Source organism: Nycticebus coucang, chromosome Y (genome assembly GCF_027406575.1).
Source record: "Nycticebus coucang isolate mNycCou1 chromosome Y, mNycCou1.pri, whole genome shotgun sequence".
Taxonomy (NCBI): Eukaryota; Metazoa; Chordata; class Mammalia; order Primates; family Lorisidae; genus Nycticebus; species Nycticebus coucang.
Genome location: NC_069805.1, coordinates 31,473,866 through 31,545,954, shown reverse-complemented (window position 1 = coordinate 31,545,954; position 72,089 = coordinate 31,473,866). Strand labels below are relative to the sequence as shown.

General features: G+C 37.3%; 1 long non-coding RNA gene and 2 pseudogenes across 1 annotated transcript; all 3 read left to right on the top strand.

The window, feature by feature from the left end:
- The first annotated feature begins 31,500 nt into the window (after nt 1–31,500).
- Nucleotides 31,501–39,980, top strand: LOC128579116 (uncharacterized). Its single transcript, XR_008378047.1, has 3 exons — nt 31,501–31,612; nt 32,913–32,999; nt 39,755–39,980. It is a non-coding gene; the product is annotated as an uncharacterized LOC128579116 (long non-coding RNA).
- An 11,014-nt stretch (nt 39,981–50,994) lies between these two features.
- LOC128579058 (succinyl-CoA:3-ketoacid coenzyme A transferase 1, mitochondrial-like) lies at nt 50,995–53,457 on the top strand (annotated as a pseudogene).
- Nucleotides 53,458–63,966: 10,509 nt separating this feature from the next.
- On the top strand, nt 63,967–64,797 carry LOC128579057 (CAP-Gly domain-containing linker protein 1-like; annotated as a pseudogene).
- The last annotated feature ends 7,292 nt before the right edge of the window (nt 64,798–72,089 follow it).

The following is a 72,089-nucleotide window of genomic DNA, read 5'->3' as shown; positions in this document are numbered from 1 at the left end:
CCCCTCCGTCGGACCCAGTCACTGGTATCTCTGCAGATGGCTAACCCAGTTGCCTGCAGTGAACAGACACTCCAGGGGTTTGCACCTGCCTGAATCGCGAGGAAGTCTGCCAGGCCCCCGCAGACTGCCGCTATCTAGCAGGAGGAAATGGGGCCTGACATCTTTGAGTGTTTGATGCAGGTGATGGGAAGGAGGTGTTCACTCAGGCTTAGCCCCGTCCCTGATGGATGCTGCTAACAGAACAGAACAGAACAGACAACTTTGTGAGGTTCTGTCTCTGTTCCTGTCGTCGCCTACAGGAGACGGGCTGTTTTGAGTTCAAACGTCTTTGCTGCTGGAAAATTGCGTCTGAACACCTCTCTGGGTCGGCCCCGCCCTGGAGGCTTCTGGGTTTGTGAGCCGTGTCACCGGTGGCCTCCTCTGGTTGCCCAGGGAGACAGGGGTTGTGGCCTCAGAATATCCAGAAGTGAGCGTTCTGCCGTTAAAGAAAAAACGGCTGTTGATCTACCTCCAGGGAACTGCTGCTCTGGTGTGGGCACTCAGGCGACCCTTTTCTCCTCTGTCCCGCGCCCCAGAGTCAGCACTGAGCGGCCGCAGTTTGTGCTGGGTCCACACCCCTTAAGAGATTCCCCAAGAATCAGAACTCTTGGGGGATGGGCCCCCAGACCCGGATTGGGAGTGGGGCGGGGGGAAGCTAGAGTTTCATTCAGTTTCACGCAATACTACGGTCCGCGGAGGGCTCCTGCACTGCACCGCAGGGAAGTGCCGCCAAGGCTTGATTTCCCCTCAGCAGAGTGCCCTCTCCTCCCTCACGTATCCCAGAGTCAGCGCTGACCTGACGCAGCTCAGGCACTGTGCACTCCCCTCGAGAAATCACCCAAGGAGCCGAACTCCTGGGGGATAGGCCCTCAGACCCCGAGTGAGAGTAGGGGCTCTCAGCTCTCAGCGGGGAGGCCAGAGTCTGATTCAGTCTTGGGCCCCCTATGCCCGGGAGGGTTGGTGCACTGCACCGCAGGGAAGTGCCGCGAGGCGTGACTCCCCCTCAGCCCGGTGCCCTCTCCTCACTCGGCGCGCCTCAGAGTCAATGCTGACCAGTCGCAACTCGGAGACTGTCCACTCCCCTTGAGAAATCACCCAAGGATCCGAAGTCCTGGGGGACAGGCCTCCAGACCTCAGTGGGCGGGAGGGGAGCGCCGGGGATTCAGGGTTGCTGGCAAAGGATTCCCAAAGTTTTATTCAGCCCTATGTCCGGCAGGAGAACGCCTCGGCACCCCAGTAGGGGAGGTAGGTCCAGTTTTGAGAAGGTCTCTCCCGTGGAGTGTAGTGGGAGGGCCTTTAATTTCTGCCCGCTTGTTAAATTGTGGGTCTCCAGAGCCGGTCTCATGGGGGAGGGGGACTCCCGTCCGCTTGGTGGTGGATTTTGTACCTTTTGTTTGCGTCCTTGTGATCACAACTTGCCTCAGCGGTGTTGATGTGCGTTCTTCAGCCTTCTCTCTTGGTGAGGCTCAAGTCCACCAGGATACTTACTAAATTCCTGTCCCTTAACTCTCCTTCTATACGGGAGCCTTTGTTGAAAGCTGGCTTCAATCCGCCATCTTGTCTCCCCTCTTGAAGAAGTTCCTTTATATTCTTAGTTTGCTGAGAGTGTTTTTAAATGAAGAATGAGTATTAAATTTTTTCTCATGCCTCCGTCTACTGAGATGGTCCTATAATTCACTTTTGATTTGTAATATGGTGAATAACAGGGATTTTTGAATGTTAAATTAACCCTGTGTTCCTGGGATAAACCTCATTTGTTTATAAGGTATTATCCTTTTAATATATCTTTGAATTTTATTTGTTAACATTTAGTTTAGATTTTTTTAAAGATTTCATTTCTTTTAGAGCCATCTTATTTTATTTATTATTTCAGATTAATATGAGGGTAGATGCCTAGTAATGGGATTGTGGGATATCTGGAAGGTTTGATTTGAATTCTTTGAGGATTCTCCATACTTCTTTCCAAAGAGGCTGCATTAGTTTTCACTCCCACCAAAAGTGTAAAGCATTGATAATGAACTCCATTCTGAAAGACAGTCAACATAAACAGAGTTATGAGACACTTATACACCAAGGTTGTGAAACCTTAATGAGGGGCTTGTACAGTACTACCAACATAAGCACACGGTTGTGAGTTTGTAAACTTAATTGTCAGGCTTCATATGTCATTCTGTGACTTTCTTTTATTTGCTTAGTATTTGTGAGATCAATCCATATTGACACAAGTATATTTGGTTTAATTTATTTTGCTTTTTATAATATTCCATCACATAAATGCTGCAACATCAAACTCTTTGAAAGCTGTTATGATACTCCTAATGGCTTTTGTATTATGTAGACATATCCACAGATATTTATTATGTTTTTTATTAATATTGAAACAATTAAAATACAAAACCAGGGTTTATATGTTTATTTATTTGGTAAAAACATCCAACCTATATGGGGCACTGATATTTGATATCCAAAATATTTCCAAGAAACATTCACTTATTTCAGGCCCACATTGACTTTATCTTCCAATATTTCCTTGTTATTCATCTACTGCCATTCACTTGTGTTTTACTGAAATTCATCTTCCATATAGAATTTAGAGTGATTTACTTCGGTGAAAATGGGATAATTAATATCTCTTTGAAATACTAATATCCAAGCACATGAAATTTCATAGAAGGATTTCTGCTATCTCTTCCTTGTCTGCATTTTTTGCTGGCATCCCTGAGCTTCTAGAATGCCTGGCTCACCAATCCCTCTACTGTAGACAAATACATATACATATGTTTTTTCAGGAATTTTTCTCTCTCGCTTTCTGCTTCCTCTCCTGCTCTTATCCTTTCCTGGCCCCTACGCCCTTTAATTTGGCTCATCTAAGTGTCAACTCAGACATGATCTCTGGAAAACTCATTTTTGACAGTTTTATTTATATTCCTTCCAGCTACAGCATCAATAATTATTCAGTAAAACAGATAAAGAGTGTTCCAGAAGTTTTGAAATATTGTGCTTACAGTCCAGGGGCAAAGGGTAGAGACATGGCAAGAAACGACTTACAGTTTAGGTAGGAACATTGCAGTAGAGATGACACTAGAGTACTAAGGCAGCCCTGAGGATGGAGGTGCCTATTTATCTGGCGAAACAGCAGGAATCAATGAAGGCTTCATGTAGCAGTCTAAGGCCTTAAAAGATGAAAATAAAATTGTTAGAATAGCAGAGGAAATCTTTTCATATGTAACAAACAGGATGTACACTGATGGAAATATAAAAAGTAACAGAAGTTTGTGAATTATTAATTAAACAACATGCACAGCATGCTGTTGAACGGTACTATTATGAAGTAGAGAACAATCTACAATGTTATTTTATATGTGTATTGTATATTTAAATTCTGTTTTTCTTCTAACATTATATGTATATACATTAGGTGGATAAATCTGTGAGTAAATCTGTGATATGTCTGTATTTGTTGAACCTTGTGACATCTAGTTCCCTTTGGGTGGTTTTGTGAAGTTTTGGATAATTAGAAGTATTTTTTCATCAAAGGTTTCTCATAGATCACAAATATCTCAGTTTTGTGAATCTTTTCTTTCATGATATCTAATCTTTTTTTTTTTTTTTCCTATCTGGTGTAGTCTGCCTCTCTGACATTACAATTTACACGTCTATCAGTACAGGTTTTTTTAATTTTTAATTTCTTCCATGTCTATACTTATCTTCTTAAGATTTACATAGGGATAGGGTTGCATTACTTTAAAACAGCTTGTCCCTTTCTGCTGTTGCTTTTATAATTTGAGATAATACCCTATGCAAGAGGCAAGATGTATTTCATGATTATCTTATGCAGTCTGTGTTTTTCCATCCTTCATTATGAGAATGGACACTTCCTGGCACTATATGAGCACCGGGCTTGGTTTACCTTGATGTTGTTTAGATAATTTTTCTCTTAGTCTCAAATAATTCCTAGCACACATGCACAGTTGACTATTCTGATAAATACCTGAGAGGGGAATCTCCACACATCTCCAGGATTCTTTCACTATACTGCTTTCTCCTCTTCAGTTGCTATCCTGTGATCACTGTCTGCTTTGGTCTTTTCAGACTCTCCTTACTCAACTACAATTAGGGGAGTCTGGTAGCGTGTAGGTCAGGCTTTTTCTTTTTTTTATTTTTTTTCTCCAGGTGTGCTTTCCTGAAAACTCTGTTAAGACAGGGATCTGGTTTTTTATTTTTTTTCTCCAGGTGTGCTTTCCTGAAAACTCTGTTAAGACAGGGATCTGGGGCATTCCCAAGGCTTCCTTCTCTTGTTTTCTATTTTTCAAAGATCTTTGTCTTTGTTGCCTAAATTCTACTGTCTTAATAATAACTGTTTAATGTGTTTTGGCTGGGTTTTTTTTGGGGGGAGGGTAAGGGGGAAGATGGAAAATTAACACCTGTTCCTCTGTCTTGGCTAGAAGGAGATTGCAGTAGAACTTCAGCACATGCTATGGACTGGCCAGCATGCTTTTATTCTTGCTTTACTTTACTGCTTGCTTCTCATCCTTCATCTGTCCGTATGGTCATCTCTTCCTCAGAGAAATCTTCCCTGGGCCCAGTATAGATTAAATTCTCTTACATAACATACTAATTTTCTTACAGAATCTATCTGAATTAATAATTGTCACTGTTTTGTCTTTTTTTTTTTTTCACTTTACTTCAAGCTAAATAAGAGCAGAGGTCCTGTCTAGTCTGCAGAGCTCAGTATCACATGTCCGCCACGGTACCCACTGGGTTATATATGTATAATGTGTGAGTGAGTGAAAGTGAGAATGTGAAGCCCTTTATATATAAAAACTGTTCCTGTATTCTCTTTCTTTTTTTTCATACTGATATAGATTCTTTTAACCAATTGGAAATTCAAAACACAGCTCTTCCCTATAAGAGCCATGCAGAACGTAATAAAAATTATTATAAAAAACTTACAGATAATATCAAAGCACTGGAAACTATGATTATTTTTCTAAAAATGAAGCTATCTAAAACAAAAGGAATAAACTTACAGTTATACCATCAAAGATGTGAATGGGAGCAAAAACTCCACAGTTTGAGGTATGAAATCCTAGCTTTAAAGAAACATTTGAACTATTTATTTAGAACTATTTATTTGAAATATTTATTTATTTATATGTTGGAGAATTTTTGACATTGCTGACATATCATCTGGTATTTAATAGGAGAGAAGTCATCTTAGTCTTCTGCGGTATAAAATTCTTGGAAATAATAAAATAAGTTCTTAATTGTAATTACAATTACTGATAATTAAATGTATATTCTTTTAAATCATAATTCTAATAACTATATTAGAAGTTCACCTTAGGGAAATCTCCTTTTATTTAACAAATTGAATTTGGAATTTTAAATATTTGTATTATAATTAATACTGTTATGAACATTTTTACACAAGTCTTAATTTTCAAATTATATGCCTTTAACATATTCTTCAATATAGAATTCTTGGGTTAAAGTAATCTAATGAAAATGGCTTTGATCAATATTTTGAAATGGTTCTCAGGAATGTTTATGCAAATTTATAACTCAACCAACAGAGTTTCAATTGGCCTTTTTCAACCCAGAAGAAGTTTCTTAAGGAAATTACATAGTTTGTTTTCATAATGCAGGGAATGAAAAGGAAAATGGAAAGTGACTACTGATTCGCTTGTTCAACATCTCTCCTACACAGATAAAATTAATTTAAACTTTTGTGTTGAAAACATATATTATTCTTCATTGTTTAATTAAATATTAGACCTTGTCTTTCCCCAAAAGGAATTTCAGAATTGTTTATAATATATACCAGCATCAACAAGTACCTTGAAATTATCACTCAAAACAGAAACACAGAACACGTGGGTAGCAAATATAAAAATAGCAGTCTGCAATTATATGTTGTGTGAGAGACATCGGAATGAGTTCTCTTACACTGCCAGTGACTTTCAGGAATGCTTGTGTTGTTTTGTGGAGATGAACATTTCCCTCCAGTGAATTCATAAACTTATTTATAAATGGTAAATTTTGGTTAGTTTACACTCCATGATCTGTCCCAGTTTGGGAGTAATTATGACTATGTAAAAAAGTAATTTTCAACTTATACATTTGAAAATTTTCAATATCCTTTTCAAGAGTAACTAAACTAACAGAAACTTACCAATTAGGAGAATGTTCTTTCACATCTACTTTTCATGTGTACATGTCTTTTGGGAGAAAATGAAGTGAGATATTCAAAACCTTAGAACTAGAAAAAACAAATATTCAAGAAAACAGACATTTTATTAGATAATCAATGAATAGATGAAGAGTCAGGTCTCAAAATGAACTTTTCGCTAACAAAATGAATTTTAAGATAAGTATATTTAACTGCAGATTCACACTAAAAGAAATGGAAGAGATGAGAAAAAATGATTCTATAGCATTTGAACAAATTAAGGAAAAGTTAACAAGAGAAATAGAGCAACATAGAAAAGAAGTTGCGATAAAAGAAGAATTGGAACACAGACTGAGAGCCCAAAATGTGGAGTTGGGGATCCTTAGAAATAATCTGGAGGTAAATTAATCTTTGGTTAACATCACATTTATTATTTTACTTCATCACTATTAGTTGTGATGTCTCTTTGATTCAATGCTTATTGTTTAGTTATAAAACAAACCAAAATCTTGCCTTAAAAATTAATTATGATATTTATAGCTAAAGTTGTTTATTATAAATCTTGACATCCAAGTAGTATCTTATTTCAATACAAAGAATTTTTGAAAATAATATACCATAATATATACTTAATGATGACTTATTAGGTGTTTTGTTCCTAGTAAAATAGTTCAGTGATTTTTCCCCTATTTCACATTTATTACAACTTCAAACATTATGAAGAGGAAAGAAACAAAATGTATTGTAATCTAAAGTAATCTCATGATTTTCTAAGAAGACCTCTGCAAATTTTATCTTATTTGTCATTTGTGTTTTGAAATATCAGGCTTATTTTGCATTTATCTATTTATTCCAGAGAGGTAACTGTGATTTGGTAGATGAGCCTCATGGGTTAGGATCAGAAGACTGAGGAAAATCCTACAAGGGGCTTATACGTTTAATCTCTCCTTTTCAGAATTGTGATCAGTAACTGAGTTAATTGATATATAGAGAAATGCTTTGCACAATGCCTAGATTTGTCATTTATCAATAGATATAATTGTTATAACTTAGGATAAAAATGTTAGAAGAGTAGAATATCTATAGAATGCTCTCAGAAAAAAAACTTAAAGAACGTTGGCAAATTTTGCCTGTTCTAGTGTACGCAGAGCTGAGGCTCCTACTATGGAGGGGGATGTAGGTTAGACACCAGAGTGCACACCCAACTTTCTAGTGTGTCACAGTTATTAGAGTTTTGTGCATTTGGATTTGTTGTCATTCAAAGAAAGCCTTTTCCAATTTGGAGATTCATAAAAATTCTTTACTGATTTCTTTTTTGCTTTCACAGATTCATTGCATTCATGTAAATTTTTGAACTTTCAGGAATTTATGCTCTATAAGGTTTGAGGTTTGGATCCAGCTTCTTTGCCCAGTTAGCTGCTTTTTACAACCCTTTCATTTCATAAATGTGCATGTTATTATTTACTTTCTGGGGAAATCGTGATATTTTATTGAGTGATAGCTAAAAGTTTCCTTTCTTTTACTTAGAATTGTCAAAGGCATGAACATGAAAGAGATCTCCTGAACAAAGAAATTGTCAGACTAAGATTGAAAGTAGAAAGAATGAAAATGAACAATGAGGAGATAGACAAGAAACACTTGCGGGACTTGGAAATCATCAAAGACAAGACTGATGATCTTCAAAATGCTGTAAAGCTCAGTGAAGAAAGGTTAATGAAAGTAACAGCCCAGTATAATGGCCAGCTCAACATACTACGAGACGAGAATAAAGTGCTACAAGCCAAACTGAAGGAAGCGAAAGAAAACCAGGAAAAACTAGAAGCAGAACTTGAATCCCACCGTCTCAGACTGGCAGATGCTAACAATGAGCGTCACCAAAGTCAGGTCTCCCAAAGAGACCTTGCCTTCATTGTCCAGAGAACAAAAGAAGAATGGTCTGGTACACTGGAGTATATGAACTCTCGTGCCGAAACCCTTTTCCAACAACTCTGTGATGCAGAAGAGAAATTCAGTTGCCTGCAAGCTGAGTTTTGTCACATGAAAGATGCTCTTCGAGAGAAGAGTTTTGCTCTAGAAGGTGCACAGAGAGACCTGATGGAAGCACAGTTTGAAAAGCAGAACATTCAACTGAAGTATCAAAGTGAACAAAGAACAGTGAGTATGTACATTGTAAAGCAGGAGTCTTTAGAGCAGAGACTGTTCGGACTGCAGTGTAAAACAATGTCACTTCAACAACAGCTGGATGATGTTCACAAGGATTCTGCAGATAAAGAGAAGGCAAAACACAGCAGAGACAGCCCGTGTGCTGCAGTGGTGAAGGCTCTTGAAGTAGGGCATGAAAGGTACAGTCTGCTTTTGGAAGAGGAAAACAAGAAGTTGCTTGATGAATGCAATCACTTAAAAGAAAGGCAGTACCAATATAAAAAAGAGAAAGTGAAAAGAGAAGTAAGTATCAAGAAATAAACATTTTTCAAACTTCCAAAAAGAAAAGTGAAGTGGTATTTGGTAGTGACTAAGCATCGTACTGGTTGAATGTGAGACTATCTAGATCTATATTTGTGATATCAGCCTAGAAACATACCTTGTTTCCAGCAAATAAAAGTTAGTGCTGAGAGATGTTTTACTTTGAGTAAAGACAGTGTGTCACTTACAACATTTTAAGAGTTTAAGTTATAAATTGTTAATAGACATAGAGTAAAAATGCTGAAATCATAATTTTAGTGTTTTTATGTTCCCTTATTTTAAGACAGAGCCGAAGCAGAAAAAAGTGAGTAGGAAGCTGAGTAGGGGTAGGAGTTGCAGGAGTTGAGATTAGGGAGGGAGGTGGAGGCCAGCTTACTTAGGGCCTGCAGGAGCCATTGGAATTTTACTTTTATTCTAAAATAGGGATTATTGGGAGAGTTTGAGCAGAGGACTGAATTTGTGAGAAACTTTGAGGCTGATCTGAGCTTCTAATCAAAAAGAAAGAAACCATTTTACAGGGTAGAATTTGCCACCACGATCCCATCCACATGCATATGAATCTTTTGTTATGCATTTCACATTCCTTTTAAGCCTTCAGTTGGTCCTTATGCATTTCACATTCATGAGGGGAGGAATGAATAGAGGACTGAATCTGTTGTCTGAGCAGTAGAATACTGACTTGGGGGGGAGGTAGCACTTTCCTTAGTGTCCTTAGCCAAATTTAGTGGTCAACAGGAATGTGTACACAGGAGGAAAAGAAGGTGAGTCAATGCAATGTATGTGATGATAATCTTCAAGGTATATATGTTAAAGTTAAATATTAACACATCCTAATAATAAAGTGTTTATAATATCTGCAACAAAAATATCTTACCAGGCAGTTTTGAGACAACTTCGCCAAGAACTGTGTGATACCATGCAAAAACTATCCAGATCGGAGACGTTACTAGAAACTACATCACGTTGTCACATTCATTTAGAAGATGAGACCCAACATTCAATGAGAAAAATAAGTCAGATGACAAAGCAAGTATGTACATAATTAACATGCCACCCGTTAATCTAGAGCTGATCCAATAAAATAAAGTGTTTTAGAACACTAGCTGCAGGTGACAGCTTCCTTTTTATATTTTCATTATGAGTAGTTTTGTACAATTTTATTATCTTTATCATGTACTTATTTCTTAAATTCTGACTTTCATTCTTCCACTTTTCCTTAAAATTACTTAGAAATATACCATATTTTCTTATAATATATGCCCTTAGGAAAGTCGAGGATTATGCATCATTTTTCACAGAAGTTGTGAGACATTTTTCCTGTTAAGCAGTAGTTTTCAGTGATTTCTCTATTGCCATTGTGAGGCAAGCCAGATTAAATCAGGGTAATGTCTAATGAAATGTTCCAGAACATATCTTCAGTTTTGTGAATGGATACAAAATCTGTGTATACTTATTTCACGGATTTCAGGTTAACTCATAGGGAAAGGCCTTTATATTCTTGTCTAAAATGAAAATGCTGCTCGGGAGGCTGAGGCAAGAGAATCGCTTAAGTCCAGAAGTTGGAGGTTGCTGTGAGCTGTGTGAGGCCACGGCACTCTACAGAGGGCCATAAAGTGAGACTCTGTCTCTAAAAAAAAAATAATAAATAAATAAATAAAATGAAAATGTTTTAGGTTAATTTATAAACTTTTTGCAAAGTTAATTGCCTTCATTTCCATTTCACTTTAATTATATTGTAAAAGCACAGAAATATTCAGGTCTTGGATAGGAGGTACATCCAAAATAAAGAATTAAGAAAATTATCCAGATCCTGCCATTGGATTTTTAAAAGCAAATGTATTGAGGTCTCATTCACATACCATGCAGTTCACCACTTAATGTCTCTTAGTATATTCACAGGGTTGTGGAACCATCATCACAATCAATTTCAGAACATTTGCATCAATGTGAAAAGAAACCCCACATCTTATAACCATAACCTCCACCCTAATCTTATCCCTCCACTTTCCCCAGGCCTGGGCAACCACCATCTACCTTTATCTCCATAGATTTGCTTATCTAGACAGTTCACTTTGGGGTGGCGGGGTGGCGGTGTGGGGGGGGAGGGAGACTTTATCAATCAAATTTTATTTTATTTTTTTCCAAGGGACATATTATACATCCTCACAATGTGCACAATAGGTGAGATCTTGCCTCGTGCCCTCCCTCACTCTGCCAAACGTTCCCCACCCCGCTTCACTCTACCCACAAACTGGACTATAAGAGTGTTTTATTGTTCTTATGAGCATGTAATTGTTTATATATTGATTTCATATAGGTATGGAGGTATGGATTTCATATTGGATATTTATTTTTCTATTCTTATGGTACTTTACTAAAAAGAATGTATTTCAATTCCATCCAGGTAAATGTAAAAGATGTAAAGTCTCCATCTTTTTAATGGCTGAATAATATCCCATGGTATACATATACCACAGTTTGTTGATCCATTCATAGGTTGATGGACACTTAGGTTGCTCCCATGACTGGGCAATTATGAATTGAGTCACAGTAAACACTCTAGCGCAAATGTCTTTGTGGTAAAATGATTTTTATTATTCTTGATAGATACCTAGTAATGGGATTGCAGCGTCAAAATGGTAGGTCTACTTTTAGATTTTTGAGGATCCTCCATACTTCTCTCCAAAAAGGCTGTATTATTTTGCAATCCCACCAGCATGGTAGAAGCGTCCCTTCTCTCCATATCCACAATAGCATCTGTAGTTCTGGGATTGCTGGGGTTAGGTGATATCTTAGAGTGGTTTTGATTTGCATTTCACTGGTGATTAAAAGACAATGAGCATTTTTTCAAGTGTTTGATGGACATTCGTCTGTCATCCTCAGAGAAGTTTCTGTTCAAATCTCTTGCCCACTTATAGAGAGGGTTGTTTATACTTTCTTATGGTTCAATTTGAGTTCTGTGTACGTTCTAGTTATCAGGCCTTTGTCAGATTCATAACATGCAAAAACTTTCTCCCATTTGAAGGCTGGCTGTTGGTTTCATTTGCGATAGCCTTAGGTGTACAAAAGCTTTTAAGCTCGATCAAGTCCCAGGTATTGATTTTTGGTGTTGCTGTAATTGCTAAGAGGGTCTGTCTCACAAAGTTTTTTCCCAGGCCAATGTATTCAAGTGTTTTCCCCCACTCTTTCCTAGAATTTTTATTGTTTTGTGTCTTATAATTAAATCTTTCATCTACGAAGAATCAATTTTTTGTCAATGGTGAGAGGTGCAGGTCCAGTTTCAGTCTTCTACATGTGGATAACAAGTTCTTCCAGCACCATTTGTTAAATAAGGATCTTTTTCCTCATTGCATGCTCTTCGTAGGCTTTTCAAAGATTAAATGGCGATATGTGGCTAGGTTCATCTCTAAACTCTCTATCCAATTTCATAGATCTACATCTTTATTTTTGTGCCAGTACCATGCTGTTTTGTAGACAGTTCTTATAAATGGAGCCATATACTACTTAGTCCTTTGTGACTGGATTCTTTCACAAAGCGTGTTTTCAGGATGAATCCACGTTGTAGTATGGATCAATACTTCATTTCTTTTCCTGGTCTGGTACTGTTCTATTGTGTGGTCCTACTGGTGATCGATTCTTCACTTGCTGGACGTTTAGGTTTGTTTCTACTTTTTGCCACCAATGCATCATAGTCCCATGAACATTAATTTAAATGATATCAAGCGGACATGTTTTTATTTCCCTGCCATTGACTATCATCCTCAGTCAGTTAGCAGATTTGACCATCTCTCTGCCTTGCTCATGCTGTGCTTCCCGCTTTTTTAGCTTCTGATCATCTAACCTCATTCAGACCTGAGCACAATTTTTCCTTCTTCATGAAACTTTCTCTGAGTGTTCTGACTTTCGTTGACTTTATTCTTTAGTACTTGTTATCTAATCTGTGCAGAATAAGTTAGTCCTTCATTTTGCATTGCTTTTTTTAATTTTTTTATTATTAAATCATAGCTGTGTACATTTGTGTAATCAAGGGGTACAATGTGCTGGTTTCATATACAATCTGAAATATTCTCATCAAACTGTTCAACATAGCCTTCATCGCATTTTCATGCTTATTGTATGTATACATTTGTATTCTACCTTTAGTAAGTTTCTCCTGTACCCATTCTAAGATGCACCGTGATGTGGCCCCAGCCCTTACCCTCCGTCCACCATAACCTCCCCTCTCCCTTCCCTTCCCTTGGTCCTTTCCCCATATTCTTGAGCTATAGTTAGGTTATAGCCTTCATATAAAAGCTATAAATTAGCTTTATAGTAGGGATGAGTACATTGGATACTTTTTCTTCCATTCTTGAGATACTTTGCTAAGAAGAATATGTTCCAGCTCCATCCATGTAAACATGAAAGAGGTAAAGTCTCCATCTTTCTTTAAGGCTGCATAATGTTCCATGTTATACATGTACCACAATTTGCTAGTCCATTCGTGGGTTGATGGGCACTTGGGCTTCTTCCATGACTTAGCAATTATGAATTGGGCTGCAATAAACATCCTGGTACAGATGTTTTTGTTATATTGTCATTTTTGGTCTTCTGGGTATATACCTAGTAAAGGAATTATAGGATCGAATGGCAGGTCTATTTTTAGATCTCTAAGTATTCTCCAAACATCCTTCCAAAGGGAACATATTAGTGTGCATTCCCACCAGCAGTGTAGAATTGTGCTCTTTTCTCCACATCCATGCGAAGATCTCTGGTTTGGGGATTTTGTTATGTGGGCTACTCTTACTCAGGTTAGGTGATATCTCAAAGTAGTTTTGATTGGCATTTCTCTGATGATTAAGAATGATGAGCTTTTCTTCATGTGTCTGTATTCCTTGTGTCTGTCTTCTTTAGAGAAGTTTCTCTTTAAGTTCTTTGCCCACCCTGTGATTGGATCACTTGTTCTTTTCTTGCTAATTCCTTTTGAGTTCTCTGTGGATTCTGGTTATTAAACCTTTATCGGAGGTATAACCTGCAAATATTTTCTCCCATTCTGAGGGCTTTTATTTTTTCATGAAGAGTCATCTTGTTCAATTATAAATTTGTTTAAGGTGAGAATTATATCTAAGTTGTATATAAAACGAGCACATTGTACCCTATAATTGCATTAATGTACACAGCTATGATTTAATAGCAAAAGTTGATACGCCTATAAGTTATCCTTATATAAATTGAAAATGTTTTAGATTAACATTTGTTAGAATATAATTAAATACTTTATACTATACTGATAATTGATATAATAAAATTTTATTCTAAATATATTTTAAGCAATAAAATATAAAATTGGAACTTCTTTTATTAAAAAAACAGAAAAAAACTCTTTCTTGCTATTGTTACTAATTTTCTCTATTTGGGATATATATTTCAGTGACTTTTCCCAAGTTATTTTATAATTAATAGATGGTATTTAACAGAATTTAGTGAAAAGTATTTTGTAAATATGTCTAGCTGTGATTTATCCATTGCAATATCTTCCCAATGAAGTTTGTAATTGGGGAATTAAGGAAATTATATGGAAAGAAGGTTAAGGGGAGTCTCAGGGAAACTTGCCCTTTTCCCCTAGGTTGATGTGCTGAAAAGATCAACTCACAGTTATAGTAGATAATAAGAGAAAGGTTTATTTCCAAATACCATGCACATGGGGGGTATGAATGATTGCCCAATGTTTCAGTGATAGTCAGTGGCTTTTAAAGATGCCTTTTAGAAGGGAGGGGGGAGACAAACTGTAAAATATATGTGTAGCAAGTGGTTGCGAGGGATGATGGGTAGATGGAGGGAAACAGACTGAGTTGCAGTTTAACCTGAGAGACAGGTCTCAGTGCTTCAAAGGACATTAGGGCCAGGCCTATGTGATAAGGACTCCAGCAGCCCCTTTTCTGATTCTAAATCAAGTTATTCGGGTTTTATAGAGGAGAGACTAGTGCATTCTAATCAAAAATGGCCTTTTCATTGAAAATATTCTCTATACCAAGGAATTATATTTTGATTTCCTTATCTCCTTCAAAGATATACATCTGGAAAGTACTCTATGTCTTTGCTTATCTCCTCATGTAATCTTATTTAATATTGATAAAGTTTGAAATATTTCCTGTAGTTCTTTCTTATTGTTCGTTGCTGTTTCAACAGTAGCAAGAAAATATTTTTCTGTTTTTTGTTTTTTTCTTTGTTTGTTTTAATGAGTTAGGGCCAAACCAGTCTGCTTCTTTCCTGCTAATACTAATTTAATTTCCAAGGAAAGTGTTCAACCAAATAAATAAGTGAATGTAGATGCAACCAGCAGGAAAAAAAATATATTCATATCATTCTCACTATAGAAAAAAAAAATTAAATTAGTACTCCTTCATTACAAAGTCAGAATTGGGACTTGTAGATTGATAATTGCCTTTCCAACTGAAAAGCTCTGGCCTTTCTGATCTACCACAGCACATGACCTTAACTTGATCATCAGAGTGCTTGCTAGTGCAGCCCATCATATCCAGTTGCTGGGAATGAAGTGATCAAGGCACCTTGATTTATCAATGGAATACAGTGTTTTCAGGTTGAGGCTATTGCCTGGGGTCATGTAAGTTCCATACAACTCACTCTAGAAGATGCTCTGTGCACTGCAGTGCATGGTCATCCATCCCACTGATTGCTATGGAGACAAGTAAGCCATGAATTCTTATGAGTGGACGAAAACACTGCTGGCTACTGGAGTTGGTGACTGTTATCTACAGAATTTGGGACTGTTGGGGGCATCATGCTATGCATTTATTGCCCATTTCAGTAGTGTGGAGATAGTTGAGTGCAGCTATCGGGGACCATTTTCATTGGCATGTCACCTGCCTAAACTATAAAATTAGAACATAAAATACAACAAGATGTTAATAGTAAATATTATATGCCACTCACCATGTGCCTCACGTTTTTCTAAGTGCATTACGTGTATTCCCCAGTTCAGTCTTCCCAACATCCACATGAGGAAATCAGTGCTATTCTGTCCATGTTGTAGATGAAGAAACCAAGTTGCTAATTTGCTAAAGGTCACACAGCTAGTACTGGTGGAGCCAGTACTCAAACCCAGATCTTTTGGCCTCTGTAAATGTCCACCTCTCAAACTATTCCATGAGACATCTGGTTGTCATCTGAAGCATACACACAACTGAGATGTGAGAGAAAAAGGAAAACCTGGTCCCCTTGCCCTGTGGGAAGCTGAAGGGTGCTGTCCCCCGTGTAGCAGTGTACAAAGTTCTAGCCTTTTCTCTATTTTCCCTGTAAATTGGCTCAGAGACTACAATGTGTCTATGAATATGGACAGTTAGCATTTACCAACTTGTGCCTGTCTACTTGCTCATGTTCACAAAAAGAAAAAAAAATAAAATAAACATCTGGTCACGATGGTTAGTAAAACATAGCTTTGACGTGACTGGGTAGGTTAAGTGGTAATTTTAACATCATGGCCTCTCCTTTGTCATGTTTAATTGCAAAGTTTAATAGTCATCCTCACAGTTTAAGGCGACACATTTAGATTAAATTCTCTCCTAGTGAAAACTTAAGCTTTGCGACTTAACTTTGGGGTTGACATTCTCTGTTGTACTTTTCTTCCCATTTATTTTTAAAAGTCCTTTTCCTTTTCCTAAAAGAAAAGATGATGGTGAGTGTTAGATGCTGAAAGTATATAAGTTGCCTTGTTACAATAAAATTAAATGTGAATAAAATAAAATAATAAAAGTTGATGTTGTGATCTTAGAATACAAAATATACATGCTTATCATAATGTAATCTTCTCTTTCCCCATTTTATCAATTTTATAAATTTGAGTATTTATCTCATACAATATAGTTTGTAAAATTAAGAATAGTGTATTTATTGAGTATTTAATAGTATTTATGTAATACAATATAATTTGTAAAATTAATAATAATACAATATAATTTGTAAAAGCAAAAATAATGTTGTGTTTTCATCCTATAACAGGAGTAGATAACCTTCTCTGTGAAGGGCCAAATAGTATATTTTAGGTTTTATGATCCAGAAGATTCCTGTTGCAACAGCTCCACTGTGCAGTGATGGCAGAAAAGTATCTATAAATAATATGCAGAATGAAGGGGTGTGTCAGGGTTCCAATGAAATTTAGCTAAAAAATCTCTTCAGGTGATGAGCAGATTTGTACTAGATCATTATTATTTTTAATGCAAATAGTGTGTTAGTCTAAAAACCTTGTTTTCTATGTGCTACATTTTTTAGCTGTCCATCCAGTGAGGGAAATGTGGGTCATTTCCAAGTGTAAACATTTTTCTAATCTTTGTTTTAGGTTCAAGAAGTAGAGGATCAACTCAAAGAGGAAGGACACCGTGCCGAGAAGATGCTAGACCAATGGAAAAAGTATGCTTTCAAGCAGCAAAAAAGAAAAATAAAAAGACTTGAGTATTATAAAGAAAATAAGTGTTACAGTTTGAGACTAGTGCTAGTTGTAATAGTAACTATATCTGTGTGAATCTTAGGAAAATTTTCAGCTTTAAGCTATTTTGAAATGCATATTTTTTTTACTTTGTTTCTAAATTTTGCACATTATGCATGGACATTGCTAGAAAAATGATATAGTTGCTTAATCATCTACTTTTCAAATATCTAAGGATTCACATAAACATACCTTCAAGTGTTTGTTCAAAAATTGCATGATATTTAAAAAAATTATCTGACATTAATTATTTTAAAAATTATATTTTAGGATCAAAATGGCAAATTCCAAATTAAAACTTACTGTCAAAGACCAAGCCGAAAAACTCAACCAGTATGAGAAAGACTTGTCAAGTGCAAGTTTCGTAAGTTAATCTCTTATTTTAGTTCTGTGGCAGAATAGGCCGAGTGTATCTTACTCAAAATGCTTTGGACTAGAAATGTTTTGGATTGTGGAATATTTGTACATGCATATTGAAATATCTTGGGAAGGGAATTCAAGTCTAAACCCAAATTTATTTGTAATATATACACCATATTCACATACCCTGAAGATAATTTTATGTAATGTTTTATAATTTTGTGCATGAAGCAAAGATGTTTTCACTGCAACATGGCACATGAAGTCAGATGTCAAATTTTCCATTTGGAATGTCATTTTGACCCTAAAAGTGATTAGGATTTGGGGGCATTTTGGATTTTAGGTTCTAATATTAAGATGCTCAACCTGTAGTACAGATGCTCACTGACTTTCAATGGGGTTATATCCCAATAAACCCATCCTCACTTAGCCTAGCCTACCTGGAACATGTTCAGAGCACTTACATTAGCCTTCAGTTGAAAAAATAATCTAGTTGGGCGGCGCCTGTGGCTCAAGGAGTAGGGCGCCGGTCCCATATGCCTGAGGTGGTGGGTTCAAACCCAGCCCCGGCCAAAAAAAAAATAATAATAATCTAGTATAAGTCTGTCTATAATAAAGCATTGTATGTCCCTCATACCACATATTGCTAGCCTGGGAAGGATCATGAATCAAAATTCAACATACATTGAAATTGGGGTGTTTCATTTTAAAGTCAAAAAAATTAAGGTGGCCATCATCATTATGTCAAACTTGCAAGGGCTTCACATCATTATGGAGTCAAACAATAGGAAGTTGGAGGATCCCAAATCAGGGACAACCTGCGTATAAGAATATGGTAGACAATATGAAAAACGTCTCTGATAAAAATATCTATCCCCTTCATAGTGATAGTACTTATTGCAAGTAGTGCCTGTCCCCTTGACTTTACAAAAGAAATTGACTTAATTCCTAAAATTAATGATTTGGGTAGTAAGATTTTTATAAAAACATTGTCATAGCCCAAGAATAATATTTTTATGTATACCACATTTCATTTATCCATTAATCCATTGGTGGACATTTTGTTTTTCCAAGTGTAAATTATTTTTAATCTTTTGTTTTAGGTGCAGAAATCTCTGGAAGATCAGTTAGCAGAGACTATAAAATGTAAAAGGATGATGGAAGACCGCATGCAAAGGTACAGTTAAAAGCAGCACACAAAATAACTTGAGTATTCATAAAGCAAATAGCAGTGTAATATGAGATTGTATCTGTTCAGATAATAAGTATGTTTGTGTGAAGCCAAGGAAAGTTTCAACTTTAAGCTATTTTGAAATGCATGCCTTTGTATATTTTTTCAAAATTTTATACATTTTCCAAAAAGACACCTAGAAAAATACCTTTGCCAAATCATCTGCTTTGTTAATCTTTGAGAAATTCTCTAATTATGCCTTTAGATATTTGTTCACAAGCTTTATGGCATTTTAAAAATTTATCTGTGATAAGAATTATTTTATAATATGTATTTTAGCCTTGAAAAAGAAAATTCAAAAATGAAAGTAAACTTTGGAAAGGCACTGGACTGCATTGAGAAGTACGTGTCATCTGCAAGTTCAGTAAGTCAATCTCTTACTTTCTATCATACTTAAAAGGAACTTTTTTTCTCTACTAGTACAGGCTGTACATTCTGCACCCCAAATGCCCGGAAGTATTTCAGATTTTAGAATATTTATATATACACAATAAAATATCTTGAGGATGGGATCCAAGTCTAAACACAATATTCATTAATGCGTCATGAACAACTTATGCACAAAGCCCGAATGTAACTTGATATAATATTTTTAAGTACTAAATTTTGCATGAAACAAAGATGTGTGTTTTCAATGAAACCTGTCACATGAATTCAGATGTGTAATTTTCCACTTGTGCTGTCATCTTTATATGTAAGATGAATAACATTTTGAAGCATTTTGGATTTCAGGTTTGGAGATTTCAGGATAGATGCTCATCCAGGAGCACAGGGAAGGGCCTAGTCAGTGCCTGCAGGTAGTGCTGAGAGGTAAAGCAAACTAAAACTCAAAGATATGGCCTTGATGGCCCTCTTTTTTAATTGGAAGTGTAGGATTGTAAAAGATTTTAGTTTAAAAAAGTGATGAAAAATAGATCTCTGGATGAGACCTTGTATTAAGGAATATTAATACACAGTCATGCCATGGAATCCCAGCACTTTATGAGGCCAAAGTAAAAAGGCCAAGGCAAAAAGATCACCTGAAGCCTGGGCCTATCTCTACAAAAACTATAAACCAATTAGCCCATCATGGTGAACTGTAGTCCTAGCTCCTTGGAGGCCCAGTCAGGTGAATCACTTGAGCCCAGGAATTAGAGACTTCATCAAGCTGTGATGGTAGCACTGTACTTGATCTTGGGTGACAAAGTTATACCTAGTCTCAAAAAAAAAAAAATAGAGTTCAAAGCAAGGGGAGAAACAGGATGATAGAAAAGCTGTAAGAGGTGATTCATGCCTGTAATCTAAGCACTGTAGAAGGCTTGAAACCAGGAGCTGTAGACAAGCCTAGGTAATGTGAGAACAAAAAGAAAGAAAGAGAGAGAAGAAAAAAAGAAAAGAAAGAAATGAAGAAAGAAAGGTAGGAAGGATGGAAGGAAGGAAGGGAGGGAGGGAAGGGAAAGAGAGAAAAGGAAGAAAAGAAAAGAAAAGAAAAAAGAGAGAGAGAGGAGAGAGAGAGATAGGAAGAAAGGAGGGAGGGAAGGAAGGAAGGAAAGAAGAAAGGAAGTAAGGAGGAAGGAAGGAAGGAAGGAGGGAGGGAGGGAAGGAAGGAAGGAGAGAAGAAAGGAAGGAAGGACCTGCAGGTGGTGCTGAGAGGTAAAGCTAACTAAGACTGAAAGATATGGCCTTGATGACCCTCTTTTTTAATTGAGGAAGGAAGGGAGGGAGAGAGGGAGTAAGGAAGGAAAAGGAAAGAAAGAAAGAAAAAATAATTATCCAGGTGTGGGTGTGGTGATGCTTCCCTATAGTCCCAGCTATTCAAGAGGCTGCAGTGAGAAAGTAACATGAGCCTTCATATTAGAGGTTGCAATGAGCTATGATCATGGCATTGTACTGAGTCAGAGCAAGACCCTGGCTCAAATAAAAGAAAGTTTAAAACAGAAATAAATAAAATTTAAAATAGAAAATAAAAATAAATGAAAAGCTGCAAGAAACAGGGAAAAGGCATGTTTATTATAGAGAAGTCTTAAACTTTGTGGGGGTTTGTTTTGTTTTGTTTTTGAGTTTGTTAGGGAAAGTCCCTATTATAATTGTTTCTCACTCTGGGGAGATGTGCCCTATGTTCTTACATGTGCCCATTAGGTGGGACCACACTGATCCCCTTCCCTTCTCCCCCTTTTTCCTCCCCCGTTAGCTCAACTGGAGTTAAATTGACTTTTTGTTTTGTGGGGGCATGTATTAGTTGGTCTACCAGCTTCATATTACTGTTGAATCCATTGGATACTTGCTTTTCCATTCTTGTGATACTTTACTAAAAAGAATGTTTTCTAACTATCCAGATGTACATTCTCCATCTTTTTATGGCTAAGTAGTATTTCATAGTATACATATACCACAGTTTGTTAATCCATTCATGAGTTGGTGGGCACTAGGGTAGTTTCCATATCTTGGTGATTGTAAACTGAGCAGCAATAATCAAATGCAGATGTCTTTATGATAAGGTGCCATTTTTTTCTTCTGGGTAGATGCCTAGTAGTGGCATTGTGGGATCAAATGGGAGGTATAATTTGAGTTCTTTGAGGACTCTCCCTACTTATTTCCAAAGAGACTCTATTAGTTTGCAATCTCAACAACAGTGTAAAGATGTTCACTTTTCTCCACATTTGCACAAGCATCTCATTTGGGACCCTGAGATGTAAGCTATTCTGAGTGGGGTTAAGTGATATCTAAAAATGATTTTGATTGTATTTCTGTGATGATTAAGACCATTTTTTTCATGTTTGTAAGCCATTCATTTGTCTTCTTCATAGGTTGTGTTCATGACTCTTGCCCAGTGATAGATGGGATTGTTTATTCTTTTTATGTTGATTAATCTGAATTCCCTGTGGATTCTAATTATCAACCCTTTGTCAGATTAATAACCTGCAAATATCTTTTCCCATTCCAAAGGTTCTTTATTTGCTTTAGTTTTTTTTTTATTTTTATTAAATCATAGCTGTGTACATTAGTATGATCATGGGGCACCATAAACTTGGTTCGTAGACCGTTTGACACATTTTCATTACACTAGTTAACATAACTTTTGTGGCATTCTCTTAGTTATTTGGCTAAGACCTTTACATTCCACTTTTACTAGGATTCACATATTCCCTTGAAGATTACTCAATCTGTTCCAAAAGGTAGAAAAAGAAGGAAGACTACCCAACACGTTCTATGAAGCAAACATCACCCTGATCCCCAAACCAGGAAAAGACCCAACAAGAAAACAAAATTGTAGACCAATATCACTAATGAATATACATGCAAAAATATTCAACAAGATTCTAACAAACAGAATCCAGCAACATATCAAACAAATCATACATCATGACCAAATCGGTTTTATCCCAGGGTCTCAAGGCTGGTTCAATATACGTAAATCTATAAATGTAATTCAGCACATAAACAAATTAAAAAACAAAGACCATATGATTCTCTCAATCGATGCAGAAAAAGCTTTTGATAACATCCAACATCCCTTCATGATCAGAACACTTGAGAAAATTGGTATAGAAGGGACATTTCTTAAACTAATAGAGGCCATATACAGCAAACCCACAGCCAATATCATATTGAATGGAGTTAAATTGGAATAATTTCCACTCAGATCTGGAACCAGACAAGGCTGTCCATTGTCTCCATTGCTCTTTAACATTGTAATGGAAGTAAGCTCAGTGCCTGTGGCTCAAGCGGCTAAGGTGCCAGCCACATACACCTGAGCTGGCAGGTTCAAATCCAAAGCACAGGCCCACCAAACAACAATGACAACTACAACCAAAAAATAGCTAGGTGTTGTGGCCAGCACCTGTGGTCCCAGCTACTTGGGAGGCAGAGGCAGGAGAATTGCTTAAACCCAGGAGTTAGAGGTTGCTGTGAGCTGTGATGCCACTACACTCTACCCAGGGCGACAGCTTAAGACTCCATCTCAAAAAAAAAAAAAAAAAAACACATTGTAATGGAAGTTTTAGCCAGCAAAATGAGGGAAGAAAAGGCGATCAAGGGTATCCACATAGGGTCAGAAGAGATCAAACTTTCACTCTTCGCAGATGATATGATTGTATATCTGGAAAATACTAGGGACTCTACTACAAAACTCTTAGAGGTGATCAAGGAATACAGCAGCGTCTCATGTTACAAAATCAACATTCATAAATCAGTAGCCTTTATATATACCTACAATCGTCAAGTTGAAAAAACAATTAAGGACTCTATTCCATTCACAGTAGTGCCAAAGAAGATGAAATACTTTGGAGTTTATCTAACAAAGGACGTGAAAGATCTATATAAAAAGAATTATGAAACTCTAAGAAAAGAGATAGCTGAGAATGTTAACAAATGGAAAAATATACCATGCCATGGTTGGGAAGAATCAACATTGTTAAAATGTCCATATTACCCAAAGCAATATATAATTTCAACGCAATCCCCATTAAAGCTCCACTGTCATACTTTAAAGATCTTGAAAAAACAATACTTAGTTTTATATGGAATCAGAAAAAACATCGAATAACCAAGACATTACTCAGAAATAAAAACAAAGCAGGAGGAATCACTCTACCAGACCTCAGACTATACTACAAATCAATAGTGATCAAAACAGCATGTTGGGCAGTGCCTGTGGCTCAAGGGGATAGAGCGCTGGTCCCATATGCCAGAGGTGGTGGGTTCAAACCCAGTCCTGGCCAAAAACCACAAAAACAAACAAACAAACAAAAAAAACAGCATGGTACTGGCACAAAAAAGAGAAGTAGACATCTGGAACAGAATAGAGAACCAAGAGATGAATCCAGCTAATTACCGTTATTTAATCTTTGACAAGCCAATTAAAAACATTCAATGGGGAAAAGATTCCCTATTTAACAAATGGTGTGGGTGAACTGGCTGACAACCTGTAGAAGACTGAAACTGGACCCACACCTCTCACCATTAACCAATATAACCTCTCACTGGATTAAAGATTTAAATCTAAGACATGAAACTATAAAAATACTAGAAGAGAGTGCAGGGAAAACCCTTGAAGAAATTGGGTTGGGCGAGCTTTTCATGAGAAGGATCCCCCAGGCAATTGAAGCTGCTTGAAAAATACACTACTGGGACTTGATCAAACTAAAAAGCTTCTGCACAGCCAAGAACACAGGAAGTAAAGCAAGCAAACAGCCCTCAGAATGGGAAAAGATATTTGCAGGTTATGTCTCTGACAAAGATTTAATAACCAGAATCCACAGAGAACTCAAACGCATTAGCAAGAAAAGAACAAGGGATCCCATCACAGGCTGGGCAAAGGACTTGAAGAGAAACTTCTCTGAAGAAGACAGGCACATGGCCTTCAGACGTATGAAAAAATGCTCATCATCTTTAATCATCAGATAAATGCAAATCAAAACTACTTTGAGATATCATCTAACTCCAGTGAGACTAGCCTACATCACAAAATCCCAAAACCAGAGATGGTGGCGTGGATGTGGAGAAAAGGGAACACTTTTGCACTGCTGGTGGGAATGTAAATTAATACATTCCTTTTGGAAAGAGATATGGAGAACACTTGAAGATCTAAAAATAGATCTGCCATTCAATCCTGTAATCCCTCTACTGGGCATATACCCAGAAGACCAAAAATCACATCGTAACAAAGATATTTGTATTAGAGTATTTATTGCAGCCCTATTCATAATTGCTAAGTCATCGAAAAAGCCCAAGTGCCCATTGATCCATGAATGGATTAATAAATTGTGGTATATGTACACCATGGAATATTATGCAGCCTTAAAAAAAGATGGAGACTTTACCCCTTTCATGTTTACATGAATGGAGCTGGAACATATTTTTCTTAGTAAAGTGTCTCAAGAATGGAAGAAAAAGTACCCAATGTACTCACCCTTATTATGAAACTAATGTAGGACCTTCACATGAAAGCTATAACCCAGTTACAACGTAATAATAGGGAGAAGGGGGAAAGAGGAGGGAGGGAGCAGGGAGAGAGGTGGAGGGTGGGGGATTAATGGCATCTTGCTTTAGTTTTTGTGTCCTTACCTGTGCAGAGACTTTCCAGCTTAATTAAGTCCTATTTGTTTAATTTTGGTATTGTCGTGGATTGCCAACAGAGTCTTCATAAAATCTTTCCCCAGGTCTACATCATCAAGTTTTCCCCTGCACTTTCTTCTAGGACTTTTATCATTTCGTGTCTTAGATTTAAACTTTTATCCATCTTGAATTCAATTTTTGCAAGTTGACGAAAATTGCAGGTCTACTTTCAGTTTTTATGTGAATTATCCAGTTCTCCCAGTACCATTTATTGAATAGTGATTATTTGTTTGGTTTATCAAAGATCAGATAGCAATAAGAAGCTGGTTTCATCTCTACGTTTTCTATTCTGTTCTATATGCCTGTATTTCTATTTTTGTGCCTGTACCATGCTGTTCTGATAACTGTGGACTTACAATATAATGTAAAGTCTGGTAGAGTGATACTTCTGGATTTGTTTTTATTATTAATAATTTCCTTGGCTTTATGGGTTTTTCTATTGTTTCCATACAACATGCAGAACTCTTTCTTCCATTTCTTCAAAGTATGATGTTGGTATTTTAATGGTAATTACATCGAATCCATACATTACTTTGGGTTTTATAAACATTGTAACAATGCAAATCTTCCCAGTCGTGTACATGACATATTCTTCCATATATTCATGTCTCCTGCTATTTCTTTTCTTAGGGTTTCATAATTCTCTTTGTAAAGATCTTTCATGTCCTTGGTTAAGTATATTCCCAGGTATTTCACTTTCTTTGAAGCTGCTCTGAAGGGTATTGTGTCCCTGTTTTCCTCTCATTTTAATTGTTATTTGCATACACAAAGGCTCCTGATTTGAGCACATTGATTTTATACTCCACACCATTACTCTATATTTTGATCACTCCCAGGAGTCGTGTAGTTGAATCAGTTGGGTTCTCTAAGTATAAAATGATAACATTGGCAAAGAGTGAAAGTTTGACCTCCTCGGCCATCATTTGTATCCACTTAATGTCCTTCTCTTTCCTGATTGCATTAGTTAAAACTTCCAGAGCTATGTGGAATACCAGTGGTGATGGTGTACATCCTGTCTAGTTTCAGTTCTAAGTGGAAAACTTTATTCAGTGTGAAATTGGCTGTGAGTTTGTCCCAGAAGGCTTCAACCAATTAAGAAATGTGTCATCTCTGCCTATTTTCTTAAGTGTTCTTGTTAGAAAAAGATGCTGAATATTGCCAAATGCTTTTTCTGCATCTATTGAGAGGATTTTATGGTCTTTATTTTGGCTTCTATTGATATGGTGAATTACGTTTATGGACTTGTGTAGGTTAAACTAGCTTCATCTTAGCATCACTGGGATGAAGCCGACTTGATTATGACATATAATTTTTTAAATGTATAGATAAAATCTATTTTCTAGGATTTTGTTGAGTATATTTCTGTCGATATTCATTAGTGAAATTGGTCTGTTGTTCTCTTTTTAGTTTGGTCTTTTCTTGGTATTGGTATCAGGGTGATATTTTCTTCATAGAACATGCTAGGGAAGGTTTCTTTCTTCTCAGTGTTTTGGAATTCATTCTGCATGGTAGGTATAAGCTCTTCATTGAAGATTTGATCAAATTCTCGTGAAGCCATGTGGTTTAGGGATTTTCTTTTTGTTGTTGGAAGCTTTTTTATTGTTATTTAAATTTCAGTGCTTGATATTTGTCTGTTCTAGAGCTCTATTTCTCCCTGGTTAAGTCTAGGGACACAGTGTGATTCCAGGTATTGGTCCATTTCGTCCACATTGTCAAATTTCTGGGCATAGAGTTGCTTGTAGTAGACAGAGATAATCTCTTGTATCTCTGTGGTATCTGTAGTTATTTCCCCTTTTTTTGTTTCTGATTGAGGTTTTAGAGATTTTAATGCTATCTTTCTATTTAATCTGGCCAAAGGTTTATTGATTTTATTTATCTTTTCAAAGAACGAACTTTCCATTTTATTGATTTTCTGAATGATTCTTTTGTTTACAACTTCATTTATTTCTAATTTAATTTTGTTATTTCTTTTCTTCTGCTAGGTTTGCAATTGGATTACTCTTCCTTCTCCATTTCTTTGAGATGATTCATTAGGCTGTTGATGTGCTCTCTCTTTCCATATTTCTTATGTTGGTATCTAATGCAAGAAATTTCCTCTTATGACATCTTTTTCAGTATCCCACAGGTTTTGGGAATCTGTGGCTTCATTGTCATGCTGTTCATGAAATCTAATAATTTCCTTCTTTTATCCTCCTTGATTCAACTGTCGTGTAGCATAAAGTTTGTAGTTTCCAGGACTTTGTGTGTGGATGAAGGTTTTTGTTGCAATCGATTTCTATCTTTATTCCCTGGTGGACTGAAAAGATGCAAAGTATTATTTCAAATTTTCAAAAAAAATTGTTGAGGTTTGATTTGTGTCTGTGGGCTGGAGTATGATCCATGGGCTGATAGAAGAACATATTCTCATTGGCTTTGGGGTTGTGTGTTCTATATATGTCTATTAAGCATACTGATCTAGGGTAGCATTCAAGTTCCTTGTTTCTATGTGTAGTTTCTGTTTAGTGGCTCTGTCCAGTTCTCTTGGAGGAATGTTAAAGTCCCTAGCTACTGTGGTGTTGTAGGATATTATATTGTTCAGACAATTAGTGTTTGCTTCATAAATCTGGGACCATATAAGTTGGGTGTTATATACTTTTAGAATTGAAATGTCCTCTTGTTCTATTTTTCTCTTGACCAGTATATAGTGACCCTCTTTGTTATTACTTACTTTTTTGCTTTAAATACAATTGTCTCTGAAAATAAACTCGCAACCCCTCCTTTTCTGATTTCCTTTTGTTTTTTAATATTTTAAATATATTTTCCTTCATTAAATCATAACTGTGTACCTTAATGCATTTATGGGGTATAATGTGGTGATTGTACATGTTGAAGGATAAAACAAGACTAAGGATGAAGGACTGGAAAACAATAATTCAGGCAAATGGTAATCATCTCCTCGCTTACTTAACTGCTGGTTCACCCTGAGTCTTCTTTTGTCCTTCAACATTAGGTGTGTTTCTAGAGACAGCATATAGATGGATTGTGCTTTTTTATCCAGTCACCCAGTCTGTGCCTTGTCAGTGGGGATTCCAAGCCATTAATTGAGAGAATTGTAAGTATTGTAGAGTTCTATTCACCTTATTTTGTGAAGGTCCATTGCTTAATTTTATTTTTTGCACCAATGTGGAAGCTATGTTTTGTTCTTCAGTTTCTGGGTGTCTACTTTTCTTGGAGGTCCATTGTGATGGTCAGTATGGAGAATGGGTCTGAGTATTTCTGCAGAGCTGGACGTGTAGTGGCAGATTTCATCAATGTTTGCATGTCAATAAAAGATTTGATTTCTCTGTCAAATTTAAAACCTAGTATACAGAATCCTGGGCTGAAAATTGTTGTATTCAAGAAAGTTAAATGTCAATGACCATCTTCTTCTGGATTACAAAGTTTCAGCTGAAAGGTCCACTGTCACCCTAATGGATTGGCTCTTATAATTCAATTGGTGCTTACTCTTGGTTGCGTGCAGAATTTTCCCTTTAATTTTGACCTTGGACAGGTTCATTACAATGTGTCTGTTGAGATGAACCAGAGTTTGATATGCATCTAAGAGGACTGTGTCAGAATCTTGGTGATGCTTGGGAAATTTTCATTTACAATATGCTCTAGAAGGGCTTCTATACATTTGGGTTATTTTCCTTTCCCCTCAGGGATCACTTTAATTTGTGTATTTGTATGCTTCATGAATTTCCATAATTCTCTAAGCTCTGCTTTTACTCTTTTCTGCCTCTTTAAATGCCTGAGTTAGCTCAAGAGACATATCCCCTAGCTCTGAGATTCTTCTTTCTCCATGGTCTAATCTGTTATTTGTACTTTCTACTGCATCTTCAACTTCCCTGGGTGACTCCTTTATTTCTTTAAGGTCTAGTACCTCTTTCCTATCTTTTATTCACTTCTTAAGTCAATTTTTGGATTTCCCTTCAGTGATTATCCACTTTCCCTTCAATTCCCTTCATCATTTTTGCCATCCATACTCTAAATTCCCTTGATGTTACTTCCATAATTTCCTTCTAGGTAGGATCCTCTATGGTAGCTGCCTCATGGTCCCTTGAGTTTAGGGGTGATCTTTTGGTTTTTCGTGTTGCCAGATTTTTTTTCTTGTTGGTTTTTCCTCATATGTGCTTTCTTCTTTATCCATATCCTTCCCCTACTTTTTCCTCTCGCGTCCTTCTTCTTAAATGTTCTTGTCTCTGTGCTTGAATGTTGGAGTGGCCTTTTGGTACAGGGACAAAAGGAAGAAAAGAGAAATGAATGAGAAGTGAGAAAAGAAACAGAAAATAAGGGTGAAAGAAAAAGAAAAGAAAGGACAGGAAGAGAAATACGGGAGTAATAGTGGTGTTCAACAGGGTGCATTGACCCATACATGCAATTTCAGGACTCTGAGGGGCCAAGGAAGTTGGGTTCTCCACAGTCAAGAGCTCCTTATCAGCCTGACCAAAAGCAAGACCTTGCCTCCACCATAAACAAAAGGAAAACATCTTTGTGTCACTGGGGGGACCTACTAATACTGTCCTTTGGAAGTCTAAAGTGAGAAGGACACCCAAGCCCAGGTTTTAAGGCCTCCTTGAGCCATGCCAATGCCATGGACCCCCAGCCTAGGCCCCAGAGCAAATCTCTGTCCCATAAATAAAATACAGAATGAAAGAGAACAAAACAGATGAGAATAAAATTAAGAAAATAAATAAAATTATAAACTTTGGGGGAAAAAGTAGGGATAGAGGGATACCTTAGTTTTCATTTGAAAAATTTATGAAGGAAAGATGAGAAAAATCTAGAAAAAGGAAGGAAAGAAAAAATAGAAAAGTAAGTTTAAAAAGCAAAGAAATGCTAACACAAAATGGAATCCTTATTATGCAAGAAATTAAAAATGAAAAAATAAAACACAAGGAAAGAAAAACTTAAAAAAATTAGAAGGAAAAAATTTTAAATATACATACAGATAGCAATATATTACCTGGACTTCAGGTGGCACCCTGGGGATTGGAGATGCAAAACAGACATGCTGATTCTGCTATATAAGATGGATGTGGGAAGCCACTGTCTAGTTGCTGAGGAAACCCGCTTCCTTCTTTCTGACTTATTATCCCTCAGTCAGGGCATGGTGGTTTCATTAACATTCAGGCATAGCAGGGTGGGGGCCTGAAGCTTTTACCAGACTTTTTAGGATACACACCTCAACTTTCCAAACAGTGCCCCTTGGCCACAATGTGGCTTTTCTGGGATGTGAGAACCATCCACCTCACCCCAAGGATGGCTACCCAGCTCATCAGGTGCACCACAGCCAGTCACGTGCTGGGACCCTGCAGGCTGTTTCTTCCCAGTGGCCCTCCCACAATGACAACCCTCTAATGGCAGCCAACCTAATCAAAGTTACACCCTGCCTGGTAGTTCAATCCCTGCCACTGGGCACCATTCAAGTTCACTCTCTCACGCAGGCTCTCCCAAGGCAGCTGTGGTGAGCGCCCAAGTCCAAAAAATCTGCAGGACAGTACTTCCCTGTCTTTACCCCTCTGCCAGAGGGTCGGCCAGCCTCTGCAAGCAGGCACCTGCTTTCCATGCTGGTCCTACACTGCTCCTGACCTCCTTGTGAATGTGTAGGTGATTATATACTGATTTCATACTAGTATTGAATACACTGGATACTTTTTTCCCCATTTTTGAGATACTTTACTAAGAAGAATAACCTAATTTACATAATGCAATGAGACATTTCTAAACTATTAAGAAAAGCGTACGAATGCCTTACCACATCAAATAAGTAAGCGAGGAGATGGTTCTGTTAATCATTTAAATGTAAGCATTCCACGTTGTCTATCAAATCACATTTTACTTCATAAATGCATTAGTGTACACAGTTACTATTTGATAAATAAAACAAAAAGAAAATCATTTGATTATTAAGAGAAGTTAACATAGATCCACAGGAAAGAAACAGCTGTGATTTAGAAATTAGACCACACTCTTGAATTGTTCTTAAGATACACTATTTAACATTTTTAAAATTTAAATTGATTCTAATATTCTTTGAATGATCATATTACATGAGTTCTAACACAATGATTCCTTTTGTATAATTATATTTAATATTGAATTATATTAACAGCTTACTTTTTTTGTTGTTTTTATTTTTGAGACTGAGTCTCACTCAATAGAGTAACCTTGTGTTACAGCTCACAGCAACCTCAGACTCTTGGGCTTAAGCAATTCTCTTGCTTTAGCTTCCCAAGTAGCTAGGACTACAGGCACCCACCACAATGCCCAGCTATTTTTTTTGTGTGTGTGTTATAATTGTCCTTGTTTGGCAGGCCTGGGCTGGGTTCAAACTCACCAGCCCCAATGTATGTGGCCAGCACCCTAGCTGCTGAGCTATAGGTGCTTTGCCAACTTAGTTGATCTTGATGATGAACATTTGCAATGTATGCTTTCTCCCCATGTTTAAACTTACTCAGGGCATCACTGACTCAACACGTTAAAAAATAAATATACAATAACTATTCATATTATAATTCTTTAAAATGTATCCTTTCAATTTGTTTTAGACTGGAGCATCATCTCAAGGAAAATTAGAGCACATTGTTTCAGCAGGAGCTCAGATGAAATCCTGTATTGCATATCTGGAATCTGATATCTCTGTAACAGAAACTTCTCGAGAAGAAATCAATGAAACCACATTTCGGAAATACAAGCAACTCTATCTAAAAGAATTGAAAATTAGAAAATTGTCATACAAAAAACTAAGAGAGTAGGTCAAAACAAAAAATCATAGAAAATAAATTAAGTTCATTAATTTTCCTCAATGCATAATTTTTTAGGGAGGGAAGCTCATGAAATTATTTGGAAATAAAAACAGGTCTTAGTGAACTTAATTTTGAAATATTCATTCAGAGCAGTTTGTTTTTCTCCCTTTTTATGATTTTATATGAAATTTTTTCATATGAATTATTATGTAGTGAACCTGATCTCTTATTCCTTCAGCTAGATATTTTTGTAGCTTTATAATTTTGACAGTGATATTGTTATAAATTTCTTGCCACCATTCCACTAGGTAAAAATATTAATGAGTTTCATTAATCTAATGAAGATTACAACTTAAATCCAAATAGTCAAGTACTACAACTATTCTTCCAGCATGTTCTGGCACCTGGAAAATTAACTTTTCTTGGCTGTGATCTTTGGTCTTGGCACTAGTGGGCACATTGAGAAAAAATTTCTGGTATAGTTTTTCCACTCAACACAAAGGCATATTTGCAAAACTTGCATACTTGATTAACACAGAGATAAAGGAATGGATAATTCACGACGTTCTTAAAAATAATGCCATGGTCAGCCTGAGGTATGGAAGACACACAAAAAGGTTAGGCCCCACCACTCATGCCTTGGTAACAGTGTTAGCAGCTAATTTCCACCGGTGCTTGCTGAAGTTCTTCTTGATCACCAACTCAGCCATCTCATTCTCACCTAGAAGTTGTTGCTCTGAATTATCTCTCAGTGTCCAATACTTAACTTTCCCCATATAGTAGGTGAAATGTAAAAGGGTGGCAAAAGCAAGTGCTTGAAGAAGTCTTTAAGGAACTTTTTTTTTTTTTTTAATCTTTGTACTGGCTTAAGAGAATAAGTTTTTCTCTAACTTTTTTGTTGTGGAATGTTTAGTATAGTCAAGCAAATTGATATATTCCCTATTGCACATAGTTGCTTTCCAAACATAAGTATTTCTAATGATACCCTCAAGGGTTTATTATAAAGAGAGCCATTACAGAAGGCAGCGAGCGTACCCTGTTGATCTTTGCATCATTGACAGCCATACCTCTCCCCTCTGCACTTGAACTATTTTCTTATTAGAAACTATTTTCTTATTTAGAATGCTTTTATAACTGAAGTTGCACAGAGTAGGCCTGCCCTGACACATTTTCAGTTACAAAACACTGTTTAAATGGAAATTTTATTTACACTTATGCCAACTTCTTAATATTAAATTGCAAGCCACTTAGGAATGCTTTAGGAAAAATGAAATACTAACCACTCATCTTTTGCAATCTTCATAGAATTCATCAGAATCTAACAGAAGACACTGCTGATTTGCTTGATGAAAAAAAGAGTAACAGATCTTGATGTATCACTCTTGCCATAAGGTCAGTTCTAGATTCGCTTGTATTGAAAATATTTAAAAAGTGTAGTTTTCAACAGAAAGTTTATTTGAAGGGAACCTTGGTGATCTTCTGCCTCAAGCCCAGAGATTTCAGATAACAGCCTAGTGAACTACCTAACCAAAGTTAGTTATGTTATCTTTTTTTCTTTTGAGTTTCAAATTTCTGACGTAACTTTTCTTTTTAATTTGTGGAAATGCTGAGTTGTTTAATTAACTTAACATGTTAAGCAAAGATCATAATTATCTACCTTAATTAAGAAAAGAAACAGAAATTTTATTTTAAGTCCCTGGTGCTCTCATTTTCAAGAGATACCCATTTGTTACCTTGATGGGATAAATATAACTAAACTGATGCATTTTACATTTTTTATTTTTTTATTTTTTTATTAAATCATAAAGAGATAGATCTTAACCTGTATGATGTAAGCATTCCAAATTGTGTATGAAATCAGCACACTGTACCCCATAAATGCATTACTGTATGCATTTTACATTTTCTAAAAAGCTACATTTAAGTTACATTTAGGGCATTGAACATTATTGCCTAATAATCGAATGAATACCCATAGGTGCTCTGAGTTACTTTGTAATTGATTTCACTGTGACTGTGTTTCATAACACTTCAAGGTTTCCTGCACCACCTAAAGTGTTCTACCCCTAATCACAAGGGAATGCTTGCCATCCAAAACTTTAACCACATAGGATGTTTACTACCTATAGGAATCCAACATAGACACTTTTTATGAATTCAATAAGCCTGTAATACAAAGAAATATTAATTTCTGTTTCTAATTAATTTCTTTTTTTTTTTTACTTTATTACATAACCATATGTCCTTAATTACCATTGAACTTATGGCGGTTTTGTATCAAGTTTCATAAAATGTATAGATTTCTGGGCAATTGTATTATACTTTTTAAATAGTGAAATCAAGCAACTAATTGAGCTTTTAAAATGAAGTTTATCCATGCCTCTCTATTTGACCATTGCTTGAATGATCCAAGACCAAGATGGCAAAAGTATCAAAGATGTGTAAATAGCAATGACAACCAAAGTGAATCAATTAATTCCTCCTACTCAGAATTTCTTGTAAAGGAACACATGGTTCCCATTTCTCTTGGAGATGTAACAAGAACCTGGTATTACAGCCATTTTATTTTATTCATAGTAAGAATTCATTTCTGCAAATCTTAAAATGGATCCGATGATGACAAGCTGTATCAATTGTAGAGGCCATAAAGAAAAAGTTACTTCAACTGTGTTGTCCCAATTTAAATTGCTTATCTAATGTTTGGCCATTTTTACTCTGGGGGACATTACAAAGGCCGTTCACAGGAACACATTCCTGTGGGAGTCTGAGGCAGGATGAGCTCCAGAGCCCAAGCAGTTCAAGCTGTGGCATGCGGTGATCATCCCTGTGTATAGCCACTGCACTCCAACCTGAGCAATATAGCATGGCCCTGTCTCAAAAAGAATTTACAAAAACCATAAAACATTTGTTTGAACAAAAACAAATAGCAACTAATTTTCATGATGATTTTAATACTTAAATGGCAAAATACTAGCTTACAAATTTTTCTTCATTATTTGGCTTACTTAGTGTTTGTTTTTTTAAAAAACAAAACATGAGATGATCAGGGTCTATGTACTTCCGAGTCATGAAATTGAACTACTGGATATAAAAAGAAAATGAGTGTTAAATACTCTGCAAATATAAAATGTCCTCATTGGCTCTTACCAGGAAAGTCAGATAATGTATCATTTTATAGAATAATGATGAAAGAATGTATAAGTACAGATGCAGTGAAAGGGAAGATTTTGGAGGAAATATTCTCCCATCATTTTTCAGAAGGAAAGGAATGTTTATTTTAAATGTGTATATTCCTTCCATTTTCTCTGAGTTATATTTAAAAATCTGTGTGGTTTTATCAATGTGCAGAAAGTAGCTGAAAAAGAACTCCATATTCAAGAAGGTGACCTAAAGCCCATTCCCGGGCTGAAGCTAATTTCCTTTTTGACTTTAGACAAACTACAATCTCTCTGACCCAGTGTTGCCTCTAATATGAATTTAGGGGGTTGATTACATTAATGTGTTTTATGGGTTTTTGGAATTTTTTACAAATATAAAGTTTCTTTAAAAAATGCATGAAACCGTATTATACAAAACAGAAACACAGTCGTCTGGCTAAAGGAGGCATGCTGCCTCTCTAGGTGTGACTTCCTTGACTCTTAATCCTACAGTGTTCTCTCTGGACACTTAGATTTCCCTGGGACATAGATTGTAAGTTACCAGTTATGAGAGAATCTTCTTAATTAGCTAAAATTTGCTGATACATTTGTGTTCTGTATATAATATTACAATATTCCTATATTTAAGAATGAAAAATTAGAAACAAAGTTGCAAATGTGCTCCTCATATTAATATTGGACTTCAAGCTACCCCTGCCACCTGAAACCTAATCTCCACCTGCAAATAAACAGAAAGAACATGGAGATAGGGGCAGTGCTTTTCCTACAAATAATTGGTGCATTGTACTCCATAGGGAGCTAAGATAGCTTTTGACTTAGTATTATGTGTGAAAATATTAGCAGTTCATTAAGCTTTTTTATTTCCTCTGGCAGTCATCAGTTTTTCCTAAGATATTGCTCCACACACTTCACAAACCATTGGTGGTACCTTGTCAGTGATCAATGTCACCGAGATATTTTTCTCCCCCTTTTGCTTTTGTCATCTGTACCAGGCACTGTATTAAATAATTCACTTGGGGACAATGATTCTGCATTTCTATTAAGAGAAGTATGAGGAAAAATACATGACTTAATAGGAACATAAAAATAAAGTGAGAGAGGGCAGCGCCTGTGGCTCAGTGAGTAAGGCGCCAGTCCCATATACCGAGGGTGGCGAGTTCAAACCCAGCCCCGGCCAAAGTGCAACAAAAACATAGCCGGGTGTTATGGCGGGCGCCTGTAGTCCCAGCTGCTTGGGAGGCTGAGGCAAGAGAATCGCGTAAGCCCAAGAGCTAGAGGTTGCTGTGAGTCCTTTGATGTGATGGCACTCTACTGAGGGCAGTACAGTGAGACTCTGTCTCTACAAAAACATAAATAAATAAATAAATAAATAAATAAATAAATAAATAAATAAATAAATAAAGTGAGAGAGACTTTTTAAAAGTCCTTTAATATTTGACAATTTTCACTTGTGAATACAGACAAAATAACTGCAGCCTCCCATCATCTAGTGCAAGACTGGAGTCATCATAGATCCAGATCTTATTCCATAACGTACATATACCACAATTTGTTAATCTGTTCCTGGGTTAATGGGCATTTGGGTTGCTTCCATGACTTGGCAATTATGAACTGGACTGACAATTTATAATTGAGGTGATGGTTATGTTAATCAGTATGATGTAAGCATTCCATATTTTATATCAAATTAGCACACTGTGCCCCATAAATGTACATAGTTATGATTTAATAAAAAAGTAAATAAAATATGAAAAAATCAAGATCTTTCTTGAAGCTTTTAGGTGCCCTCCCAGAGATGCTCCTTCCCTTTGGTCTGGGTCTGTCTCTTTCCCTGTGAGCTCTCACATCTGACCTGGTGTCTCTTTCCCAAGAACAGTTGCCCTTGCCATCACTTATGTGGGAAAGTATTCAAAAGCCAATGAGAGGCAGGAAGAGAACTGATTCCAGGGTTGGAATAAGAGCAACTACTTCGACCACGTGCTAAGAGTTATGAGGAAAGATGACCTCTCCTTAAATATGTTATATAAAAAGTATTCTCCATCTAGAGAAAACACTCCTTTAGCACAGAAGTAAGCAATCTGTTGAGAAGTGTATTTCATTTTTATATGAGTAAAATGTATATAAAACAGCTTGTGAATCAGGCATAAAGGAGTTAAAAAAAATCCACACATAAGTAGCGAATATTTAAAAGAAGAGCTCCCTGGGGAAAGCTAATAAGATTACACTAGTAGTTCCTTAATTCGAGTCATGTAAGGATGTACATTTTACATAGTCTTTATTGATGGTAATGTGAGTATTCATTCTGTAAAAGCTTCTCTTTATATTTGGTATTAAAGTTTTACTTTTATAAGACCTAGTTAGTATGGTTTCATTATGTATTTTATAATCCTGTCAATAATATTATCACAGAAATGTTATGGAAAACAATCTATGAAAATATTAGGAAACCATTTTAACTTATGTCGTGTGGGCAAAGTGGCCTGTGATTCCAACACTTTTGGAAGCCAAGGTGGGTTGATCACTTGAGGCCAGGAGTTTGAGTCTAGTTTGCGCAAGATAGTGAGACCCCCAATCTCTACGAAATGTTTTATAACATTTCAAAAAAATTGACTTTATATCTATAATTTATAAATCCCTTGGATATTATATTATCAACACAAAACATTAACTATATTCAGTAGAGTATTTGAGATCCTATTTTTGGCACTTAGTAAGAGAACACATTTTATACAAGAGTTAAATAAGAATACTCAAGATGGAGACACTTGCAATATAGTTTGTTTCACACATTTAATAATTTACCTAACAACTGTAATTAATCTAATATTAAAAAAGGTAGTTATTTCTGATCTGAAAAAAACCAAAGTTATGATTAACAAGTTATTTATACTTTTGCATCTAACCCTGTTACACAAAGTCTTGAATCAAAGAAACTAAGTTTGAAAATGAGTTTTAACCTGTATTTATTCTTTTCTTCAAGCAAATTTTCTGAAGTGTTTGTATCTGTATGAATAAGGAAAGGTTAATAATAGCACAGATGGCATAATATTTACACTTAATCTTTTGTCAGTAGAATTTGGATAGGACATTACGACAATGCCACTTCATGTATATGTTTAAGATTCTGAGATGAAAAGTTATTAGCTTTGAACATGCCTAAAAATTCTAATTTTCTAAAACTGGAGAGTGCAAAGATCATTTTTAAGAGAAAATCAACTAAAGTGAAAAAACTGATTCAACTTTTATAAATAACAGAGTTTTGCTCAGAATTAACAAAAAAAAATACATAGATTACAAAGTATGACTTGAGTTGTTTGACCTTTATATTAATAAATAGAAAAATCAGGGCTCTGAAATGATGTATATTCAATAGTAAACCTATGGTAACTGTATTTTATCAGATTATTATAAATAGCATTACATTTTGATGTTCTCTAGTACGTAAAACAGTTTGTAAACTTAAAATAAGCTGGAATTTACTTTCACTCAGTGATTATTCTTTTATTTAAAAATGCTCGTCAGATATAGTTTCGAAATTTTTTGTTTAAAGGACGCATTTTATAAGAAATATGTCATTCCCTAGCCGGGCATTGTGGCGGGTGCCTGTAGTCCCAGCTACTCGGGACGCTGAGGCAAGAGAATCGCTTGGGCCCAGGAGTTGGAGGTTGCTGTGAGCTGTGTGAGGCCACGGCACTCTACCGAGGGCCATAAAGTGAGACTCTGTCTCTAAAAAAAAAAAAAAAAAGAAATGTGTCATTCCCATGATAATGTCTCTTGTTTAAATTTAACATTATAAATAATATTTGTCTTATTTCAGATCTAGGATTTGTTGCCAAAATTTATGAATTAAGTTAAGATTAATTATTTATTTCTGAAATGAACTTGATAGAGCAAGTGGCACCACTCTTTATTGTGTCGTCAAAGGATACTACATTACATTTTTTTTTTTCTCACACAAATCTACTGAAAACTGTGAACACATAGACACTCATCGTGAAGAGTGTACACATGCTTCGTTTAATTCATGTTTCACAGCTTTAAACATCTCGGGAGGGAAGGCTATGCATCTTTTTCTCTGGCTCTACACTTCCTTCACTTTTGCCATTTCTGAGGGATTCTCAGCACACTGAAGCTATTCCTGGAAAGCAAAGGACTCACCAACTTCTCAGGTTTACCTAGTGATTTAAGGCCAAAGTCCCCAGACACATGTAGTAACACTTAGTCAAGCCATTATAGCTCATTAGCAGTCACTTGACAGGTGACGTTTTCAATGTCTGGTCATTTACTTGTCATTAGTTTTCTTTTGCCCTTAGGAAAAGTACCAAATTCCTTAGCATGGGAATAAAAATACTTAAATCAATTTGGTTTATGTGAAGTTATTCAGCTTTATCTCTTAGGACTTACTGTGCTCTGCCCCTGTGTTCTAGCAACTGGCTCAACTAAACCACTTAGGATTCCCCATGTTCTTTCCCCACCCCATCAGCTGCGTGCGTTAGCTTCTTCCTCTCCCTTGTCCTTCAGGCAACCTACATATTGTCTCCACCAAAAAGCCTGTGATGCTGACACAAAACTAGGATGGCTTCTGTGTGCATGTTTCAGTACTGTCCTGATTTGTGCCTGTCATGGTGTCTGTGACTCTGGAAATGGCCTAGCTCTTTTTTCAGGTTATTGTAGACATTTGTTGAGGGATGGACTATATTATGTCTTGTAATTTCAATGCTTGCCACAGTACCTTAGCATAGGACTGTAGAATAGATGAATGAAGAATGAGAAAAGGAGAAACTGATAATTTAACCACAGTGATAATCAATTTATAATTAATATGTAGCATTAGGCATATTATTCTTAATAATTTTTCATTACTAACATAACTGTGCAGATATAGTTTTAATCCTCTGTAATATTGGATAACTTCTTAATTCTTCTTTACTGACTTATACTCAGTTAATTATGAAATCTTTTAGTCAAAAATTCTTTTTTATTTCCTAGCTGCTTCTGAATATGCATCTGGATTCGACATATCTTCTCCTTTAATCATATGATGTGTTAAATGTAAACCAAGTTCTAGTTGGAAAAGCACATGAGAATATATACAAATTTTACAGAAAAAAGTTCCATAATCAGAAAGATAATAAAATGTTCTTACTGGGCTGTTTAAATGGTGTACTGTTTTTCATTCAATGTATCACATGGGAGAATCTTTGCGAAAAGAAAATAATTTATACCATATCTTTATAATAAAAATTTATTTATGTTTTAAATAATGTTTCTTGACCTATTAACTATTCAGTGAATTTTGCAGTTGAAGCCAGTATTGCTGCGTTTCCATATACAAACTGCCCTCATGCCAGCTGCTTAGCAACCAAACCACCAAGTTGTCATTGATATTTCAGTGGAGTTGAGAGTTAGGTTATTTGTATTTTATAGCTAGTATAATAATATGTAGTAATAGATTCAAATTTATTTTTTTTAATTCTTTATTAAATCATAACTGTCTACATTAATGCATTTACAGGGTACAATGTGCTGATTTGATATACAATTTGGAATGCTTCCATCTAACTGATTAACATAACCGTCTCCTTGCTTACTTATTTGTTGTGGCAAAAACATTCGTACTCTATTCTTAATAGTATAGAAATGTATCATTGCTTTATGCACATTAGATTGGATCCCCCAAAAACCTTCTTCCTCCCAGCCTCCTCACCCCTCCCCTCTCTTTCCTCTTCCCTCCTTTTTCGGGACTATAGTTATGTTTTACCAATCCTACATGTTGGAGCCCAAGATGCCGTGTCTTCATCTCAACCTAGGGCCTCCTAGGAGCCGGGACCCTAGGTCTCCGGCCAGCCCACTTCAGTGTCTGGATGTGGGTTGCTGTGCCAGTTTACTCAGGGTAGGTCTTGTTCAGGTCTCGAGTGCCAAAGCACTTAGAAGTCACAGTCAATATGAGCAGAAGTGAGCATCTCAGCAGCAGTCTTAGTAGGAGAGCACCGATCAGCCATCCTCTGAGCAAGAATAGGAGCCAAAGGACGAGCCCTTGCTAACTTCTCCTGAAGCTATTTATAGAAGTAATCCTATGGTCACCTATGCACATCTAACCAATGATGAGCATTCTTTCATGCTCTCGTGCATCTCACTAATGAGACCCAATGATGTTAAATCCTTCCCCAATCTCTTATTGCCAAAGTATTTCTCACAGGTGCCTTCTATACCTATGAATGTGTAGGTTATTATATACTGATTTCATAGTAATATTGAATACATTGGATACCTTTTTTCCATTCTTGAGATACTTTACTAAGATGAGTATGTTCCAGCTCCATCAGGTAAACATAAAACATGTGATGCCTCCATCTTTTTATGGCTGCATGGTATTCCATGGCCAAATGTTTATTGCAGCCCAATTCATAATTGCCAAGTCAAGGGAGTAACCAAGTGCCCATGATAGATTCAAATTTAAACAGACATTGTTTTGGTTTACCAGTACTGTGGCCATTGTCTGTTTTGATTTATTACAATCATTACAGTATCATCAAACAATTTTTTTTTTTTTATTTTATGCACTGACTTATATAGCTCTTCCTACTGGAAGAGCTGGAAAAGACTGTTAGTAGGATTATTACCTCATTTCACAATTTATGTTTATGAATAGATTTTTGATATCTGAAGTCCTTTATGAAACAGTGTTAATTATGAGATATATAGCATGAAGGAAGAAATAATAATGTATCATGAGCAGGGTTTGGATGATAACCCTTTGATGCCGAGGTTCCAAATGGAGAAAATAATTCCAGTGGTATCAGTTGAGAAACTATGACTGGTATGTATGCATTTTCTTATTAATCCTTATAATAACCTGGTCAGTTATGAATTAGATATCCATTTAACATGTTATGTCAATAATATTCAGAAGGTGTATTTAACAAAGTTTCATGTTAGACAATAACAGACCTAGAATATAAACTTAGCTCTATCATCCCAAAATTTCAGATCCATACTCACACATCTTAGGGGACAGATACTGAGTAGATGTATGACCTGAATGTGTCCCTTCTGAAATGAACCATCAGAGACCCTGTCTCATCACTACATCCTCACATGGTCACTCCTCATGCCCATGTGCCCCCGCCAGAGTAGTGTCTCCACCACTCTCACATTACCCCCAGCTCTGCTCAGGTTCACATGCATCTGACATACACGTAGAAGAACAAAATTATCATGCCTCTCCAATTTTCACCATTTCCAGTGATCAGGATTCCAGTCCCAACTGACTCCAAATGTATCCTTCCCAAGGCTGTGTCACAGGACATCATTAGAATGTCAGCCAGTTTGGGCGGCACATGTGGCTCAGTGAGTAGGGCGCCAGCCCCATATGCCGAGGGTGGTGGATTCAAACCCAGCCCCGGCCGAACTGCAACAAAAAAATAGCCGGGCGTTGTGGAGGGCGCCTGTAGTCCCAGCTGCTCGGGAGGCTGAGGCAAGAGAATCACATAAGCCCAAGAGCTGGAGGTTGCTGTGAGCCTTGTGACGCCACGGCACTCTACCGAGGGCAGTAAAGAGAGACTCGGTCTCTACAAAAAAAAAAAAATTCAACCAGTTTTACTTACAGCATCACAAGTCACCCAATGACCTTTAAATTTATTTGGTGTCCTAACATGTCTTGTTATCTTCATAAAAATTTCAGATGTTGCCCAAGACTTTTGAATCTTGTAAATTCTCACATTCCCCATGAATTTTTTCAAATGGATTCACCTCTTACTACCCTGGTGATTTAAAGAAATGCTTCAAGTTACTGTCACAAAGTCAACAAATATCATTGGATTAAATCCCATGAGGGACAAATCTGTTTAAGTTGAAAACTTGTCTCCTTGATTTTGTCCAACTATATTCCCCTCTTTCCTGCTCTGTAGGAAAATATTACTGATTGTGTCATCTTTCCTAGCCCCTCACTGCTACTTTCCCATCCAATCCCTTTAACTTGATGTCTTTATTTTTTAAAATGAAACCTCCCTGCGGTGCATCTTACAAGGGTATATGTGAAACTTAGTAAATGTGGCATGTAAATGTCTTAGCACAATAACTAAGAAAATGCCAGGAAGGCTATGTTAACCACTGTGATGAAAAAATGTCAAACAGTCTATGAAACAAGTGCATGGTGCCCCATGATCACATTAATGTACACAGCTATGATTTAATAAAAAAATAAAAACAAAAAAATAAAATAAAATGAAACCTCCCCTAAGATGGCTTTCCTGTAGTTCCTGCCCTGTGTCTTTTTTTTTTGTTGTTGTTTTTTTTTCCTTTTCAAAATGAATGCAAATGAACAATACACATTTAGTTACATTCTCCTCACTGCCCCACACCTTGGAGTTACTAAGATCTCCAGGATAGCATCTGGCAGGAGGCTGAGCCAGAGCTGACTCCTGGTGGCTGTGTGGTGTATCTGACTCTCACCCAAGGAGATTCTGTGGGTGATGGTGACCCCCTAGTCAGCTCCTGCACAGTCTCCTGCCTGGAGCTGTGTAAGCACGATGACCTGCAGCGGGTCCAGGAGGCATGACAGCGATGGCCCTGTCTGCCGGTATTTCTCCTTCTTCCTTCTTTCTTCTTCTTCTTCCCTTTTTTTTCTTTTTCATTCCTGCTCCTTCTGCACATGTTACCCTTTGTTCTGCAGATCACAGACAGACTTGAGTCTGTACTGATCTACAACCCAGAATGAAGGAAAATAAGACTTTGAGGGCTCAGGAAGAGCATTAGGGCTGAAGAGCAACACCCAGCACCCCTACCTGCCAGCCATGACTGGGCATGAGCATGATGGGCCACCAGGGCCTTAACCCCAACTGCCCATTCACACCTAGGACCAGCTACCCCTATGGCCACTTCTTCTCGCAGAAAAATGTGATGGGACTTCCCAGGTGAGAACAGAGAGGTGGTCTCATCTGTCCTGACCTGCCCTGGGCCATCCTGTGTTATCTTGGGCCCTTCCTGCCAAAATACCTGAGATGTCAGGGGTGAGAGCTGAGCCACAACCTTCAGTGTTAGAAAAGACTCCCATCAGGGCTTCCTGAGCCCAGGGCTTTGGGCAGTCAGGAAAGAGCAGTAACATCCCTTGGACAACTCCTGCCAAAGGAGCTGGGAGGGAGCTGTCTCTGGAATGTGAGTTTCTGGTTCCCAGGGTTGCAGGTTCTGCTAGGGTCTATTGCGTAGGAAGTGACGTCACCTCTAGGGGTCCATTTCCTGGGCTTCCTTTTCAGAAAATCCTTCCAAAAGGTTTCTGGGCTGCTGATTGCTCAGCCTCCACCCCTATGATGAGGCATAGCTCCCCCACAGTGCCTGGGACAGGCCTGTGCAAAGCCAGGGTCCAGCTTAAGGAGACAGAGCTTGGTGAGTCAACCCAATTTCTTCTTCTATCCAGTTGTACAGACCTTAGTTGGCCTCTCAGGGCCTTCCCAATCTCCCTTTTAGCACAATGGGAATTTTAATTCTAAAATGTGTTATTTCTTTTTTCAGTTTTAAGATAGGATTTATTAGATAGAAAGGAATACAGAGTACATTGGATACCTTTTCTTCCATTCTTGAGATGCTTTACTAAGAAGAATATGTTCCAGCTCCATCCATGTAAACATGAAAGAGGTAAAGTCTCCATCTTTCTTTAAAGCTGCATAATATTCCATGGTGTACATATACCACAATTTATTGATCCATTCGTAGATCGATGGGAACTTGGGCTTTTTCCATGACTTAACAATTGTGAATTGGGCTGCAGTAAACATTCTGGTACAAATATCTTTGTTATGATGTGATTTTTGGTCTTCTGGATATATACCTAGTAGATGAATTATAGGATTGAATGGCAGATCTATTTTTAGATCTCTAAGTGTTCTCCAAACATCTTTCCAAAAGGAATGTATTAATTTGCATTCCTACCAGCAGTGTAGAAGTGTTCCCTTTTCTCCACATCCACACCAACATCTATGTTAACCAGTGTGATGAAAATGAGTCAAACTGTTTATAAAACCAGTGTATGGTGCCCCATGATTGTATTACTGTACACAGCTATGATCTAATACTAATAAAAAAAAAATGAAGGAATACAAAGCACTGGAGCTTCCAGCAGAGGGGGAGAAACCAAGTCTGCAATGTGTTATTTTTAAACAAAATAATCTTAAAAACAATACATATTTGAGATTTATTAGTTAATTTTAAATTAAAGTGTCCAGATCTTGTTGAAAGAACAATTATATCTGAATCAAGGTTCATGTTTTTTTAATAATTGCGTTTTGTATTCTCCCTTTCTTTCCTCATTTTAGAATGAAATTTCTCATTTAAATCTGAAAATTATCTTAGTAGTCCTCATGTTATTAGAAGAGTATTACTATAGTACTTATTTACTGTATTTTAGATTTTCTGGTGGTCTTAAAGTTTTCTTTTTGCTTTTGCTGGTTTCAAGGGGCAGTTAAACATGAAAACATTGAGCTTTCTAGATAGGTCTAGAAGAGTAAATAAGTAAAGTGATTATGGAACATGATACACGAAGGCTAACACAATTCTATTTTTGTGTGTTGAATGCCTGGTACATAGTACTAATTCTCTTCCCTTCAAAATATAAATACTACGGTGCTAGAATTTATCTTTGTCCACCAATCCTAAATGGGCCTGTTCCATTAATAATTTTGAACTACCTATGAGTGTTTGTAGGGCTCACTCAAATACATGTTTGTTTATATATACTGTATTCTAGCCAGAATAATTTTAGATCTGATCAGATAGTAGCTATAATAAGAAAAAAAGGTGCTTAAAGCATTCTCATTCATTTTAAAATCTAAAATTATTAAATTATAATGAGATCCACATGGAGCGAAATATCAAATTATCATTAGATTATAACTAAAATTCAGATTAATACTGAATTAGTAGAATTTTATAGTAATATAAAAAGCAGATTGTCTTATATCCATTTCTGACAGTAGACGCTTAAATACTTATATCAGTTTTCCCTAGTATGTATGTGCATGTATAGGGAAAAAATATGTAAGTATATATATGTGTGTGTGTGTGTGTGTATATATCCACACACATACACACTTTTTTTCTTCACTCAGAGCATTTATTGAACACCCTGGCAAAGACGCTGTGGTAGATAATGGAGTAATAGAGACGAATAAAGCACAGGCCTGGCCTTGTAAGAACTGAAGTCTTTCTCTTCCACCCTGAAATGTTGCCCAGACAAGAGGCAGAATGAAGTGTAGGATAATTCTTCAAATTATCATTTTATATTAAGAGAAAATACTACATTTGGAATTCAACACCTTTGGTTGAGATGTGTTGTCTTTTTTTCTTGTTTTGATAGAGATGGAATTAAGTGAAAGGAGCTTGTTTTTTCTGTTGTGTCTTTAAATTTTATATGCCTTTTATTTTTAATTTACTTCCATTCAATTATTGTTACATTGACATTCACTTCTGTATTTGATGACTTCACTCAATAATTTTGCTCTTTCAGAACTAGAAATAAACCTTTATTAATGTTTAAAATGTTAGCTGTCAAAGTTCTTTATTTGGTCTGTGGATTCCTTTTAATAAAGGCATTGAAATCTGAGATCTGCATAGAAAATTCTTAGTTTTTTCTTTAAAAAGTAAAAGAAATATTATGTATATGTATATATGTATATTTGAAGCCTTTATTTCTCAGCCTGCTTACTGAGAAAGCCAAAGATAAATGAAATCATGGTATAATCATAGAAACAAATTTTAATACCATTTTACAGTAAAAATATCAATATACCATTTCTACATGTAACATACAAAAAAAAAACTCTACAAATGTGAATGTTGATTATAAGTGGCCTTATATAAAAGAGTACTTCCTGTAACTCAACTTATGTAAAGTTTCAAAATAGGCAAAGATAATTTATGGCAATAGAAGTAATGTAAAATGTTTAAAGTTTAGAAAGGGGATAATGACCACATGCAGACATATGAGACAATAGTAAAGGGTTTTCTGAATGTTTTCTTTTAAAAATTCACTGTTTTATATTTATAAATTATGCACACTTGTGTGTGATATACTTAAGTTAAATACATGTTAAATTATCAAGTTACTAGCTCAAAAATCATTTTGAAAGCCATCCATTTTTATTTTTGCCTTGTATCTGGAAACAAAAAAAGAGCTAATGTCCAAATATGTCAACCTCCATCATCTTCTACTCAGAAATTTTGAAAGGCAGATGTGTATGCTGCCATTACTTTGTTTGTAATGTGAAAAGAAATTAAGACCATGTCTATACACATACTCATATGGTCTCGTATGAGAGAGATGAATGTACACAATGACCAGCAAATTGGAATCATACTAAAAGATCATGTTTTTGAGGTTGGAAGGAAATAAATTCCAACCATTGGGAATCTAATAAAAGATATAAGGCATGAGGGCAGTGCCTGTGGCTCAAAGGAGTAGGGTGCGGCCCCCATGTATGCGAGAGGTGGTGGGTTCAAACCTGGCCCTGGCCAAATATACAAGTTATGAAGTTTTATTTTTAATAATTGGGAGTCTTCAGAAAGTCTTAATTCACAATCAGTGAAACCATTGGTGTATGTGTTCAGGGCAGTAAAATCTTTGAGTTCAATAATAATATCTTTATCTTTTTTGGTACCCCACATAGTGACTTTGAGGTTCATTGAAGGGTGCAAGAAAAGTGGAAGCATGATTCTAAAGCCGCAAAACATCTAGGAAATGGAAATAGAAATAACTCAAGATTTTTTAAAAATATACAAATATGGCCATGCTAGTACATGTACTAGAAAAACATGTTATACAAATAACTAATTTGAAATTATGTATGTACATAAATCATCATAGTAATATGAATTATAATTATGATTTGGAGTAGAGGAAAACATCTGAGGATCAGAATTTTATTCTTACTGCTTGGAGTTCTAGACTTATCTATTGCAAACCTGAATATTTTTTGACTTGCAGTCACATTTCCTGTCTATATATATGCTCTAAGGTAAGAGACTCATAGTTTAACCGCATGGTTATTTCATCTATTTTTTTTTCCAACTGACAACACTCATTTTTGAGACTCGACAAATTTAAACCCCGTGAGACCTTCTTTCAGGTTAGGATTTTATTGCACCTAAGTCTGGAATATTGCCTGCCTGAGGGAATAAGGACAAGGAAACCCCACTTCAGGGAGGTGTGCACAATGGGAAGCACAAGGGGAGCAGCCATATAGGTAATTTATAACATCTGGCTAAAGGGACTTGGCAAACACTGTCGGAAACATACTAATTTCAAATGCAAGAAGGAGAGCACTCACTAATCAACATACAAAGATCTGCATAAAGCTCTTTATCTTCTATTGAGGCTTTTTTCCTTGGATTTATACTAGAATTGACATTTTGCTCAGGATACTGATTCTGACGGCTTTAGGCCTATCTCACCTATGGTGAGTATAGAACTGAAGAAGTCAGTATGTCTTCTTTTTCAATTTTACTGTATTTTTAACTCTTTCCCACTTATTGTTATTTGTATGTATTCATGGGGTATAAGTACAATTGTGTTACATAGATATAATGCATTGTGGTGAAGTCAGGGCTTTCCATATACATGTCACTGAAGCAATGCACATTGTACCCACTAAGCAACCTCCTATCCTCCACCTTCCTCCCCCTTCCAAAATCCATTGTTCCACACTCTGCTCCTGTGTACATGTATTATTCAGCTCTCACTTAACAAGTGAGAACATACAGGATTTGTCTTTCTGTGTCTGAGTTGTTTCACTTAAGGTAATGGCCTGCATTTCATCTATATGGCTGAAAAAGACATGATTTCATTTTTTTTTTTTTTACATCTCAATAGTATTCCATTGTTTATATACCCAACATATTCTTTATTCAATCTGCCATTGATACACACTCTAGTTGATTCCATATTTTTGCTACTATAATGGCAATATGTTGGATAAACATATTAGTGCAGGTGTCCTTTTAATGTATTGGTTTCTTTTTCTTTGGGAAGACACCCAAAAGTGGATTATGGTATATGTATACCAGGGAATATTATGCAGCCATTAAAAAGATGGAGGCTTTACCAGGTTTATGTTTACAGGGATGGATCTGGATCATATTCTTCTCAGTAAAATATCTCAAGAATGGACCAAAAACAAAGAAACAAACAAACAAAAAAAAAACAATGTACTCAATACTATAATGAAATCAATATATAATCACCCACACTTTCATACAAAAGATAAGACACAATTGTGGTCCAGAAAGAAGGAGAGAAGAGGAGGGCGAGGGTAGGGGGTGGGGTGGATAGGTGGCAGGAGGTAATTGGTGGGACCTCACATACTGTGCATATTGCAAGGGTACATGCCAAATAATAGTAAAGTATAAATGTCTAATCACAAAAATTAAATAAGTGAGGTGAACTCTATGTTAACCAGTTTGATGTAAATATTCCAAACGATATATAAAATCAGCACATTGTACCCCATAAATGCAGTAATGTACACAGTTATTATCTAATAAAAAGACAAAGGAACCCCAAAGTGGGATTGCTATATCATACAGTAGTTCTAATTTGGTTCCTTGTGAAATCTCCATACTGTTTTCCATAAAGGTTACAATAATTTTCATTCCCACCAATGGTGTATAAGAGTTCTTTTTACTCTAAATTTTCCCTGGCATGTTAATCTTTTGTCTTTTTTTATTTATTATTATTATTTTTTAATTTTTTTTGCAGTTTTTGGCCAGGGCTGGGTTTAAATGGGGGTAACAGTTTTCTGTTGTTGTCAAGTTGTTTGAGTTCCTTGTATATTCTGGAGATTTGTTCACTGTCAGATGTATAGTTTGCAAATGTTTTCTTCTATTCTGTAGGTTTTCTGTTAATTAGGTTGATCATTTCTTTTTCTGTGCAGCTTCATCGTTTCATTAAGTCTCACTTTAAAATTTTTGTTTATTGCCTGTGCTTTTGAGGTCTTAATCATGAATTATTTGCCTAGACTAACATCCAGAAAAGTTTTCCCAGGTTTTATTCTCCCATTTTTATAATTTCATGTCTCCCATTCAAGTGTTTAATTCATTTATTTTTGAATATGGTGGGGACATAGGTCTAACTTCATTCTTTTCCATATGAGAATTCAATTTTCCTACACCATGTGTTGAAAGAGTGTCAAATATTCCTTAGTGTTTCTTCTTGTCAATTTTGTCAAAGATCAGTTAGCTGTATGTGGCTTAATTTCTGCGTTCACCATGATGTTTCATTGATCTACATGACTATTTTTATATGCAGTGTCCCATAGTGTTTTGGCCACTATATCCTTCTAGTATAATTTGAAGTCAGGCAATGTGATGCCTCCAAATTTTTTTCTTTTTGTTGAAGATTGCTTTGTCTTTTCTGTCTTTTTTGGTTCCTTATGAACTTAAGAATTGCTTTTTCTAATTCCATGAACAAGGACATTGATATTTTTATAGGGATTGCCGCACGGTGGGCCGCGGCAAGGGATTGCTTTGAACATGTAAATTCCTTCAGGCAGTGTGTTCATTTTAACTACTATAGAACCTTTGTAAGTTGACCAGCCAAGGGACTATAGCAAACTGGGCAGCATATAGAGATGGTCAGCATAAGGCACTTGGCCTACTGTACCAGTATGTCCATGTGGTACATGTCCAGTCTATAAAAATTAGGTCAACTTGAGAATTGAAAATGCTGCACTGGCATGGGAAGAAAAGCATGCTCCCTCCTCAGCTCACACATTCACAGCACAATGGCTTGGAAAAGTAGCAAGCCCCTCAGGACACCCCCACCCCATCCCTGGAGGACACTGAACCCCAGGCCAAGGATCATTGCTGACCTAGTGGAAGATGGCCATTTGCACCCAATCAAAGCTGAAAGGCTGGCCTAGGGGCTGCAGGGCCAAGGGCACTTCAGCACAGCTGCCTCAAACACATCAAGATCCAGGAGAGTAACCGGCCACTATGAGGCCATGAACCTTTGCAACCATCCCACACTGTGACAAGAGCCTCCACTCCCCAGTGAGGACCCCTCCCAGCCTCACTTATTTATAAACCAGCAGCAGGCAGTGTGTGGCTGGCCCTTTGTACAGGCAGCCTCAAGGATGTTACTGGATGCACATTCAAGCACCTGGTAGGCGGTTCCTTCCCAGTGACTTGGCGGCAACCTGGGCCAGGCACACCGACATACTCAGACGTGCTCCAGCTCACAGATGGCTGCCTTCAAACTACTCTCCTGTGGGCTGTGGTTCTGTGCCTCTTCCCATGCCTCTGGAGTGCCTGGTCCCAGGGACGTGTTTGCAATTTTTCTACCAGTACTCCAGTGGAAGCTGTAAAACACAAACCCAATGGTGCAACAGTTCTGATTGGTGGTTTTGGTCTGTGTGGAATTCCAGAGAACCTTACTGGAGTAAAAGGACTAGCTGCAGTTAGCAACCATGCAAAGGTTGACAACTTTGGACTTCGATACAAGCAGATAAAATGTATGGTCTACTCCAGTGGGGAGAAAACGCAGAATTGGAATGACAGTACTTATCTGGTGAATTAGAAGTAGAGCTGACACCTCAGCGTGCACTTGCAGGGAAGATTCCTGCAGGTGGGGCTGGGGTTTCTGTATTTAACACCAGCACAAAGTATGGGATCCTGGTATAAGAAGGAGGATTCCAATCAAATACAGAAAAGATTTCAGCATCATCACTGCCAGCAGGTCAAGAGAGGTGAGGGAGTTCAGTGGTCAGTGCTTTACTGTGGAGGAAGCAATTACAGGGGCTTTAGCTTTGGTGAAAGCCTGGAAGGCAGAATGAGCAGGAAATGTAATTTGCAGGAAAATCAGGAGGAATTTCAATTTTCCAATGAGCAAAGCTGCAGCAATAACAGTGGTAGAGGTTGGAGAAATTGTGGATATTGGCACATTTGCTCCAGAAGACATTCATATTCCTCAGATTTAGGTATCTCACCTTATAAAGGGAAAAAACAATGAGAAAATAATTGAGTGTTTATCAATTCACAAAGATGTAAATGGAAAAGCCAAATTTGGGAAACCTGGAGATGATATAAGGGAACGTATCATCGAGTGGGCAGCTCTTGAGTTTGAGGATGGCATGGTCCATATCCAATACAACACTAAGCCAATGAAGATCTAATCAATGCAGGCAGGGAAACAGCTGTTATTCTTTTTTTATTTGTTTATTTTTACATAATATACATGTGTTTATTAGGTTTCCATTTTTTTGCCTTCACAAAATTAAAAAGGCTTAAAATTTAATAACAATAACAATGTTTAAGATAAGGACTAGAAACAAAAACCTCGTAAAGAATGAATGAACATAAATACATTCAGAAAAGAAATCAGACAATTGCTACATCAAAATATTAAGCAATAATGATAATAATGCAAAGAAAGTAACATTCACATTGTCGGATAAGAGTATGTCTATAATAGAATGCTTTGACTCAGATTCAGGATGGAATCATTAGTTAATTTATTATTTTTTTTAAGTCTCAAAAAATAGACAACTGATATTTATAAATAAAAGTAAAAGATAATTTCGAAAAACAGATCATGCCAAATCTTATAGATGATAGAAAAAGAAAAAATACTTCAAGATCATTCTACTTGATCTGTGTACACCTGATATTAAAATTGGAGAAAATAGGGCGGCGCCTGCGGCTCAGCGGGTAGGGCGCCGGCCCCATATGCCAAGGGTGGCGGGTTCAAACCCGGCCCCGGCCAAACTGCAACAAAAAAATAGCCGGGCGTTGTGGCAGGCGCCTGTAGTCCCACCTACTTGGGAGGCTGAGTCAAGAGAATCGCCTAAGCCCAAGGATTTGGAGGTTGCTGTGAGCTGTGTGACGCCACGGCACTCTACCGAGGGTGATAAGGTGACACTCTGTCTCTACAAAAAAAAAATAAATAAAATTGGAGAAAATATATTATTATAAGGGGGAAATTACAAACATATGTCACTTATCAATGAGGATGCAATATCCTAAACAGCATATTAACATGTCTTTTTTCTCCAGCCATGAATCATTTGCAATGATTAGAGGGGGAAATGTCAATCTAACAATGATAGGAACAATGCAGGTTTCCAGATAAAGTGACCTGGCTAACTGGACAATTTCTGGGAAGATGATAAAAGGAATGGTGGTGCTATGGATTTAGCATCCAGTGCCAAAACCAAAGTGGTGGTCACCAAAGAGCATTCAGAAAAAGAAAATGTACATAAAAACATGAAGAAATGTACCTTACCACTGACTGGAAAGCAGTGTGTCAACTGCATTATTACTGAAAAGTAATATCACCCAGGTTATCTGTGAATCCATCAAACAATCCAAGAATGCAAGTTCATTGGTCCCAGTGATGTCTTGTTCCTGGAGGAAAGCATCAATCAACTGAAGACCATAATTATTTTAAGGCTTAAATCTGGATTCACACACAAGCTGTGTTCCATGAGGACAAGAAGAAAGGGCTAACTCTGGGCTCTAGGAAGGCCTGACGGGAAGACACACAGAAGAGCACCAGGTATGACTTTTTCACTTTCAGCAAAACTCTTGCAGTGAAACAGATCACAAACTGAAATGTGGACACCTGTCCCAGGCTGGATGTTTTTCATTTTAAACCCTTTGTATTTAAGGTTTCAACTGCTCCAGGCAGCCTAGAGGAAGAAGGCTAAAAACTAGAAAGATTTACTGTATACTAACGAGCAGTACCTGATTAGTTTTCTTCTAATATTTCAGGCTTTATGCAGCCATTTAGAATTTATTCTCTTAAAAGTACTCGACAGAGGTGGGCAGGAAGATGGCCCACTAGAGGCAAGTTTCCCCAGAGGCTCCTGACCAGAAGGGGAGATTCTGGACAGATTTGGCCTCTGAAACTGAAAGAGGGGAGCTGAGATAGGAAAAAAAAATAGACAAGCACACATGATACCAGCTGTGTAAACCTGTGATTCCAAGAAAGAGGTGCTAATGAACAAATTCCAGGTAGAAAGCCTGTTGCCAGGAGAAAAAGAGTCTCCTCCCCAAAGCAGAAGGCATGCTGCATTGTTTTCTCTGCAAGTGAGCAGGGGACAAAAGACCTCTCATTTTACCCCCTGAGTGAGAGTGAGAGCTGCTAAATACTGGGCCTCTTCCTCCTCCAGAGTGGCCCCCCCATAAGCCTAGGCATTATCCTGCTCAGCATGAAAATAAATACTCTTCCTGCAATTCTGAACTTTCATTCCAAGCTTTCCCCCTTGTCTGTCAGTCTGAAGGTCTACCTCCTGCAGAGCTCAGAGTGTGTGGCCATTCCCTTGGTGGTCTGGGCATTCATTATATGGATAGAAGCTGGGAAACAGTGACTTCAGTAGAGGCAGAGAGGAATGGGAAGAGAGGGACATTTGGGAGAAAGAAATGCATGCGACATTGCACTGAGGGCAGTAGCACTAACCTCTTTTCAGACTTTAAGGGTGGAGCCACTGATTCTGGTGCAGAGGTACTGACCCCTGTTAAGACAGAGCCATTACTACCTAATTGGGACTTTATTTATTTTAAATTTTCCCCTTCTTTATTTTTATTAAATCATAACTGTATACATTAATGCATTAATGGGATATAATGTGCTGATTTTATATACAATTTAGAATCCTTACATAAAACTTGTTAACAAAGCCTTCACTTCACTTAATTATTGTGGTAAGACATTTGTACTCTACACTTAATGGGTTTGATATGTACCCTTGCAATATGCATGATAGACGAGGTCTCACTGTTTTACCCTCCCACCCTCCAACCACCCTTTCCCTTCCCCTCCTTCATCCTGGGCTATATTTCTGTTTTGTCTTTCATATGAAAATGTGCATGATTATAAATTGGTTTCATAATAGTACTGAGTACATTGGATACTTTTTTTTTACATTCTTGAGATACTTTACTAAGAAGAATATGTTCCAGCTCCATCCATGTAAACATAAAAGGGGTAAAGTCTCCATCTTTTTAAAGGCTGCATAATATTCCAGGATATACAGATACCACAATTTATTAATCCATTCAAAGGCACTTGAGCTTCTTCCATGAGTTGCCAATTATGAATTGAGCCACAATAAACAATCTGATGCAAATATCTTTGTTGTAAAATTACTTTTAGTCTTTTGGATATATACCTAGTAGAGGAACTTGAGGATGGAATTGCAGGTCTACCTTTAGTTCCTTAAGTGTTCTCTCCAAACTTCTTTCCAAAAGTAACATATTAGCCTCCATTCCCACCAGCAATGCAGAAGTGTTCCCTTCTTTCCACATCCACACTAACGTGTAGTTTGTTGATTTTGCGATGTGGGCTACTCTTACTGGAGTTAGATGATATCTCAAAGGGGTTTTGATTTTCATTTCTCTGATGATTAAAGATGATGAGCAGATTTTCATGTGTCTGTAGGTCACATGCTTGTCTTCTTCAGAGAAGCTTCTGTTCAATTCTCTTGCCCACAATGAAATGGGATCACTTGTTCTTTTCTTCTTAATAATTTTAAGTTCTTTGTGGATTCTGGTTATTAAGCCTTTGTCAGAAAAATAACCTGCAAATATCTTCTCTCATTCTGAGGGCTTTCTGCTTGCTTTACTTGCTGTGTTCATAGCTGTGCAGAACCTCAGAGATCAAACTTTCACTCTTCACAGATAATATGATTTTATACCTGGAAAACCCCAGGGACTCAACTACAAAACTCTTAGAAGTGATCAAGGAATATAACAGTGTCTCAGTGTAACAAAAACCATGCTCACAAATCAGTAGCTTTTATATATACCAGTAATAGTCAAGCTGAAAAAAACAGTCAAGGACTCTATTCCTTTTACAGTAGTGCCAAAGATGAAATATTTGGGAATTCATAACAAAGGATTTGAAAGATCTCTATAAAGAGAACTATGAAACTCTGAGAAAAGAACTAACTGAAGACATTAACAAATGGAAAAACATACCCCATGCTCATGGCTTGGAAGAATCAACTTTGTTAAAATGTACATTTTATCCAAAGCAATATACAAATTTAATGCAATCCCTGTTAAAGCACCACTTTCATACGTTAAAGATCTGGAAAAATAGTACCTAATTTTATATGGAATCAGAAAAAAAATCTAATAGCCAAGACACTATTCAGAAATAAAAACAAATCAGGAGGAATCATGCTATCATATTTCAGACTATACTATAAATCTATAGTGATCAAAACAGCATAGTACTGGCACAAAAATGGAGAGGTAGCTATATAGAACAGAATAGAGAACCAAGAAATGAACGAAGATACTATTGTTACTTGATCTTTGATAAGCTTATCAAAAATTTAAATTGGGGCAAAGATTCCCTATTTAACAAATGGTGCTGGTAATTGGCTGGCAACATGTAGAAGACTGAAACTGGATCCACACCTTTCACCATTAACAAAAATTGAATCTGGGAGGTGGAGCAAGATGGCAGCCGAGTAACAGCTTCCTTGCATCTGGGCACCGTGAGTCTGGGGAGATAGGACTCCAGGCATCTCTGGCTGGTGGGAACTGCCTATCATCACTCCTATGAAAATACAGGGAGTCAGAGAGAGACTTCTGGACCCCAAGAGGAGGACTAAAACAGTGGAAAACCGGCAAGTGGTCGCGTGTGTTCAATCCGTCTAAACCCGCCCACAACTGTAAGTTCAGTAGCAGCGAGACTGCAAACCAGAAAGGCCTTACCTGTGAACTGTTTTGATGTCCTTGGACTTGGCACTGAGTTGAACTGCCTTGGGGAAGGCCTGAGAGGGAGTGCGGAGAACTTTGGCCGTTGTCTAGGGCCCCAGTCTGAGCCGCTGAGCCAGACGGAGCTGATAGTGTTTGGTGGTGGGTCACACGGATCCATTGTCAGTGATCTGCCCCGGCAAGCTCTGCCCTCAGGGTCGCAGAGCTAGAAACGGGTGGGAACTGGTAACCCAGCAACCAAGTAGCCTAAGGGTGGGGTCTGAGCCGCCTTGCAGCCCTAACCCTCAGGGGCAGAGTGAGATCGGTTTTGGCACACTGAGTAAGTGCATAGCCACTTCAGCAACGATTCCAGCGAGAATCGTTGTTTCTTTATTTTGATGTTGCTGATGTTCTTTTGTTTTTTTAATTTCAATCTTTTCCACACAGATCCCTTTTTCTTTCTCAATTTTCCTAGTTTAATTATAATTTCCCATTGCTGCCTTTTTTAATAACTTCAACTTCACTTTTGCTAGTGTTGCTACCGATATAATTTGGTTTTTCACCCAATTTTATCCCCGTAAAGTTTTCTGTTTGCTTGTTTTGGTTTGATTTATAGCATTTTTGTCTTTCCTCTCTACTTGGTGGAGGTGGGGTACTGTGTCTGATGAGGTTAGCAAAGAGCTGCTGACCTCAAGGGAACCACGCAACTGGGCACCCCCAGAAGGTGGGGTTTTTTAAGGTTGTGTCAAAGTACCCTACTGTACACCTATATTGCCCTGTCTCCCTCTTTCTGTGCCTCTCTTCTTTTTGTCAATATTCCTTATACCCACCCCTCTCCTTTCTCTATCTGTCTTTTTTTCTTATCACTCGGTCCTCCTTTCTATCATCCCCTTTTTTTGCTCTTCAACCTTCTCACCTTTCTGGTCCTGTAACCCTTAGTCCACAGGCACAAGAAATTAAAGAGCAAGAGGACGTGAAAGGAAAATTAGGGCAAGGAAACAGGTAAAAGAAACCACTCATGAGGAAAAATCAGCAGAAAACTCCAGGCAACATGAAGAACCAGTCTACAACAACCCCACCAAGGGACCATGAGGTAGCTACTGCAGATGATTCCACCAGTATAGAAATGTTAGGAATGACACAAAGGGAATTTAGAATACACATGTTGAAAACAATGAAAGAAATGATGGAAACAATGAAGGAAATTGCTAATAAAGTGGAAAATAACCAAAAGGAAATCCAAAAACAGAATCAAATAAGAGATGAACGATATGAAGAATATAAAAAGGATATAGCAGACCTGAAGGAACTGAAACAGTCAATTAGGGAACTTAAAGATACAATGGAAAGTATCAGCAACAGGTTAGACCATGCAGAAGAAAGAATTTCAGAGGTAGAAGACAAAGTTCTTGAGATAACTCAGACAGTAAAAGAGGCAGTAAAGAAGAGAGAGAAAGCAGAACGTTCACTGTCAGAATTATGGGACTTTATGAAGCGTTCCAACATACGAGTTATAGGAATTCCAGAAGGGGAAGAAGAATGCCCCAGAGGAATGGAAGCCATACTACAGAATATTATAAAAGAAAATTTCCCAAACATCACCAAAGAGTCTGACACACTGCTTTCAGAGGGATATCGGACCCCAGGTCGCCTCAACTCTAACCAAGCTTCTCCAAGACACATTGTGATGAACCTGTCCAAAGTCAAGACAAAAGAAAAGATTCTGCAAGCTGTCAGGAGTAAGCGCCAGTTGACCTACAGGGGCAAATCCATCAGAGTTACCGCAGACTTCTCTAATGAAACTTTCCAAGCAAGAAGACAATGGTCATCTACCTTTAATCTACTTAAACAGAACAATTTTCAGGCCAGAATTCTGTACCCTGCTAAGCTAAGCTTCAGAATTGACGGAGAAATCAAATCATTTACGGATATACAAACATTGAGGAAATTCGCCACAACAAGACCAGCTCTACAGGAAATACTTCAACCTGTTCTGCACACTGACCACCACAATGGATCAGCAGCAAAGTAAGAACTCAGAAATCAAAGGACAAAACCTAACCTCCACACTGATGCAAAAGATAAAATTAAGCAATGGACTCTCACCAAATATGACGAATAGAATACTACCACACTTATCAATTATCTCAATAAATGTTAATGGCTTGAATTCCCCACTGAAGAGACATAGATTGGCTGACTGGATTAAAAAACACAAGCCATCCTTTTGCTGTCTGCAAGAAACACACCTGGCCTCAAAAGACAAATTAAAGCTCCGAGTCAAGGGTTGGAAGACAATTTTTCAGGCAAACGGAATTCAGAAGAAAAGAGGAGTTGCAATCTTATTTTCAGATACATGTGGATTTAAAGCAACTAAAGTCAAAAATGACAAAGATGGTCACTTTATATTGGTCAAGGGAAAACTACAACAAGAAGACATTTCAATTCTAAATATTTATGCACCCAATTTAAATGCTCCCAGATTCCTGAAGCAGACCTTACTCAGTCTGAGCAATATGATATCTGATAATACCATCATAACAGGGGACTTTAACACACCTCTTACAGAGCTGGACAGATCCTCTAAACAGAAATTAAACAAAGATGTAAGAGATTTAAATGAGACCCTAGAACAACTATGCTTGATAGATGCATATAGAACACTCCACCCCAAAGATAAAGAATATACATTCTTCTCATCACCCCATGGAACATTCTCCAAAATTGATCATATCCTGGGACACAAAACAAATATCAACAGAATCAGAAGAATTGAAATTTTACCTTGTATCTTTTCAGACCATAAGGCATTAAAGGTGGAACTCAACTCTAACAAAAATGCTCAAGCCCACCCAAAGGCATGGAAATTAAACAATCTTCTGTTGAATAACAGATGGGTGAAGGAAGAAATAAAACAGGAAATCATTAACTTCCTTGAGCATAACAACAATGAAGACACAAGCTACCAAAACCTGTGGGATACTGCAAAAGCAGTTTTGAGAGGAAAATTCATCGCTTTAGATGCCTACATTCGAAAAACAGAAAGAGAGCACATCAACAATCTCACAAGAGATCTTATGGAATTGGAAAAAGAAGAACAATCTAAGCCTAAACTCAGTAGAAGAAAAGAAATCTCCAAAATCAAATCAGAGATCAATGAAATTGAAAACAAAAGAATCATTCAGAAAATTAATGAAACAAGGAGTTGGTTTTTTGAAAAAATAAATAAAATAGATAAACCATTAGCCAGACTAACTAGAATTAGAAAAGTAAAATCTCTAATAACCTCAATCAGAAACGATAAAGGGGAAATAACAACTGATCCCACAGAGATACAAGAGATCATCTCTGAATACTACCAGAAACTCTATGCCCAGAAATTTGACAATGTGAAGGAAATGGATCAATATCTGGAATCACACCCTCTCCCTAGACTTAGCCAGGAAGAAATAGAGCTCCTGAATAGACCAATTTCAAGCACTGAGATCAAAGAAACAATAAAAAAGCTTCCAACTAAAAAATGCCCTGGTCCAGATGGCTTCACTCCAGAATTCTATCAAACCTTCAAGGAAGAGCTTATTCCTGTACTGCAGAAATTATTCCAAAAAACTGAGGAAGAAGGAATCTTCCCCAACACATTCTATGAAGCAAACATCACCCTGATACCAAAACCAGGAAAAGACCCAAACAAAAAGGAGAATTTCAGACCAATCTCACTCATGAACATAGACGCAAAAATTCTCAACAAAATCCTCGCCAATAGATTACAGCTTATCATCAAAAAAGTCATTCATCATGATCAAGTAGGCTTCATCCCAGGGATGCAAGGCTGGTTTAACATACGCAAGTCTATAAACGTTATCCACCATATTAACAGAGGCAAAAATAAAGATCACATGATCCTCTCAATAGATGCAGAAAAAGCATTTGATAAAATCCAGCATCCTTTTCTAATTAGAACTCTGAAGAGTATAGGCATAGGTGGCACATTTCTAAAACTGATTGAAGCTATCTATGACAAACCCACAGCCAATATTTTACTGAATGGAGTAAAACTGAAAGCTTTTCCTCTTAGAACTGGAACCAGACAAGGTTGTCCTCTGTCACCTTTACTATTCAACTTAGTGCTGGAAGTTCTAGCCAATACAATTAGGCAAGACAAGGAAATAAAGGGAATCCAAATGGGAGCAGAGGAGGTCAAACTCTCCCTCTTTGCTGACGACATGATCTTATACTTAGAGAACCCCAAAGACTCAACCACAAGACTCCTAGAAGTCATCAAAAAATACAGTAATGTTTCAGGATATAAAATCAATGTCCACAACTCAGTAGCCTTTGTATACACCAATAACAGTCAAGATGAGAAGCTAATTAAGGACACAACTCCCTTCACCATAGTTTCAAAGAAAATGAAATACCTAGAAATATACCTAACGAAGGAGGTGAAGGACCTCTATAAAGAAAACTATGAAATCCTCAGAAAGGAAATAGCAGAGGATATTAACAAATGGAAAAACATACCATGCTCATGGATGGGAAGAATCAACATTGTTAAAATGTCTATACTTCCCAAAGCTATCTACCTATTCAATGCCATTCCTATCAAAGTACCTACATCGTACTTTCAAGATTTGGAAAAAATGATTCTACGTTTTGTATGGAACCGGAAAAAACCCCGTATAGCTAAGGCAGTTCTTAGTAACAAAAATAAAGCTGGGGGCGGGGCGTCAGCATACCAGATTTTAGTCTGTACTACAAAGCCATAGTGCTCAAGACAGCATGGTACTGGCACAAAAACAGAGACATAGACACTTGGAATCGAATTGAACACCAAGAAATGAAACTAACATCTTACAACCACCTAATCTTTGATAAACCAAACAAGAACTTACCTTGGGAGAAAGACTCCCTATTCAATAAATGGTGTTGGGAGAACTGGATGTCTACATGTAAAAGACTGAAACTGGACCCACACCTTTCCCCACTCACAAAAATTGATTCAAGATGGATAAAGGACTTAAACTTAAGGCATGAAACAATAAAAATCCTCAAAGAAAGCATAGGAAAAACATTGGAAGATATTGGCCTGGGGGAAGACTTCATGAAGAAGACTGCCATGGCAATTGCAACAACATCAAAAATAAACAAATGGGACTTCATTAAACTGAAAAGCTTCTGTACAGCTAAGGACACAATAACCAAAGCAAAGAGACAACCTACACAATGGGAAAGGATATTTGCATATTTTCAATCAGACAAAAGCTTGATAACCAGGATCTATAGAGAACTCAAATTAATCCACATGAAAAAAGCCAACAATCCCTTATATCAATGGGCAAGAGACATGAATAGAACTTTCTCTAAAGATGACAGACGAATGGCTAACAAACATATGAAAAAATGTTCATCATCTCTATATATTAGAGAAATGCAAATCAAAACAACCCTCAGATATCATCTAACCCCAGTGAGAATGGCCCACATCACAAAATCTCAAAACTGCAGATGCTGGCGTGGATGTGGAGAGAAGGGAACACTTTTACACTGCTGGTGGGACTGCAAACTAGTACAACCTTTCTGGAAGGAAGTATGGAGAAACCTCAAAGCACTCAACCTAGACCTCCCATTCGATCCTGCAATCCCATTACTGGGCATCTACCTAGAAGGAAAAAAATTCTTTTATCATAAGGACACTTGTACTAGACTGTTTATGGCAGCTCAATTTACCATTGCCAAAATGTGGAAACAGCCTAAATGCCCACCAACCCAGGAATGGATTAACAAGCTGTGGTATATGTATACCATGGAATACTATTCAGCTATTAAAAAAAATGGAGACTTTACATCCTTCGTATTAACCTGGATGGAAGTGGAAGACATTATTCTTAGTAAAGCACCACAAGAATGGAGAAGCATGAATCCTATGTACTCAATCTTGATATGAGGACAATTAATGACAATTAAGTTTATGGGGGGGGAGCAGAAAGAGGGATGGAGGGAGGAGGGTGGGGCCTTAGTGTGTGTCACACTTTATGGGGGCAAGTCATGATTGCAAGAGGGACTTTACCTAACAATTGCAATCAGTGTAACTGACTTATTGTACCCTCAATGAATCCCCAACAATAAAAAAAAAAAAAAAAATTGAATCTTACTAGGTAAAAGATTTTTTTTTTTTACCATAACCGTTTATTAAAGTAGATACAGAACACTTCTTTTCTCAAATTTCAATACTGTTTTACATGTTTTCTGTTTGTGAAACAACTCCTATTATGTTTATAAACCCAAATTTCAATTGTTAACAGATTAACTTAATATTCACTTGTCAAACACAGTTGATAATCTTCAGGGGAAAATACATCAAAAGCATATATACAATTATAGAAGTTCTTACTATACATGTAGCATGGAAGATGCATTTTATTACTTTTTACATATTCTAAAAGACATTCAAATGAAGATAAATAGATTCAAACTGGCTGACAGACTGTTCTGTTGGTTGAGGTCCTTCATTTTATTTTTTGTGATAAGAAAATCCAAAATTATTAACATTGAATTTCTCATCATACATTCATCTAAAAACAGTTAAACTTGTAAAGGAAGATTATAGATTAACTGGTTAATTTAGGTTTTTTATACTGGCTTATTATTAAATTAATTTATTGCTGGGGATACCTGCTAGAGAAGGAAAAATGTATTGGAGAAACTTCTTCCAGTTATTAGAATTTGGTAAAGAAACAAAATGAAAACAAAAGGAAAAAATAATTGCAAAGCCTTATGATGCTATTTTTTGGACTAGTCTTTTATGTTCAGATGATCGTTTTAAGTGTTTTCATTTTCATAAAGGTAAATACCTGAAAAGAAAGACACATTGTATATGGTTTTTCCCAAAATATAGCTTTTAAAAAAATATATACATATATCTATAAGCTAAAATTATGCAAAACCAATAAACAAAACACAGTATAGAAAGCGGTTGCAGCATATAGATTATAAAATGTCCCCACAGCAGTTGGGGGCTTCCCCCTCCCTTTAACTGTTTCATGATTTTAAAATCACACCTAAGTATTATCAAGCCTGAAATAAAGGCACTACTGATAACAGGTAGTGCAAAAAAGCTCAGATATTTCTTTGAATAAAATACTTTTAAATGAGTAGATTAAAATGCAAAATGGCACATTTTTTCAACTCATTCCAGTGTCAAAGCTTAACCAAAAACCTAAATATACAAATGCAGCCTGGAAACATTTTAGTGCAAATACGAAAAGTAACGGCATAATTTAGTTACTTTAAATAAGGTATTGTATGGGTAGGGATTTTTTTTTATGAGGGACAAAGAATGTAATGGCATCTGGTGCAATGTCTTCAAACTTAAGAAAACAAAATAAGAGGTGAAAACTCACCTACTAATTATTTAATTTATCAATCTAACTTACAAGGGGAGACTAAAGTGTGATTTGTGAAGAACAAAATATTTTCTTAGATTTGTTGATGGCAGCAAAAAATAACATATGAGTTCTCCTGAAGTCTGTACACAGAAGTCAGCATTGCAAGAAGAGAACATTAAACTTGCCGAGGAGCTGGGGAGAAGCAGAGACGAAGTCACAAGTCATAGAAAGCTGGAAGAGGAAAGATCTGTGTTCAATAATCAGTTGTTAGAAATGAAAAAAAGAGAATCCAAGTACATAAAAGATGCAGATGAAGAAAAAGCCTCCTTGCAAAAATCCATCAGTATAACTAGTGCCTTACTCACAGAAACGGATGCAGAGCTGGAAAAACTGAGAAATGAGGTCACAGTGCTCAGGAGAGAAAACGCCTCTGCCAAGTCCTTGCATTCAGTTGTTCAGTCTCTAGAGCCCGATAAGGTGAAGCTTGAGCTGAAGGTAAAGAACTTGGAGCTTCAACTCAAAGAAAACAAGAGGCAGCTCAACAGCTCCTCAGGTAATACTGATACTCAGGCAGAAGAGGATGAAAGAGCCCAGGAGAGTCAGATTGATTTCCTAAATTCAGTAATAGTGGACCTTCAAAGGAAGAATCAAGATCTCAAGATGAAGGTAGAGATGATGTCAGAAGCAGCCCTCAATGGGAATGGGGATGAGCTCAACAATTATGACAGTGATGACCAGGAGAAACAGTCTAAGAAGAAGTCTTGCCTCTTCTGTGACATTTGTGACTGCTTTGAGCTGCATGACACAGAGGATTGTCCTACCCAGACACAGATGTCTGATGACCCTCCCCACTCTACACACCATGGCAGTCAGAGTGAGGAACGCCCTTACTGTGAGATCTGAGAGATGTTTGGCCACTGGGCAGCCAACTGCAATGACCACAAGACCTTCTGATGAAGCCTCAAGTCAAGAACTTGGCTTTTTCAGGCGTGTTAGTGTTTAAGCAATTTAACACCAGCATTGTGTGTACAGACTTCAGGAGAACTCATATGTTAATTTTTGATGCCATCAACAAATCTAGGTAAAAGATTTAAACGTAAGACATCACACTATAAAGATACTTTGAGAGAGTGCAGGGCAAACCCTTGAAGAAATTCACCTGGCAGTATCCTTTATGAGGGGACCCCTCCAGGCAATTGAAGCAACACCAAAAATACATTACTTGGATATTATCAAAGTAAAAACCTTCAGATTGGGAGTTTAATGGGTGAGGGTGCTGACCGTGATTTGGACATTCAAGGGTGAAGCCACTGACTCCTGGTTGGGACTTTTGCCTGTGGGAGTGTGGACTCTGAAAGGGTGCAGTCATTGATGCCTGGTTTGGACTTTAAAGGGCTGGGCACTGACACCATGTTTGGACTTTGAAGGGTAAATGAACTGATTTCCAGTTCAGACTTACAAGGCTGGAGGTGCTGATGCCTTAGTCCTAACTATGGCTAGTGATCTTTTCAGAATTGGTCATACACAGGAGGGGGCAGTCTCCATCCTCTTGTGTATGTTGGCTGTAAATGTCTGTGGATTTCTACTATCTAGGAATTAAGAGACCCTTTGATCTCTCCCTACCAGGCAGTGATTGTACTGTCCAGGTCAATCTGTTGAGAACTCTACACATGGGCTGTCCACCTGGGGTCTCTCTGAGGTTGAGCTGTGGTTGTTTTGAAGTGGGAAAGAACTGAATATCCTTCACCATCTGTCACTTATCAAAGGAAAAGTGACAATGTGTCTGGGTTCCTTTATAGATACTCTATGCTAGTCCATATATCTACATCTCTGTTTTTCTGCCAGTACCACGCTGTTTTAATCACGATAGAATTGGAGTATATCCTAAAATTTGGCAACGTGATGCCTCCAGATTTCTTTTTATTTCTAAGAATTTTATTTACTAATAGGGTTTTTCTGGTTCCATATGAATTGACGTACTATTTTTTCAAGATCTTAAAGGTCTGACATTGGTGCTTTGATGGGTATTGCATTGAATCTATAGATTTCTTTGGGTATTATGGAAATTTTAACAATGTTGATTCTTCCCAGCCATGGGCATGGTATGTTCTTCCATTTATTAACATCTTCGGCTAGTTCTTTTCTCAAGGTTTCATAGTTCTCTTTACAGATATGTTTCACATCTTTTGCTAGATATATTTCCAAGTATTTCATCTTCTTTGGCACTACTGTAAAAGGAATAGAGTCCTTGACCATATTTTTGGCTTGACTATTGTAGGTATATATAAAAGCTACTAATTCACATGTATTGATTTTGTATCCCAAGACACTGCTATATCCCTTGATCACTTCTAAGTGCTTCATATTTGAGTCCCTGGGGTTTTCCAGGTATAAGATTATCTGAAAAAGTGAGAGTTTGACCTCTTCTGTCCTTATTTGAATAACCTTGATCCCCTTCTCTTGCCTGATTGAGAAGTCTAGGACTTCTAGTACTGTGTTGAATAACAGTGGTGACAGTGGGCATCCTTGTCTAGTTCCAGATATGAGTGGAAATGTTTTCAATTTTACTCCATTCAATATACTATTGGCTTTGCATTTGCTGTAGATGTCCTCTATCAGTGTAAGATATAGCCCCTCTAAGCCTATTTCTTAAGTATGCTAATCATGAAACGATATTATCAAAATCCTTTTCTGTATCAATGGATAGAATTATATGGTTTTTGATTTTATTTATATGGCATATTATAATTATAGGTTTATATATGTTGAGCTAAACTGGTAACCCTAGAATAAAACCAACTTGAACGTAGTGTATAACTTTTTTAATATGTTGTTGAATTCTTTTTTATAGGATCTTATTGAATATTTTTGCATCAATATTTATTAATGGTATTATTCTATAATTATCTTTCTTTGTTGGGCCATTTCCTGGTTTGGGAATCAGGGTGGTATTTGCTTCATAGAATGTGTTGGGGAGGATTCCTTCCTTAACTTTGTTTTAGAAAATATCATGTAATGTAGGTACTAGTTCCTCTTTGAAGATTTGGTAGAATTCTGATGTGAAATCATCTGGTCCCAGGATTTTCTTTTTTTGAAGAGCCTATATACTTGCTGCTATTTCAGTGCAGAATATAGGTCTATTTGAAATCTCTAATTCTTTCTGGTTGAATTTAGGAAGGTGGCGTATTCCAGGTATTGGTCCATTTCCTCCACATTTTCATATTTCTGAGAATAGAGTTTTATTACAGTAATCATTGAAGATTTTTTTTTAATTTCTGTGTTATCTGTTGTTATTTCCTTTTTTGTTTCTGATAGAAGTTATTATAGATTTTACTTTTCTGTTTATTGGTTAGTCTAGCCAGAGATTTATTGATTTTATTCACCTTTCCAAAGAACCAAATTTTTGTTTTGCTGAACTACTGAATGATTCTTTTGTTTTCAATTTTATTTAATTCTGCTTTAATTTTGGTTATTTCTTTTCATATGGTGGGTTTGTAATTAGATTGTTCTTCTTTTTCCAGTTTCTTGAGATGTCCTAATAAGTTGCTGACTTGCTCCCTTTCTGTTTTCTTGATGAAGGTATCTAATACTATGTATTTCCCTCTAAGGACTGCCTTTGCAGTATCCCACAGTTTCTGTCTTCATTATTATTTTGATTGCCAAATCTGATGATTTCTTTCTTAATCTCATATTTAATCCAGCTATCATTCTTTCCATGACTTTGCTTGAGTATGAAGATTTCTGCTACTGTTGAGTTCAATTTTTATTCTGTCATCACAGTCCAAGAAAGACAAGGAATCATTTCTATTCTTTTGAATTTGATACAATTAGACTTGTGTCCTAAGATATGATCAACTTTGGAGGAAGATCCATGGGATGAAGAGAAGAATGTGTATTCAGTTTTATTAACATGAAATGTTCTGTAAATTTTCCCCAGGGTGAAGTTTAAATACATTGTTTCCTTCTTTAGTTTCTTCGTGGAGTGTCTATCCAGAACCGCCAAAGGGGTGTTAAAATCTCCAACTATTATATTGCAGGAAGATATCAAATTAGTCATGTCAGTTAGTCTTTCCTTTATAAATTGAGGAGCATTCAGGTAGGGTGTATAAATGTTAATTATTGAAATCTCTTCACAGTGAGTGTTTCCCTTGACAAATATGTAGTATCTTCCTTATTTTTTCTTATTTTAGTTGGCTTAAATCAAATTATATCTGCAAATAAGATGGCAACTCCTGCTTTTCTGATTTTCATTTGCCTGTAAATGAATGACCCATCCTTTCATCCTGAGTCTTTCTTTCTTCTTTGAGATAAGATTAGTCACCTGTAGGCTACAGACATATGGTCTGAGTTTTTTGTTTGTTTGTTTGTTTGTTTTTTATCCAGTCACCCAACCTGTGTTTCTTGGAGGAGAATTTAAGCCATTCACATTATGGAAGAATTGATAGGTATAGTAGTGTATTGGCTGTCATGTGTTTCAAAGGTCCTGTGTATATTTTTAATTATTTAACTGTTGCAGGAATACAAGGCCCAATGAAGAGAAAGAGCAACCAAACACCACGTTTATAAGAGGAAGGGCTTTATTCACCAGCCGGGAGCTTACGGCATAGAAGAATTCCAAATGGCCATGCTCCCCAACTGTCTTGGTCTTTCCCTTTTTATTGACAGTCAAAAAGTTCCACCCCACAGGTACCCTTCTTACCGTCCAGTTTGAATCAAGCAGGAGATGACATTCCCGCCCCTACAGAACTACAGGATTTCACAGAACTTGGAAATTTCCAAGTTTTAGGAAGTTAAGTTTACAAATACCCAAGAGCTGAGTCACCGTAGAGAGGACCCTGCATGTGTATACTTGTGGTCTCCTTGAGAAAACCTGTTCTTCTAGATCTCACCCTTCTCGGGTATCATCTCTCATTCCCCCTTTTTGAGACTCCAATATATTTTAATTTGGGGTCTCAATATCAGCTTGTTTCTGCAGGTGCAAATATTAATTACTTTTCAGCACTGAGATTTTAGGGACTGTGACTCTTGGTGGGTTCTCTACTCAGGCCTTAATAGTACCATGGTGGTGCGCTAATATATATATGAGTTTTTACTTTTCCCTGTGACATTTCCCCCCTTTGCCCAAAGTTCAAAGTCCAATTAAGATAAGTCCCTCAAGGAGTTTCCTCAGGCTTCAGCCATGCATTGACCAGCCAGCTCCCAGTATGTGCCTGGAGCAGGGCATGTCGATTGTCGCAGGGTATGTCGATTGTCTTAAAAGTTACCTTTACTTTCCAAGGGTCAGGGAAGCCCTCTTCAGCCAGCTGTGATGACTCTAGATGAGGATTGTTTCCATCTTCACTGCTGTGCGTGTGGTCAGAATGATGGTGTAAAGTCCTTTCTACCTTGGTTTCAGGGGGACCAAGTTCTGATTCCAGACCTATACTTGGTCCCCTTGATTTTCCAGAGAGAAAAGATGTAAAGACGCAAATGACTAAACAGAACACAGTTAATTACCCCGGTGGAGATTTTCCATGTTACTCTTTATAGGGTTTTTGTCTATTCAGTTCAGTCTTTCCAAGTTCTTTTAGGAGTTCCAGCTTAATTGCAGAAAATTGACAGAGGCCTCTTTGAACAACACCAGTGGCAAGGCCTGCCAGTTAAGCTTTGCTTCCTGACAGAGTTTACCAATTTCTGCTTTTATGGTACTGTTTATGCACTTTACCCAGTCTAAGCTTTGAGACCTATTAATTATTCAAAGTTTTAGCTTATTATTTGTCCTAGTTCTGTTATGAAGGCTAGCCCATTGTCAAATTTAAAACAGTGGCTACCTAAACCATGGGACGATTTCTCTGGGAAATATTTTTACTACTTTAGGAGTCCTTTTTATCCTGATGGGGAAGGCTTTTACTTATTCCAAGTCTGATAGACCATCACCAGCCAGTACTTGTTCCCTCTAAACCTGGTCATTTCAGTAAAGTCTACCTGGAAGTCCTTGAAGGGCATTGCTCCATACGAATGGATCTCTGGGGGTACCGCTGGTTCTTGGCACGAATTGAACTGGCTGCCAGTGACACACTGTAGACTGACAGTTTTGGCCAGGGCTGCCAGGTGGGAGATGTAGAAGTATTGGCCAAGCAACTTCATCAAATATTCCTGTCACCACGGTGGCTCCTAGAATCTGGGGGACTGCTACTCATTCGTCTGGCATCTTTATTCATCCTCCCTCTGCTTCCTGATTCCCCTCTGCTGCTAACCATTTCTTCTCCTCCCAGGAGTAGATAGGGGTGATCACAGGGACCCATGGGATGAGGGGAGCCACTCGTGACACCTGTTACATCTGGGAGGCAGCCCTCTTTGACTCAGTGTCAGCTCTGGTGCTCCCCTTAGTGATGGTGGAAGCATCTCTTTGAAGTTCACGACAGTGCATAACTGCCACTTTCCGAGGTTTCCATACTGCCTCTAGCAACTGAAGTTATCTCCTGCTGATACTTAATGTCTTTTTTTCCCCCAGAATTTAATAGTCCCTTCTCCTTTTACAATGTCCTGCATACTTGGAGAGTCAAAAAAGTATACTTAGAGTCTGTGTAAATATTTATACTTTTTTCTTGGCTTAACTCTAAGGCTTGGGTCAAGGCAATTAACTCAGCCTTCTGAGCAGATGTCCCTTGAAGTAGAGGCTTAGCCTCCACAGTCTCTGTTAAGGTAACCACTGCATACTCAGCCCGCCACTCACCTTGTGCTGTCACGTAACTACTTCCATCTACATACAAGTCCCAGTCTGCATCTGTCCAAGGCTGGTCACACAAGTCAGTTCTTCTAGAGTACACATTATCTATAACTTCTGTACAGTCATGCTCAGTCTCTCTTCCACTGACTGGAAGGAGCGTGGCTTGGTTTAGAGTGTTGCATTAGAGAGCCAAAAGTGTCCCTCAGTGTCCACTAAATTGACCACAGAGTGCGGTACTTTCACTCTGAGATCGTGCCCTAGGGTCAGCGTATGAGCTTCTTGCACAAGGAGAGCAGTAGCAGCTAGAGCCTGTAAATAGGGTGGCCAACCTTTTGCCACTCTATCCAACTGCTTATTGAGGTAGGCTACAGGCCTTGGCAAGGACCTAAACAGCTGGGTTAATATACCCACAGCCATTTTATCACTCTCTGAGACATACAGAGTAAAAGGCTTGGCCAAGTTTGGCAGTCTCAATGCAGGTACAGCCATCAGCCTCATCTTTAGCTGGGAGAAGGCATGTTCCTCTTTTCCTCCCCACTCCAAGGGCACTCTCTCTCCTTTAGTTGCCTCATACAAGGGCTTAGCTAAAACGGCAAATTTAGGGATCCGAAGACAATGGAAGCCAACCGGGCCTAAGCATTTTTAAATCTGCTTTTGGCTCATGGGGTTGAGGAGGTAATTAATGACCCGCCTCCATTTCATGCCTAGATACCTCTACCCCTGCTGGATAGTAAATCTTCGATAATGTACTGGCTGCTGGCAAATCTGGGCCTTCTGTTTGGATAATTTATAGCCACATACCTCTAGATGTCATAAAAGACAGTCCATACCTCGGGCACAGGCCTCCTGGGTAGAATGTCCTGAAAGGAGGTCATCGACATATTGGAACAGCACACATTCTAATTCCTCAGCCTGGAATTTCTGGAGGTCACAAGCCAGCCCTTCTCCAAAAATTGTGGGTGTTTTGAACCCCTGTGGCAACCTGGTCAATGTGTACTGTTTCCATGTCTGGTCTCTCCCACTGGAAAACAAACAGTCTCAGGCTTCCCAGAGCCAGCCTTATACTGAAGAAGGGTTCTTTTAAGTTCATACAAGAGGGCCACTTGGCTTCTGCTGGCAGCAGATTCAGCAGAGTAGGATGCAGTGTTTACAGTTACACCATTTACTGGGAAATTCTAGATAACATTTAATACTGCACAAGTTTTCCAGTGTAGCTAACAGGTGACCTTTGTGGAGTCTTAAGGCTTCAGAGTAAATATAACTACTGCATGTAATTCTATACTCTTTGGCCAGTCTCTTAGTCCCATTTAACAGATCAGTTTAGTAAAACAGTTAGGTCTCATTTTATGAGTTGACAGTACAGACAAGGCTGGGATCTAAATACAGGTGGACCACAGCCTCTTTTTCCTCCTTTTAAACTATTTTTATCTCTCCAATTTCTCTTTTTACTAAAGGCAAATTATAGTAGAACTAACTTATTTGCCAAAATAAACTGTACCTTCAGTATACGGGGTCTGATTATTTGCATAAAGTGCAG